The sequence below is a fragment of the Bufo gargarizans genome, chromosome 1 (assembly GCF_014858855.1).
Source record: "Bufo gargarizans isolate SCDJY-AF-19 chromosome 1, ASM1485885v1, whole genome shotgun sequence".
Taxonomy (NCBI): Eukaryota; Metazoa; Chordata; class Amphibia; order Anura; family Bufonidae; genus Bufo; species Bufo gargarizans.
In genome coordinates, this window is record NC_058080.1 from 741341148 (window position 1) to 741413236 (window position 72089).

Consider the following 72089-nt stretch of genomic DNA (forward strand, 5'->3'; position numbering starts at 1 on the left):
TCATGCACATGTGTCCATCCATCAAAAGGTATCCCTACATATGTTTTAATTGGCACTGATTGGTATGATGATATATAAAGCCAGTGAACATAGTGTGTATTCATCACCTGAGGAAGCTACACGTGAAACGCGTGTCAGGGTCTGAACCAACACTGGTCGGTATTATTTATTCCATTAAGCACTTCTTGATGATTTTTGTATGGAATGCATGGCACTTGGCACTTTAGATTGATACATTGTCTCTATGTGATAATTATCTTCTCCCATAAATTACTTGTTTCTCCACTTGGAATTTATCATAAGAGTCATATTTTGTGATTTGAAATATTGTCTTTATTGTGTAACAAGGGCAAGGGAGGTTTTATATTAAGGTCATCGGTCAAGGGGTCTGGATTTCTGACATGTGACCTAATGTTTGTGGTTCTTCTTCCTTCCTGTGTATACATGCCGCGGCCACTTTTAACCGATGTAATTTTCTAATATGCAATAAATAAAATATTTCCTTAGATTAATTGCATGCTGTGAAACGTCCGGGAATTATGATTTATGTGGCTACATACTAATTATTTACTCTGGATGTATATAATAATAATCTGCAAACAAAATAAAATGCAAACATTTTTTTGCACAAGAATTGGAGTGCCGGGGATTAACCTTATACTTCTAGCCAAGAACAGACATGAACAGTGAGCCCGAACATGGAACCCAGCCCGCTTTCCCTACCTACTTGAAGTGCAGCCCTAGGTGGCAAGACCGTAACTGGTCGATAGTCCCTATGCAGAGACAGACAAACACCTAGAGACAAACGACACAAAGACAGAGTTGTTCGTAATTAGGTCAGAACAAGGAGGACAACGCAGTACAAAAAACGAAAGACAGAGAGTGGTCAAAGGATGAGCTGAGGTTCAAAACATGAGCAATCCAAATCTGCACAGGAACAAGAACCAGGAACCTATCTAGTGAGCCCAAACACGACTATCACTGGTACTGGTGTATGGCCAGGAAGGGGTTTAAATAGAGCACCAAGTCCCAGGGTCAGAACCTGAAAGGTCCATGACTCGGCGCTCCATTACTCAGAACACAAGCACACAGGTATAGAGCAGCTGAGCAATCAGCCCACTGCTAATCTCCTCCAGCACACACCTGCTGTAGGGAGAAACAGAGCATTGTATGCTGTTGCTAAGCATGCGGTCGCATCACCAGGGGGCGTGGATGAGCAGCGCATCACTCTTGGCGCGGTCGTGCCGAGGCTGAGGAGTGTGCTGCTTTAGATCGGATAGGTAAGTTTAGGACAGAAAATGTTTGTTAGAAACAATGGTGATGCTGTTGTAACAAAAAAAACAACAACTTATCTTTAGATACTTTTTGAACAAAAATAAAATATTAATAATTGCACATACATTATAAAACAGTCACATGTTGTAACTTCTCCCCATATCACTCTGGTTTCTCCTGTAGTGTGGGTGGAGGTATGAATACAGTGATAAGAAGAAAGGTTCATGAGGACAATTCATCTTCACTGCTCTGGAAGTAAACAAGGCTCTTCTTCTCTTCCTTATATTCACAATCAGGGGCATAGCTATAGTGGAAGCAGGGAAAGTGGCTGCTATGGGGCCCACCCAGGTGGGGGACTAAATGATTTTGTTAGGGCCCCCTCAACAGTAGAATACCATGACATTATATACAGTGACATGGCATAAAGTATATACTTGTAGGACATGGACAGAGCGGCTGCCGGGCCTGGTCTAAGAGAGAAGGAGATTGCTGGGGAGGAGGAGGATTCCAAAATTTGCTGTGGGGCGCAGTCAGTTCTAGTTATGCCATTGTACATATTATTTTTCTTCCATGGATCTTACTCATAGTTGACCTTAAAGGAACATAATTTGGTCATCTGGAAGATCTGGGCTAATTCCACCCAAAAAATAAACCCTCTTATTGGCTCCATTAATAACCTAATTAGGGAAGGGCAAATAAATTCTAAAATTCAGAAGTATGTCTAGAATTTTAGCAAATTTAGCAGATTCTACAGAATTAGATTATTGTGCGATGCAATTTGGGACAATCAAGGAATAGAAAGGGACACCAAAAAGGAGGAGGCTTTTCCAGGGTACAATTTATTTGGACCTGAATATAACTGCACGGACAGATCAGAGACAAACATTTTTTTTTGACATTTGCTCATCTCTAAACCTAATTAAAAAAAATGTGAAAATGGTTTCTCTCCTTTGTAAAATCTATGATGTTTAGCAAGTTTTGATTTATCTGAAAAGCGCTTCTCCATTCTGAACATGAATATGGCTTGTCTGGCTGTATGACCTATCATGTGTAACAAGATATGCATTTCCTCTAAAATATTTCCTACATTTTGAACATTATTATGGCTTCTCCCATTTGTGAAATCTCTGATGTTTAACAAGATGTGATTTCCGTGTAAAACATTTCTCACATTCTGAACATGAAAATGGCATCTCTCTTGTGTGACCTCTCTCATGTGTAATAAGATCTGATTTTTCTCTAAAACATTTTCCACATTCTGAACATGAATATGGCTTCTCTCCTGTGTGAATTCTCTCATGTATAACAAGATATGATTTATATATAAAACATTTTCCACATTCTGAGCATGAATATGGCTTGTCTCCTGCGTGAAATCTCTGATGTCTAATAAAATGTGATTTCTGTGTAAAATATTCCTTACATTCTAAACAAGAATATCGCTTTTCTCATGTGTGAATTCTCTCATGTATAACACGCTCTGATTTTTGTCTAAAACATTTCCCACATTCTGAACAGGAGTATGGCTTCTCTCCTGTGTGAATTCTCTCGTGTATAATAAGTTGTGATTTATATATAAAACAATTTCCACATTCTGAACATGAGTATGGCCTTTCACCTGTGTGACATCTTTGATGTGTAACAAGACTTGATTTTTGTGTAAACCCTTTCCCACATTCTGAACATGAAAATGGCTTTTCTCTTTTGTGATATATTTGATGTTTAAAAAGACTTGATTTTTGTGTAAAACATTGTCCACATTCTGAACATGAAAACGGCTTCTCCCCTGTGTGAATTCTCTGATGTTCAACAAGATAGTATTTTTGTGCAAAACATTTCCCACATTCTGAACATGAAAATGGCTTTTCTCCTGTGTGATATCTTTGATGTTTAAAAAGACTTGCTTTTTGTGTAAAATATTTTCCACATTCTGAACATGAAAACGGCTTCTCTCCTGTGTGAATTCTCTCATGTGTAGCAATATGTGATTTATCTACAAAACATTTTCCACATACTGAACATGAATGTAGCTTCTCTCCTGTATGACGTCTCTCATGTATAACAAGATGTGATTTATCTTTAAAACATTTCCCACATTCTGAACATGAATATGGTCTCTCTCCTGTGTGACTTCTCTCATGTATAACAAGATGTGTTTTATCTTTCAAACATTTTCCACATTCTGAACAGGAGTATGGTTTCTCTACTGTGTGAGTTCTGTTTGTAGAAAGACCTGAGATTTCACACCCTTTCTGATCTGTACTTGTGGTAACAATCTCTGATTGGAAAGGAGAAGGTTCCTCAAGATTAGTGGGATAATATGATAAAGCTGTACTGTGAAGTCCTGGATGCATATTAAGTATAATGAGGTTTTCTCCTGAAGAGTGATCTATGATGTCTTCATCTTCTGCTTTATAATTTAGTGATAACTTGAAGTTTCCCTCAGAACTCTTACAGAGACTTTCTGTAAAGATAAAAATTGAAATTTGTGTTTTGATTGTCAAACTACAGAGTAGACAAACTTATAACATTCCTATTAGGCTGGAACTGAATCTAAATTCACTGCTAGTGTGGGGTAACGCTTAAAACAAAATATATTTTTATTGAAATATAATTAAAAGTAGGTAGGAACAAATACAAAAGAAAAAAGGACCGATGTCATTGGTAGGAGAGCTGCCACCACCGATATCAACTACATCACTTAACCGGGGATATAGGCGTAAAGACCGCCCAGACACATAAGTGTGACCCTGGTGAGGAGGTCTGGGGGAACCAAAAATAGCCCCCACTAGTCCACCATGCGGGTCAATCACACGTGGAGCCCACCTGGCCAAATATGTCTCAGTCTAACTCCCTTGACCCCAATAGTGGTCAATTAGTGGGTGGTTCCCCTAATTCCTAAAAGCTACAGCTGTGTGAGGATAGGCTGGGGTCAGCCATTGTTTGCTGGAGCTGACTAATACTACACTGTAATACAGGAAAGGTATCCCTCTCACTTATCACATAGTTGCTCCTATAAGCTTTACCCATGGCCGTCCACAGCACGATAACCCTGCCTGTGCGCTAGCTCTGCACGTTTCTGCTTATATTAACATCAGGAGCGGAACAGAAGCCTACATAGATGATAATAAGAGGACTGGCTACACACACACTGTTGGTGTGGAGCCTTCGGCACTGGTATGGCCGTGCGCGGCCACATGCACAGCTGACTTAAAAGAACAAGTCCTCGCCTACATAGTTTAGGGCTGGACGGGCTGGTATCCAATTGGAAGGAGGAGGGCGGAGAGGACATCCAGAAGGTGCCACTCGCCTACCCCCCCCCCCCCCCCGCATAGCTCATTGGCCGGATCACCGAGGTGTCAACACTGTCAGGGAGACAAAGCAGTCAATATCAGCTACTGGAATATGGAGACAACAGAAGCAGTGTATAGGAGATCAAAGGAGTCATACACTACATAGCCCACAGTGAAACCTCGCCACTGAAATCACTAGGACCACTGTGGATAATCAGATTATTGTCCACATTAATCGGCACCCAGATGCCACTCATACAAAGACCGCCACAATATGCTTAGATCATGTGGTAATTAAGTTGGCCAAGGAGTTTACCTAAGCTAGAAATATGTGGGCAGATTACAAGAACAATGTCAACGATATGTATTTGTTTAATCCCTTCGGGCGGAGCGTCTGAAGCCTGAATGTCCACTGTGCTTCCTTTTGCAGTAATTTGGTGTCAATGTCACTGCCTCGCGGGGACATACGGATGGATTCGATACCCTGGAACATCATAGGCTTGAGTTCCCCCGGATGTTTCAACTCCATATGTCTAGCTATTATAGTGTCAGATTTGTTCCGGATGTCGTTCAAGTGTTCGCCTATACGGCGACGGAACTTCCACTTGATTTTGGCCACATATTGCATGCCACAATGACATGTGGCCAAGTAGATGACCCCTACCATCCGGCAATTAATAACTGCTCTAATGGTGTATGAGCAACTGGTTACCGTACTGGAGAAAGAATTACCCATTCTAATTACTCCGCAGGCAATGCAATTCCCACAACGGAAAGTGCCCCTTGCCTCGAATTTAAGCCACGTCACCGATTGCGGTTTTTGATAGAAACTGTGAGTCAAATTATCCTTAAACTGTGTCCCCACCAGAATGTAATAGAGGGAGTAGACCCCACTAAATGACCAACATCAGGGTCCAGTTTCAAAATACCCCAGTATCTGATCAAAATGTTCCTGACCTCCCGGTGTGCCATATCAAAATTGGCCACAATACGGATGTTCTCATCTGCATCGGTCCTGACTCGTGGATTGAGTAAGGATACCCGATCCACTCCCGGGGACTGGTGGTGCACATCCCTAAGTACTGCCTCAGGGTAACCACGCCGCCGAAACCTCTGCCTTACATCTACCTCTGTCTTCTTGAAAGCCGAGAGATTGGAACAGTTCCTGCACACGCGAAGGTATTGACCCTTCGGTATTCCCCTCTTTAATGGATGGGGGTGACAGCTGTCCCAATGCAGGAGACAATTTGTGGACGTTTCCTTATGAGACAAGTTGGTACCGATATTACTATCCGCATCACGTGTGATACTTAGGTCCAAGAAGGTGATGTGGAAGGGGGAACTCAAGCCTATAATGTTACAGGGTATCGAATCCATCCGTATGTCCCCGCGAGGCGGCGACATTGACACCAAATGACTGCAAAAGGAAGCGCAGTGGACATTCAGGCTTCAGACGCTCCACCCGAAGGGATTGAACGAATATATATCGTTCACATCGTTCTTGGAAATCTGCCCACATATTTCTATCTTAGGTAAACCCCTTGGCCAACTTAATTACCACATGATCTAGGCATATTGTGGCGATCTTTGTAGGAGTGGCATCTGGGTGTCGATTAATGTGGACAATAATCTGATTATCCACATAGCCCTAGTGATTTCAGTGGGGTGGTTTTGCTGTGGGCTATGTGGTGTGTGACTCTTTTGATCCCCTAATCAGCTGCTGGACTATGGAGACGACAGCAGCAGTGTAATTGACCACTTTGTCTCCCTTACTGTGTTGACACCTCGACGATCTGGCCAATGAGGTATGCGGGGTGGTGGGGCGGGGGAGTGGCACCTTCTGGATGTCCTCTCCGCCCTCCTCCTTCCGACTGGATACCAGCCAGAACAGCCCTACCATGTGTAGGCGGGCACTTTTAAGTCAGCTGTGCATGCGGCCGCGCACGGGCATACCAGTGCCGAAGGCTCCACACCAACCTCTTATCATCCTCTGTGTAGGCTTCTGTTCGGCTCCTGATGATGCTAATATAAAGCAGAAATGTGTAGAGTTAGGGAACAGGCACGGTGATTGTGCTGTGGACGGTCATGGGTAAAGCCTATAGGAGCAACTATCTGATAAGTGAGAGGGATACTATTCCTGTCTTACAGTGTTGTATTAGTCAGCTCCAGCAAACAATGGCTGACCCCAGCCTATCCTCACCACCCACTAATTGACCACTTTTGGGGTTGAGGGAGCTCTTCATCATCGCGCACCTATTAGGGAACTGGCTACACAATGGGGACGTACACATTTGAAGCTCTGTCATCCTGACCGCCTGGAACCACATGTGATGTATCCTAAGCGTTCTCATTGTTCACCAACACAGCCAGTTTCCCTATTTGCATTATCAGGATTTATCACCCTGTATTTAGCATTTTGGCCTTGTTTCTTTCCCAAACGGACCCCCTAAGGAACCCTGTCTGGGGGAAACGTGTCAGGGTAAAAGGGACATTTGAACCGATCAGGGTCTGATAGGGTGAACTAAGATAGGCACGAGGACGGAGAGGTCCCGCCATCAGGAGTCGTCTCAGGGCTGAGGGGTTAATAGGGAGGTTAGGGAAAACTATGCAGTTGGAGAGTATCCTTCTCCCTTCCTACCTCACCATCCATAATCACTGTTCCTCATTTTTTGTGTATCTTTCTAAATTGTGAACTTATCTACTGACCCCAGCCTATCCTCACACAGTTGTAGCTTTTAGGAAATAGGGGATCCACCCACTAATTGACCACTATTGAGGGAGTCAAGACTGAGCCATATGGGCTCCACGTGCGATTGACCTGCATGGTGGAATAGTGGGGGCTACTTTTGGTTCCCCATACCTCCTGTACCCCCTCACCAGGGTCACACTTACGTTTGTGGGCGGTCTTTACGCTTATATCCTCGGTTAAATAATGTAGTTGATATCAGTGGTGGCAGCTCTTCTGACGATTACATTGGTACGTTTTCTTTTGTGTTTTGTTCCTTCCTACTTTTAATTATAGTTCAATAAAAAAAAATATTATTTTTTTAAACGTTACCCCACACTAGCAGTAAATTTCTTTTGATTGTGGGACGCTCAAGTACCTATTGATATAGCCGTGAATTGGAACTGAATCTACCAGAAAGAAGGAGCATAAGACATTCATGTTGAATCCAATCCAGGCTTTGGCCAAAAAAGGCACCAAAAGCTGCATGTGTGATTCCAGGCTTATAAAACTTTCTATAACTTCCTAACAGTTCAGGATTCTAGTTTGCACCTGGTCATGATCATTACATACAGTAAATTAACTTAAAGGCTATGGGAACTTTTGGGAGAATTTTTGTACCCATTTTAAACTAAACATTTGTTTTTAATTGGTCATTATTAAAAATGTTGAGCCCCGTTCTCTTTAAAGCCTTAAGATTCTCTAGTAGCAGGATCTGTATTTTTACTGTGTTCCATCAGGCAGCTCAGCTGACGGCTCCTTATCTCTGACCTTACAAAGACTCATAGCTCAATTCTTATCTGATATGAATGTGGCTTAACTAAGTGTTTTTGAGCTATTAGGAATTAAAAGATAAGGGTTATTAGATAACTGGCACAAAAAGAACGTATGATTCTGAAGCTGCTGAATATTTTTTAAATTAAGACCAATAGAATTTTTTTTTAAGGGAACCTGTCATCAACTTTATGCTGACCGTACTGAGGGCAGTATAAAGTAGTGACATAAATGCAGATTTCAGTGGTGTGTCACTCGTCAGCTAAAAGTAAGTGGTTGCCAAGAACCAGCATCATAATCATTGCAGCTCAGGCCTTGAAAAGAGTCAAATCTACTGAGAAGAGTCCTGGTTATTCATAACCTCCTGCACTTCCGCCCATCTGCTGATGATTGGCAGTTCTTTCCTACAGAGAAAGGGAGAAAACTAGGTACAAGCATGTCAGTCATCAGCAGATGGGCGAGAGTGCAGGAGATTATGAATAACTATGACTCTTCTCAGGTGGCCGTGACTCTTTTCCAGGCCTGAGCTGCAATGATTATGATGCTGGTTCTCAGCAACCACTTACTTTTATCTCATAAGTGACACACTGCTGAAATCAGCATTTCTGTCACTATTTAATACTGCCCCCAGCGAGGTCAGCATAAAGTTCATGACAGGTTCCCTTTAAGCTCAAAATGAGTAAATGCAATTTTTAAAAAATTGCCTCCAAAAAGGTGTACATAGCCTTTAATTAAACTCAAAAATTTGAAAGGCCAGAACCATGTCTGGCAACCTGCCCTTTAGTCCGCCAACACATTTTGGTTTTACTGAAATCAAGAGTAAATACAAAAGAAAGAAGATCTCTAGCATTAACGTAGGGGTACCGATATACACAGTGGAATAGAAGACCACAGAAAGACAACTTCTCGTTATGTGGCCTACTGCAACTCAGAGCAACAAAATGTTACTTAAAACAAAAGACACAGAGTCACCACAATGGGGGAAGGAGACATTGTAGCTGAGATACAGAGGAGTGAATAACAATTAAGTATCTTCTACTAAAAGGTTTAGGCCTTATGAGAAAAATCTATCATCTCTAATATTTTTGGCGAACCACCACCCAACCAGATATGGAACCAGGCAGAAGCCCTAAAGCCAGTCCATAGGGGAGACCATAGGGAGCAGACATATATATTTAACTGTTTCAGCTGCAATAATGTCTTCCATCCTCATGATTTTGTGTAGTTCTACAGCCCAATGAACATGAGAAGGAGGGATATCTGACTTCCAGAATCCAGAGATAACCATTTTCAGAGCAAAAATATCAAAAATGTGTTGTTGTTTTTTTATCTGGGTAACTGTGCCCGGGAACATAGAGAGAAGCGAGACCTCCATAGTAATTTGAACATTCTTTTTATACAGTATGTTAAATAAAAAGGAAAGCTCTTCCTAAAGACTCCTAACTGAGAGACAACTCCATCATATATGTTCCATTGACCCCATCCCGTTCCACATCTCTAACAAGTATCTGAGCAATCGAGCAACGTAGCTCTGGGTCATGCTGGCATTTTGTATTACTTGGTCAGGATTTTTTATCTGTCCCCTGAAGTATGCCTAAGGTTTAAGGGAAACATGCTGCAGTAACTGTGTAAGAAAGAGGCATTCTCACCTTTAAAGCCTAAGATCTAATTTGCTTATAATCTGTGAGGGAAACTCAGGTTGCCAAAAATTGGTGTTGGGGCTACAGGCTTCAGTAGATGACGCACTTATGACAGTCCCAAAAGATGTGAAACAAAGACCCTTGGCCAGAGCCACACCTCCAACAAGTACCAGAGACAGTAGGATTCAGGTGTCTGAGCTTCTGAGGTGTTTGATACCAAAACATCAAAAGCTTGTAGGAATTTTCCCTATAGGTCACACAAGTGGACGACATTGCTGCTCTACGCCATATGAGCTGCCAATCACTTGGTGATATTTCCTTCTCCAAGTATTTCTCCCATTTAGACATATACGTATGACGCATAACCCGCGGGGATTCCGGAGTTGAGAGAAGAACATATATGTCTGATATTAGACCCCTGGTGGAAGTCCAGAATTTACAAAGTCGTTCAAACATTGTCGGGGGTTGATACCTTCGTATCATTAAATAGGGTTCTAAGCAAGTGCTGGACTTGTATATGCTGCCATCTAGGAGGACTCAGGTAGATTGATTTGCTGCAGGAAAAATACAAAACGTTATAATCTCAAGGGTCCTATATTCTACTACATCGGCAAATCTGAATAATTTGTTGGAAAACCACAGCTTAAAAGCCGTGTATTGTAACCCCAACGGGAATACGGGATTAAATAGAAACGAGGTCATAGATGACTTATCAGATACCAACGGGAATTTCTGCTTGCAATTTTTCCAGACATTGTATGTTAACGACATAGGACCCAGCAATTGGGTTGCGCAATTGGCCGGTAATGGTGACCACAAAAGGGCATTAGGATGAATAGGGGCCAACCATGGCTTCTCAATTTCCATCCATCTAGAGAATGCCAGAAGGGAGGACCATGCAGGTATACGACGTAAATGTGTCGCCCAATAATATTTCGTTATATCAGGTAGCCCCAGACCACCTTGTGACTTGAGGGCGGTAAGAATACTGCAAGAAATTCTATGTATTTTTCCATTCCAGACAAACCTAAGGATGGAAGATTGCAAAGCTCTCAAATCTTTCTTAGGTATGGGAACTGGAACTGGAATAGTTTCCATCACATATAATAATTTAGGCAATATGGTCATCTTGACCGCTGCAATGCGTCCCAGTAAAGAAATTGGCAAGGGCATCCATTTAGCCATAAGCGAGTTAAGTTCTTGGAAGAGGGGAACAAAATTATGAGCATAGAGGCTATTATATGTTTTTGTTAGCTGCACTCCTAAATATTTGAGGGTGGTATCATTCCATTTAAAATGGAAATTACTCTATAGGGTACTCAGTACATCTGGCGGGATATTAATAGATAAAGCCTCTGTTTTTGACGTATTAATCTTTTACCCAGACAGTCTGCCATATTCCCCTATTGTCCGAAACAGATTTGGTAGTGAAGTATGTGGGTTTGTCAATGTAAGAAGGAGATCATCAGCGAAGAGTGATCATTTAAAGGACACCTTATTCACTTCTATTCCTTGAATATCAGGATGGGCTCGTACTAGCGCCGCCAAAGGCTCTATGCAAAGTACGAAGAGTAGGGGGGATAGCGGGCAACCCTGCCTGGTTCAGTTTTGAATAGTTATCATGCTGGACTGAGCATGTGTCGTTTTCACATAGGCTGATGGGCGCGTGTAAAGAGCACGGATAGAATTCAAGAAAGGCCCCCCTATACCAAAACACCGCAATGTAGAAAACATAAAAGGCCAACTTAGGCGGTCAAAGGCCTTCTCTGCGTCAAGGTCCAATATTAACGCTTGCTGTTTCCGCCTGTTAAGAATGTCTATCAGGTCTATAGTCCTCCTCGTATTATCGCCTCCCTGGCGATTTAATACAAAGCCAACTTGGTCTTTATGAATCAAACTCGGGAGCAAGTTAACGAGTCTGTTTGCTAAGAGTTTCGTTAACTTGCTCCCGAGTTTGATTCTTTCTTTACTTTATGCTGCACGTGATCTGTATATGCTTTTCTGTATATGTCTATCACTGCTTAGTGAACCTTTTATGCATCTAGCCATTGTGAAGCCTATTTATTCCTGTACCTTAGAATCCACCGTAGACCATTTGGTACCAATAGTGGGGTAAGGGCAGCAAATATGTGTACAAAGAGAGAGAGTAGTAATTCCTGGGCACACAGGGTGAGACCCTGGGCATAGGTGACAAGGAGGGTGACAGCAGCGGGTTGTCAGGCTCCTGTAGTTTGTGACTGGATTGGTCCTGTTACATCACAGTCTGAATTCCATCTTAGTTTGTTAGTTTCTATTGAAGTCAGTTCCTTGTGTTGTCTGCATTCCCTCCTAGTTCTTGTCCTATCGGTTCCTAGTTCCTGAGGTCCGTTTTGCTAAGTTCTGCTATGTCTGAACAGATTCCTAAAGTCAGTGTGTACTTGTGGATTTACATCTGTGAACCTTTGATGATTTGTATAAAGCCTTGGAATTCTAATTTTCTGTAGTATCATAGTACACTGACTAGATTACTACATCAGCCGGTCACCGCTCAGAGAGGGGGCATAAGGGGGGAAAGGTTCCCTCCATAGACCCTTATAGGAGACCCCCAGAAGACATGTTCCTGGAGAGCTGTATAGTGGGCACTAGATTATAGACATCAGCCTGTCACCGCTCAGAGAGGGGGCATAAGGGGGGAAAGGTTCCCTCATAGACCCTTATAGGAGACCCCCAGAAGACATGTTCCCGGAGAGCTGTATAGTGGGCACTAGATTATAGACATCAGCCTGTCACCGCTCAGAGAGGGGGCATAAGGGGGAAAGGTTCCCTCCATAGACCCTTATAGGAGACCCCCAGAAGACATGTTCCCGGAGAGCTGTATAGTGGGCACTAGATTATAGACATCAGCCGGTCACCGCTCAGAGAAGGGGCATAAGGGGGGAAAGGTTCCCTCCATAGACCCTTATAGGAGACCCCCAGAAGACATGTTCCCAGAGAGCTGTATAGTGGGCACTAGATTATAGACATCAGCCGGTCACCGCTCAGAGAGGGGGCATAAGGGGGGGGAAAGGTTCCCTCCATAGACCCTTATAGGAGACCCCCAGAAGACATGTTCCCAGAGAGCTGTATAGTGGGCACTAGATTATAGACATCAGCCGGTCACCGCTCAGAGAGGGGGCATAAGGGGGGAAAGGTTCCCTCATAGACCCTTATAGGAGACCCCCAGAAGACATGTTCCCGGAGAGCTGTATAGTGGGCACTAGATTATAGACATCAGCCGGTCACCGCTCAGAGAGGGGGCATAAGGGGGGAAAGGTTCCCTCATAGACCCTTATAGGAGACCCCCCAGAAGACATGTTCCCGGAGAGCTGTATAGTGGGCACTAGATTATAGACATCAGCCGGTCACCGCTCAGAGAGGGGGCATAAGGGGGGAAAGGTTCCCTCATAGACCCTTATAGGAGACCCCCAGAAGACATGTTCCCGGAGAGCTGTATAGTGGGCACTAGATTATAGACATCAGCCGGTCACCGCTCAGAGAGGGGGCATAAGGGGGGAAAGGTTCCCTCCATAGACCCTTATAGGAGACCCCCAGAAGACATGTTCCCGGAGAGCTGTATAGTGGGCACTAGATTATAGACATCAGCCGGTCACCGCTCAGAGAGGGGGCATAAGGGGGGAAAGGTTCCCTCATAGACCCCTATAGGAGACCCCCAGAAGACATGTTCCCGGAGAGCTGTATAGTGGGCACTAGATTATAGACATCAGCCGGTCACCGCTCAGAGAGGGGGCATAAGGGGGGAAAGGTTCCCTCATAGACCCCTATAGGAGACCCCCAGAAGACATGTTCCCAGAGAGCTGTATAGTGGGCACTAGATTATAGACATCAGCCGGTCACCGCTCAGAGAGGGGGCATAAGGGGGGAAAGGTTCCCTCATAGACCCCTATAGGAGACCCCCAGAAGACATGTTCCCAGAGAGCTGTATAGTGGGCACTAGATTATAGACATCAGCCGGTCACCGCTCAGAGAGGGGGCATAAGGGGGGAAAGGTTCCCTCCATAGACCCTTATAGGAGACCCCCAGAAGACATGTTCCCGGAGAGCTGTATAGTGGGCACTAGATTATAGACATCAGCCGGTCACCGCTCAGAGAGGGGGCATAAGGGGGGAAAGGTTCCCTCCATAGACCCTTATAGGAGACCCCCAGAAGACATGTTCCCGGAGAGCTGTATAGTGGGCACTAGATTATAGACATCAGCCGCTCACCGCTCAGAGAGGGGGCATAAGGGGGGAAGGTTCCCTCCATAGTCCCTTATAGGAGACCCCCAGAAGACATGTTCCCGGAGAGCTGTATAGTGGGCACTAGATTATAGACATCAGCCGGTCACCGCTCAGAGAGGGGGCATAAGGGGGGAAAGGTTCCCTCCATAGACCCTTATAGGAGACCCCCAGAAGACATGTTCCCAGAGAGCTGTATAGTGGGCACTAGATTATAGACATCAGCCGGTCACCGCTCAGAGAGGGGGCATAAGGGGGGAAAGGTTCCCTCATAGACCCTTATAGGAGACCCCCAGAAGACATGTTCCCGGAGAGCTGTATAGTGGGCACTAGATTATAGACATCAGCCGGTCACCGCTCAGAGAGGGGGCATAAGGGGGGAAAGGTTCCCTCCATAGACCCTTATAGGAGACCCCCAGAAGACATGTTCCCGGAGAGCTGTATAGTGGGCACTAGATTATAGACATCAGCCGGTCACCGCTCAGAGAGGGGGCATAAGGGGGGAAAGGTTCCCTCATAGACCATTATAGGAGACCCCCAGAAGACATGTCCCCGGAGAGCTGTATAGTGGGCACTAGATTATAGACATCTGACTGCTGATATCACAGCCTAAGGTTGTTCTATAGGAAACTCCTGAAGACAACATGTCCCCCTGTGACTTGTGGGCAGAGTTGTCAGGAGACCTTGTGTGTTGTCAGATGTCTCCTCAGTTCTTGCCTCCAGCCTCATATATGAAATATAGAAGTAAGATGAGGAGCTTTCTTCTCCGCTGTTATTATTGGGGGATTTCTTCACTAATTTATTTGATTTAACCGTTTACAAAAGGAAATTACAAAATGTCTGGATTTCTTGTAATATCGGCTGACGAGCCCAAAATAATACTTAACCCTTTCCTGCACAATGAGGTACATGTAGTCCATCATGATAGCACAAAATCTGTGCCCTCATAATCCCCAGTAGATGTGTGTGGATGTGACTGACCGTCATGTCCTGCAGGAACAGCCGGGATCAGAGAAGAATCTGATCAGAGATCTCCATCAGCTGGATAAGGGGAACACTCCATGATGTGATGGGGACATCTCCAATCAGAGAGCAGCAGCCGGTGATCAGATTCTCCTCCGGCCCTGAAGGCACCAAGGACATAATCTGAAGTCACTTTCCCCATTCATGATTCCATACCTGTGGTGACATCTCCTGGAATGTCCTCCTCCACCTCACTCTTACACGGGGGATCGCCCATCATCCGCTCTTCTTCATCCTCCACTTTAATATCAGTCAGATCTTCCCCCTGATTTGTCATCTGTAACAATTCAGTACAATACAGCAGACAGGTGGGAAATCTAACAGATCCACAGAAGAGACCCCCACCATCTATGACCCCTCTATGACTGCAGGACCCCCCTATATAGATGTGTACAGGGCTCAGCTCCATCTACCTGAGGGTTCTCTGGGACCTTCTCCTCTGGACAGTCCTGGGAATACAGAGGACGAGGACATCTCTCTGGTGGATTTCTCCTCCTGGATCCATCTGTGGAGACACAAGCACACAGTGACTGAATACATGGCCTCCTGTAGATCTGTCTATAGATCAGACTCTTCTCTCAGCTCCTTCACTTCTAGGTTTAGTGATCAGAGGAAATAACATCGGAGGTTTTCCTGATATCTCCTTCTGACAGAAGCTCTGACGTCAGGCTCTATACAGTCATACAGGGGCGGACATTGCCCAGAAGCTCCATGTATAATCTACAATGTATACGCTGCGGAACACGGATTTCACAGGACGCCTCTGATAGAGCAGTGTAGTCTACTATACCGGCCCGATGGAGGCCAGAAGGACACGCTCCCATCATGTGACTGGAGACCTATGGATATGACTGACATATAAAGAACATGTAACCTCAAGAATATCGTCAGAATCCGCCCTTTTCTTATGGTGGAAACGGCAAAAACTCTTGTTGTTGCCTTGATTTATTCTCGTCTTGACTGCAACACATTACTAATCTCCCTCTCACTAAACTCTCCCCCCTTCAGTCTGTCCTAAATGCTGCAGCCAGGTTCATCTATCCATCCAACCGCTACACTGATGTTACTAGTCTGTGCCGGTCACTTCACTGGTTGCCCATCCACCACAGAATACAGTTCAAACTTCTCACCCTCACCCACAAAGCTCTCCACAGTGCTGCACCTCCATACATCTCCTCCCTCATCTCCATCTACCACCCTACTCCTGCTCTCCACAGTGCTGCACCTCCATACATCTCCTCCTCATCTCCATCTACCCCCCTACTCGTGCTCTCCACAGTGCTGCACCTCCATACATCTCCTCCCTCATCTCCATCTACCACCCTACTCCTGCTCTCCACAGTGCTGCACCTCCATACATCTCCTCCCTCATCTCCATCTACCACCCTACTCATGCTCTCCACAGTGCTGCACCTCCATACATCTCCTCCCTCATCTCCATCTACCACCCTACTCCTGTTCTCCACAGTGCTGCACCTCCATACATCTCCTCCCTCATCTCCATCTACCACCCTATTCCTGCTCTCCACAGTGCTGCACCTCCATACATCTCCTCCCTCATCTCCATCTACCACCCTACTCCTGTTCTCCACAGTGCTGCACCTCCATACATCTCCTCCCTCATCTCCATCTACCACCCTATTCCTGCTCTCCACAGTGCTGCACCTCCATACATCTCCTCCCTCATCTCCATCTACCACCCTATTCCTGCTCTCCACGGTGCTGCACCTCCATACATCCCCTCCCTCATCTCCATCTACCACCCTATTCCTGCTCTCCACAGTGCTGCACCTCCATACATCTCCTCCCTCATCTCCATCTACCACCCTACTCCTGCTCTCCACAGCGCTGCACCTCCATACATCTCCTCCCTCATCTACATCTACCACCCTACTCCTGCTCTCCACAGCGCTGCACCTCCATACATCCCCTCCCTCATCTACATCTACCACCCTACTCGTGCTCTCCACAGTGCTGCACCTCCATACATCTCCTCCCTCATCTCCATCTACCACCCTACTCGTGCTCTCCACAGTGCTGCACCTCCATACATCCCCTCCCTCATCTATATCTACCACCCTACTCGTGCTCTGCACAGTGCTGCACCTCCATACATCCCCTCCCTCATCTATATCTACCACCCTACTCGTGCTCTGCACAGTGCTGCACCTCCATACATCTCCCTAATCTCCATCTACCACCCTACTCCTGCTCTCCACAGCGCTGCACCTCCATACATCCCCTCCCTCATCTATATCTACCACCCTACTCGTGCTCTCCACAGTGCTGCACCTCCATACATCTCCTCCCTCATCTCCATCTACCACCCTACTCCTGCTCTCCACGGTGCTGCACCTCCATACATCTCCTCCCTCATCTCCATCTACCACCCTACTCGTGCTTTCCGTTTTGTTAGCGACATAAGATTAATAACCTCCATAATTCGTACCTCTCACTCCCGTCTTCAAGACTTTTCTCGAGCTGCACCTACTCTCTGGAATACTCTGCCCCGGAAAACTAGGTCCATTCACAACTTCTCCACCTTCAAACGTGCCTTAAAATCACATCTTGTCAGGCAGGCTTATCAAGCTTCCTAAACTGACTATTCCCCGACTAAACCTTCCCCCACCAACTCCTCTGGCCTGAACTCGATCCTCTTAGGCCTCTTTCACACGGGCGTCATGTTTTTTGCCCGGATAAGATGCGGGAAAATGCGTGATTTTTCCGCGCGAGTGCAAAACATTGTAATGCGATTTGCACTCGCATGAGAAAAATCGCCATGTTTGATACCCAAACCCGAACTTCTTCACAGAAGTTCGGGCTTGGGATTGTGTAGATTGTATTATTTTCCCTTATAACATGGTTATAAGAGAAAATAATAGCATTCTGAATACAGAATGCAAAGTACAATAGCGCTGGAGGGGTTAAAAAAAAGAAAAAATAATTTAACTCACCTCATCCACTTGTTCGCGCAGCCGGCATCTCTTCTGTCTTCTTCTTTGCTGTGCACAGGAAAAGGACCTTTGATAAAGTCACTGCGCTCATCACATGATCGCTCACCATGGTGAGGGACCATGTGATGTGACGTCACCACAGGTCCTTAGCCGGCAGCTCAACATTACAGAAGAAGACAGAGATCTGCAACTACGCGATCAAGTGGACTCGGTGAGTAAATTATTATTTTTTTAACCCCTCCATCACTATTTTACTTTGCATTCTATATTCAGAATGCTATTATTTTCCCTTATAACCATGTTATAAGGGAAAATAATACAGATCGGGACCCCAGCCCGATCGTCTCCTAGCAACCATGCGTGAAAATCGCACCGCATTCGCACTTGCTTGCGATTTTCACGCGGCCCCATTCACTTTTATAAGGCCTGCGATGTGTGAAAAACGCTGAATATAGAACATGCTGCGATTTTTACACAACGCACAAGTGATGCGTGAAAATCACCGCTCGTGTGCACAGCTCCATAGAAATGAATGGGTCCGGATTCAGTGCGGGTGCAATGCATTCACCTCACGCATTGCACCCACGCGGAAAACTCGCCCGTGTGAAAGGGGCCTAACAGTCCCAAACCCGAAGCAGATCATCCGGCACCGCACCTGTCAGTTCAATAATGGCTCGAATCCTACTTATCAGAATCAGCTACCTTATGTGTCAGCCCCCAATTCCTCCTAGATTGTAAGCTCTTGTGACCAGCGCCCTGACTCCTAGTGTCTCAGTTGTATATTAGCCAGTTACTTTTGTTTTCTACATGAATCCTATGAAGTTGTAAAACGCTGCAGAATATGGTGGCGCTATATAAATAATAATAATAATTATTATTATTATTAAAGGGGTTATCCGAGTTATTTTTTTGTTCTTTCTATGTTCCTAACTAGGCAAATGTAACAGCTTTCCAATTCACTCCCTTTATCTCTGGTGCCTGGTTTCTCAGATTTCACTGAGGGTCACATGACCTGTGATGTCAGCTTCTCTCCCTGCTCTGATAAAGGTCGTTTACAAGCCTGTACACGAGACGTCACTGTGCCGGCCACGCCCCCTTCACTGCCGTCTGCTCTCTGCTAGGATTCCTAACCCCTTCAGCTGCACAGCTCTGCAGGCAGTGAGGAGACAATGCTGGGCACTGGAGCTGACAGACTATAGAGAGCATGGCACAAGAAGGTAGGGGGAAGATCCTGTGTGTATTAGCAGTGTCATTATACAGCTGGGACTTGTAGTCCTACACATACAACACGCTGCAGAGTCTCCCAGCAGGCAGACATGTCACTCAGGGCAGCTCTTGTATTCACTCCCTTAGCAGTGCAGGGGGAGGGGCAGAGAGTGTTTTCATTGCATGTAAACAAAGGGCCAGAAAAGAAGCAGGGAAATGAGGAAATATATATATTTTTTGCATAAAACTTGCTTAGCTCAGTTATACATCAGATTTTCAGTGCTATATTATTTTTTTTCATAACTCAGACAACCCCTTTAATGTTACGTGAGAAGAAACTGTGGAGCTCCTCCATTATATGCCACTGCACATAGAAACATAGAATGTGTCGGCAGATAAGAACCATGTGGCCCATCTAGTCTGCCCAATATACTGAATACTATGAATAGCCCCTGGCCCTATCTTATATGAAGGATGGCCTTATGCCTATCCCATGCATGCTTAAACTCCTCCACTGTATTTGCAGCTACCACTTCTGCAGGAAGGCTATTCCATGCATCCACTACTCTCTCAGTAAAGTAATACTTCCTGATATTACTTTTAAACCTTTGCCCCTCTAATTTAAAACTATGTCCTCTTGTAGCAGTTTTTCTTCTTTTAAATCTGATTCCCTTTATGTATTTAGCAGTTTTTCTCATATCCCCTCTGTCTCGTCTTTCTTCCAAGCTCTACATGTTAAGGTCCTTTCATCTTTCCTGGTAAGTTTTATCCTGCAATCCATGTACCAGTTTAGTAGCTCTTCTCTGAACTCTCTCCAAAGTATCAGTATCCTTCTGGAGATATGGCCTCCAGTACTGAGCACAATACTCCAGATGAGGTCTCACTAGTGCTCTGTAGAGCGGCATGAGCGCCCCCCTCTGTCTACTGGTAATGCCTCTCCCTATACACCCAGCATTCTGCTAGCATTTCCTGCTGCTCTATGACATGGTCTGCCTACCTTTAAGTCTTCTGAAATAATGACCCCTAAATCCCTTTCCTCAGATACTGAGGTTAGGACTGTGTCACTGATTTTATATTCTGCTCTTGGGTTTTCACGTCCCAGGTGCATTATCTTGCACTTATAAACATTACATTTTAGTTGCCAGATTTTTGACCATTCCTCTAGTTTTCCTAAGTCCTTTTACATTTGGTGTATACCTCAAGAATACTTACCCTGTGATATAAGAGGCTGGTGCTCCTCCATTACATGTCACTGCACACACGTGTATACACTGCACATGACGGCTCTTACCTTGTGATATAAGAGGCTGGTGCTCCTCCATTACATGTCACTGCACACACGTGTATACACTGCACATGACGGCTCTTACCCTGTGATATAAGAGGCTGGTGCTCCTCCATTACATGTCACTGCACACACGTGTATACACTGCACATGACGGGTCTTACCCTGTGATATAAGAGGCTGGTGCTCCTCCATTACATGTCACTGCACACACGTGTATACACTGCACATGACGGCTCTTACCTTGTGATATAAGAGGCTGGTGCTCCTCCATTACATGTCACTGCACACACGTGTATACACTGCACATGACGGCTCTTACCTTGTGATATAAGAGGCTGGTGCTCCTCCATTACATGTCACTGCACACACGTGTATACACTGCACATGACGGCTCTTACCCTGTGATATAAGAGGCTGGTGCTCCTCCATTACATGTCACTGCACACACGTGTATACACTGCACATGACGGGTCTTACCCTGTGATATAAGAGGCTGGTGCTCCTCCATTACATGTCACTGCACACACGTGTATACACTGCACATGACGGGTCTTACCCTGTGATATAAGAGGCTGGTGCTCCTCCATTACATGTCACTGCACACACGTGTATACACTGCACATGACGGCTCTTACCTTGTGATATAAGAGGCTGGTGCTCCTCCATTACATGTCACTGCACACACGTGTATACACTGCACATGACGGCTCTTACCTTGTGATATAAGAGGCTGGTGCTCCTCCATTACATGTCACTGCACACACGTGTATACACTGCACATGACGGCTCTTACCCTGTGATATAAGAGGCTGGTGCTCCTCCATTACATGTCACTGCACACACGTGTATACACTGCACATGACGGCTCTTACCTTGTGATATAAGAGGCTGGTGCTCCTCCATTACATGTCACTGCACACACGTGTATACACTGCACATGACGGCTCTTACCTTGTGATATAAGAGGCTGGTGCTCCTCCATTACATGTCACTGCACACACGTGTATACACTGCACATGACGGCTCTTACCCTGTGATATAAGAGGCTGGTGCTCCTCCATTACATGTCACTGCACACACGTGTATACACTGCACATGACGGGTCTTACCCTGTGATATAAGAGGCTGGTGCTCCTCCATTACATGTCACTGCACACACGTGTATACACTGCACATGACGGGTCTTACCCTGTGATATAAGAGGCTGGTGCTCCTCCATTACATGTCACTGCACACACGTGTATACACTGCACATGACGGCTCTTACCTTGTGATATAAGAGGCTGGTGCTCCTCCATTACATGTCACTGCACACACGTGTATACACTGCACATGACGGCTCTTACCTTGTGATATAAGAGGCTGGTGCTCCTCCATTACATGTCACTGCACACACGTGTATACACTGCACATGACGGCTCTTACCCTGTGATATAAGAGGCTGGTGCTCCTCCATTACATGTCACTGCACACACGTGTATACACTGCACATGACGGGTCTTACCCTGTGATATAAGAGGCTGGTGCTCCTCCATTACATGTCACTGCACACACGTGTATACACTGCACATGACGGGTCTTACCCTGTGATATAAGAGGCTGGTGCTCCTCCATTACATGTCACTGCACACACGTGTATACACTGCACATGACGGGTCTTACCTTGTGATATAAGAGGCTGGTGCTCCTCCATTACATGTCACTGCACACACGTGTATACACTGCACATGACGGGTCTTACCTTGTGATATAAGAGGCTGGTGCTCCTCCATTACATGTCACTGCACACACGTGTACACACTGCACATGATGGGTCATACCTTGTGATATAAGAGGCCGGTGCTCCTCCATTACATGTCACTGCACACACGTGTATACACTGCACATGACGGCTCTCACCCTGTGATATAAGAGGCGGGTGCTCCTCCATTACAGGTCACTGCACACACGTGTATACACTGCACATGACGGCTCTCACCCTGTGATATAAGAGGCGGGTGCTCCTCCATTACATGTCACTGCACACACGTGTATACACTGCACATGACGGCTCTTACCTTGTGATATAAGAGGCTGGTGCTCCTCCATCATGGCCTCCTTGTACAGATCCTTGTGTCCTTCTATATACTCCCACTCCTCCATGGAGAAATAGACAGTGACGTCCTGACACCTTATAGGAACCTGACAACACAATGACACCGTCATCACCCAGACCCCTCCAGTGCTGTTACTGGAGAATTTCCCAGCATTCCCAGCAGTGTCACCTCTCCAGTCAGAAGCTCCATCATCTTGTGGGTGAGTTCTAGGATCTTCTGCTCATGTATCAGGGGGTGAGGGGGAGGCTCTGTGATGGGGTGAGGGGTCCTGCTCCGCCCCCCTGACTCCTGGAGATGGATGATGGGAGTCACACAGTCCCCCGATGTCTTCTTCACTATTGTGTACTCCTGTGGATGGAGAGAGACACTTAGGGAATAAACCCTTCAGGGACCATGCGCTCTCCCCCGGCCCTCTCCTCCTGGTACAACGTGCCTACTTACCTCCTCATGGCTCCTACAACATGACTATCGGTCACTGGTCACATGACACATCACTCACCATACTGGGGGCTGATCTTCAGGTTCTCCGTCACTTGGAAGGTCTGGAGGCCGTTCTCCAGGACCCTGGACTCTTCCTATCACTTCCTATGATGGATTCTCCTCCCCGATGTCTGACTTGTTACAGAATACAATAAAGAGGAGAGAAATCTAGAAAAGTTTACCTCTCCGCTCAGCAGGGAGATGATCTCCAAGGTGAGATCTAATATTCTTCTGCTGATCTCCTTCCTGTCCATCCTTGGTGGTCGTTCAGGAGAAGAGGAGAGAACTGGAGGAGCTGGAGGCTTCTAGTACTGCAGGCGCCTTTATGAGAAAAGGAGAGGAAATCATCCAGGGGACAAGACCAGATGTCACCTCCAGAACCGCACTCCCTGAGCCTGGAGGGGCCCCGCTTCTCAGAGCCCCCACCACATGGATTCCAGGGGCCCCAACATGGAGATCTCTGGTGGCTCCAGAGGAGATAAATGTCTGATAGATGCAGGTCCCACCTCTGGGCTGTGCTCAGCTGTGTCCAGAACTCCTAGAGAAGAGACTGGAGAGAGCTGAGCTCAGGCCGGGCCCCGCTCCATTCATTCTCCTCCTGGAGGCAGGGGCCCCTCACCAGGACAGTCAGGGGCCAGCGAATGATGACAACCCCCACTATCCCCACTACTCCTCCCCCATCATACTAAGCTGAGGAGCGGAGAAGGATTCCTTGTGTGTAATGGAGGAGAATCTCCAGAGGTGACATGTCTGAGCTCTCCACCACACTGTCCCCTCACAGCTCATCTTACCTGCAGGCTGGAGGAATGGCTGATACCAGAGAGAACAAGAGCCCTGACTACCGACCAGGACCTGCCCAGTATCTGCTGCACTGCCAGAGCTAAAGGACCTGGGGTGACGTCACCGTCATGTGATCAGTGCAGGGGGCGGGGCTAAGCAGTGGAGAGAGAAGAGGTGGGGAAGGACCTGTGATGATGTCACTGTCATGTGATCAGTGCAGGGGGCGGAGCTCAGTAAGTGTAGAGTTAGTGAAGGACCTGTGACAACTTTACTGTCATGTGCAATAAGGGGCGGGGCTTCGTAGGAACAAAAATAAATTAGAGTAGCAGTTTTCTCCTCTGATATGTTATATTAACCTGGACATGTTAGGAGTTGTAGTTCTCCCCACATGAGTTGAGTATATGTGATGTGTATGGAGGTGTCAGGGGAGAGTTGTCAGCTCTCTGAACATGTTAGGAGTTGTAGTTCTCCCCTCATGATTATATGTGATGTGTATGGAGGTGTCAGGGGAGAGTTGTCAGCTCTCTGGACATGTTAGGAGTTGTAGTGCTCCCCTTTGTGAGTATATGTGATGTGTATGGAGGTGTCAGGAGAGAGTTGTCGGGTCTGTAACCCTGCACATGTCCCGTCCTCTTACAATGGAGCAGCGGTGAATCCGCCGCTTCTCTGCTCTTTGGGGGTCATTTCTGAAGATTTGTACTGGTTCTGGAAATAGCGGAGCTCTGAACTGAGCCGTCTCCGGAGCCCCCATGTCTGAGCGGGCGCTTCATGCCATCCTGAGCGGGTGCCCCGTCCTCCTGCAGCCAGACCTGTATTTTTCCTTTTACATGGCCGAATGAGGCGACTTCCACATTCATGTTTTGCCTTCTGGTTCCGAGATCCGGCAGAAGATCTCAAAACCGGAGAAAAACACCAGTTTGATTGAATGCACCCGGACGCTTCCGTTTTGTTTGGTTGCGGTTGCATCCGTCACCATTGACTTGCATTGCTTTTAATGCCGGATCCAGTTTGTCCTTTTTCACAGCGTGCCGCGGTTTTGAGTCCTTTCAAAAAACGTAACAAATCGGAACAGAAAGCATCCTGATCTGGTTCCTTCTGTTTTGTCCCTGACAATAAACAGCGACAAAACGGACGCGTTTTCCTGCGGTTTTGAGATGTGATAATAGCCCGAGGCCGTTTTTTTCAGGGTAAAGTTGCTTTTTTGATGACGCCATTTACCTTACTCTTTCTTGTATTGAAAAACAGGAAAAAAAATGTAGGGTGAAATAGAAAAAAAAAATGTTCTTCCAATGATTTTTGTATTCGCGGCGTTCTGTCTGCACCAAGAGTGACGACCTGATTCTGCGGTCAGTGCGATTACAGCGATACCAGAGATATACGGTTTTTATTATGTTTTACTTCTTTAAAAAAATATTCTTTTGAGAATTTTTTTCTTTCTGCTGCCAAAAAATGTTCCACCACGTGGTCCAATGTGAGGTCAGAGGAAGCCCCCCCCCCCCCCATCTGTCTAACTGTAGTCACTATCACCACAGCTTCTGAGGGGTTAAATGGCCAGGATTGGGGGTCTCTCTGATCCCACTGACTGCAGTCGGGTGTCGGTCCTATTACACAGCCGACACCCACCTCACATGGAGTCGCACCAACCTCTTGCGTCCCTTGAATGTGAAAGGACTGTATTCCGCCCTATAATACGCAATTTATTAGCGGTGAATGAAGAGCTCCCTGTACTTACCGCTGTACTTACCGCTTCCTGGGCCTCGGACGCTCGCTGTGCTGTGACTGCGCACAGCGTGGGGACATTGGCGTTCTGTGACCTCACGCTGTGTGGGTGTGCAAGCATGGGGGTCTGATCTGAGGTCTGGGGGCATCATTCAGATTGGGAGTCTGATCTGTGGTCTGAATGGGGGGTCTTATTCATATTGGGGCTTTTATCTGAAGTCTGGGGGGGTTATTCACATTGGGGTCTGATCTGAAGTCTTATTGGGGCTTTGAGCTAAGGTCTGATTAACATTGGGGGTCTGATTTGAGGTTTGGGTGGGGGAAGTCATTCATATTGGGGCACTGATCTTACGTCTGATTTGGGGTCGTTCACATTGGTGGTCTGATCTGAGGTCTAATACAAACATTTTTTTTTCTTATTCTCCTCCTGTAAAACCAGTGCGTTGTAAACCTGTCACTGCCGACATAGGACCATGGAGGGGACACTTCTGAGGTACAGAGGATGGAGGGGATCAGGGACACCCCGGAGGGGTAGGGGACACCGCTGAGGTACAGAGGAGGGTCTGCATGGAGGGGACACCGCTGAGGTACAGAGGAGGGTCTGCATGGAGGGGACACCGCTGAGATACAGAGGGGGGGGGGTCTGTGTGGAGGGGACACCACAGAGGTACAGAGGAGAGGACACCACTGAGATACAGAGGAGGCTCTGTGTGGAGGGGACACCGCTGAGGTACAGAGGAGGGTCTGCATGGAGGGGACACCGCTGAGGTACAGAGGAGGGTCTGCATGGAGGGGACACCGCTGAGGTACAGAGGGGGGGGGGGTCTGTGTGGAGGGGACACCACAGAGGTACAGAGGAGGGGACACCACAGAGATACAGAGGAGGCTCTGTGTGGAGGGGACACCGCTGAGATACAGACGAGGCTCTGTGTGGAGGGGACACCGCTGAGATACAGAGGAGGCTCTGTGTGGAGGGGACACCGCTGAGATACAGAAGAGGCTCTGTGTGGAGGGGACACCGCTGAGATACAGAGGAGGCTCTGTGTGGAGGGGACACCGCTGAGATACAGAGGAGGCTCTGTGTGGAGGGGACACCGCTGAGATACAGAGGAGGCTCTGTGTGGAGGGGACACCGCTGAGATACAGAGGAGGCTCTGTGTGGAGGGGACACCGCTGAGATACAGAGGAGGCTCTGTGTGGAGGGGACACCGCTGAGATACAGACGAGGCTCTGTGTGGAGGGGACACCGCTGAGATACAGAGGAGGCTCTGTGTGGAGGGGACACCGCTAAGATACAGACGAGGCTCTGTGTGGAGGGGACACCGCTGAGATACAGAAGAGGCTCTGTGTGGAGGGGACACCGCTGAGATACAGAGGAGGCTCTGTGTGGAGGGGACATCGCTGAGATACAGAGGAGGCTCTGTGTGGAGGGGACACCGCTGAGATACAGACGAGGCTCTGTGTGGAGGGGACACCGCTGAGATACAGAGGAGGCTCTGTGTGGAGGGGACACCGCTGAGATACAGAGGAGGCTCTGTGTGGAGGGGACACCGCTGAGATACAGAGGAGGCTCTGTGTGGAGGGGACACCGCTGAGATACAGACGAGGCTCTGTGTGGAGGGGACACCGCTGAGATACAGACGAGGCTCTGTGTGGAGGGGACACCGCTGAGATACAGAAGAGGCTCTGTGTGGAGGGGACACCGCTGAGATACAGAGGAGGCTCTGTGTGGAGGGGACACCGCTGAGATACAGACGAGGCTCTGTGTGGAGGGGACACCGCTGAGATACAGAGGAGGCTCTGTGTGGAGGGGACACCGCTGAGATACAGACGAGGCTCTATGTGGAGGGGACACCGCTGAGATACAGACGAGGCTCTGTGTGGAGGGGACACCGCTGAGATACAGACGAGGCTCTGTGTGGAGGGGACACCGCTGAGATACAGACGAGGCTCTGTGTGGAGGGGACACCGCTGAGATACAGAGGAGGCTCTGTGTGGAGGGGACACCGCTGAGGTACAGAGGAGGGTCTGCATGGAGGGGACACCGCTGAGGTACAGAGGAGGGTCTGCATGGAGGGGACACCGCTGAGGTACAGAGGGGGGGGGGGGTCTGTGTGGAGGGGACACCACAGAGGTACAGAGGAGGGGACACCACAGAGATACAGAGGAGGCTCTGTGTGGAGGGGACACCGCTGAGATACAGACGAGGCTCTGTGTGGAGGGGACACCGCTGAGATACAGAGGAGGCTCTGTGTGGAGGGGACACCGCTGAGATACAGAAGAGGCTCTGTGTGGAGGGGACACCGCTGAGATACAGAGGAGGCTCTGTGTGGAGGGGACACCGCTGAGATACAGAGGAGGCTCTGTGTGGAGGGGATACCGCTGAGATACAGAGGAGGCTCTGTGTGGAGGGGACACCGCTGAGATACAGAGGAGGCTCTGTGTGGAGGGGACACCGCTGAGATACAGAGGAGGCTCTGTGTGGAGGGGACACCGCTGAGATACAGACGAGGCTCTGTGTGGAGGGGACACCGCTGAGATACAGAGGAGGCTCTGTGTGGAGGGGACACCGCTAAGATACAGACGAGGCTCTGTGTGGAGGGGACACCGCTGAGATACAGAAGAGGCTCTGTGTGGAGGGGACACCGCTGAGATACAGAGGAGGCTCTGTGTGGAGGGGACATCGCTGAGATACAGACGAGGCTCTGTGTGGAGGGGACACCGCTGAGATACAGACGAGGCTCTGTGTGGAGGGGACACCGCTGAGATACAGAGGAGGCTCTGTGTGGAGGGGACACCGCTGAGATACAGAGGAGGCTCTGTGTGGAGGGGACACCGCTGAGATACAGAGGAGGCTCTGTGTGGAGGGGACACCGCTGAGATACAGACGAGGCTCTGTGTGGAGGGGACACCGCTGAGATACAGACGAGGCTCTGTGTGGAGGGGACACCGCTGAGATACAGAAGAGGCTCTGTGTGGAGGGGACACCGCTGAGATACAGAGGAGGCTCTGTGTGGAGGGGACACCGCTGAGATACAGACGAGGCTCTGTGTGGAGGGGACACCGCTGAGATACAGAGGAGGCTCTGTGTGGAGGGGACACCGCTGAGATACAGACGAGGCTCTATGTGGAGGGGACACCGCTGAGATACAGACGAGGCTCTGTGTGGAGGGGACACCGCTGAGATACAGACGAGGCTCTGTGTGGAGGGGACACCGCTGAGATACAGACGAGGCTCTGTGTGGAGGGGACACCGCTGAGATACAGAGGAGGCTCTGTGTGGAGGGGACACCGCTATGATACAGACGAGGCTCTGTGTGGAGGGGACACCGCTGAGATACAGACGAGGCTCTGTGTGGAGGGGACACCGCTGAGATACAGACGAGGCTCTGTGTGGAGGGGACACCGCTGAGATACAGACGAGGCTCTGTGTGGAGGGGACACCGCTGAGATACAGACGAGGCTCTGTGTGGAGGGGACACCGCTGAGATACAGACGAGGCTCTGTGTGGAGGGGACACCGCTGAGATACAGACGAGGCTCTGTGTGGCACCGCTAAGGTACGGAGGAAGGTCTTTTTCCCACAGTTTCATAAAGGGACCTCCGCCCCTTGCGGTCCGTAGTGGCAGAGATCGGTTCCCTTAATGATTGATTATGTTCAGGGATGGATTCGATGTTGTACCCCTAGTGGCTTATTGTCCTGATTTTTTTTTTTAAGGAATCAAAACCTGTGCTGTGTGCGGCTGATCGGAATAAGGAATGCGTGTGGATTACATGTGACACTGAGTTCTTACATACATGGAGCTGGAGGCTATTACATGCATGTCACATAAATGCTCTCATTATAGTCAGGATTTGAGTTATTCTGTTTTTGCTCTGGAATATTTCTTACCCCACCATTTTTTTTTTGATTAATCTGTAATTTATTTGAAGGTCTCTGGGGGGGCTATGGGGTAAGGCTTTTCCTCCGTTTGTGTGATTCAGATTGGGAGGGACAAGTTCTGTTTGGGTCTGATAATCCTTCAGCTTCCATAGGGTTTGGTGCGGCCGCTACATTGACGATGTGACTGTTATTTGGTCGGGCAGTGTGGAATATATAACAATAATTGTTTCAATATTTGGTTTCCTTAGGCTAAAATCTTCCGTCAGACTGTTCTGGAAAGATCCGGAGCACCGCCAGACCCCAATTACTATAATGGGACCTGGCAGGGATCCTGCATTAGACCACCTGCACACAATGCGGGTGAATGCACATAAGATCCACACAAGTTCCCATACGGATTTATTTGCTCTTCCGCAGCAAAATCCAGAATTTCTAACACTGTTTTGCAGCGGTTTTGCAACAGATCTCACACTTCCATTAAAAAGGGTGAAATTTGCAGCTAAATCCGCAAACATAATTGACGAGCTGCGAATTTGGAAATCCGCACAGAAACAAACTGCAAAGTGTACATGAGATTTGTGTAATCTCATACACTTTGCTAGGACTGTAATATGCTTTTTTCGCATGGGAATCTGCACAGAAAGACCACACACATTCCACAATGTGTGACGGTGGCCTTAGTGTCAGACAAAAACCAGTGCTTCTTGCAGTTTTTGCCCTACTGAATCCTGTCACTAATGCAGTAAACAGTCCCGTTCTAGTCAAAGGGCTCCAGTGAGGAAAAGTATTATATGGCTATGCCAGATACGAAGAACTCTGGAAGGAGGCTCCTCAGCGAAGAAACCGTGAAACTAGCCTTACACAAAACTATATTTAAAACATATTGAAAATGTATTGCACATAACATAAATCAGTTTGTGTCATCCCCAATACACTGTTATGGCTATCCCAGGGGAGAAATCACAAGATCCAAAAAAGTGCATTTGTGTCACGGATGGTGTTAGAGAAAACTAGAAGACACAAATGAAGATCCGACTGAATTGATCCAAAACTAAGGAACAGGAGGGTAAGCCCTGTAAGAGCCCTAGCTCTCTCCTTTACTGCTCAGCCTATGCAAAAATCTCAATGGTAGAAAATTGCATACCCTCGTTCCTCGACTGTATGACACCTGAACACCCTATAATAGTGAGGGGACATGACCACCGGCTCCCTACACTTAATACGGAGGGAGTCAGGGTCACCTAGGATCAATCCCACAGGCAAACAGAAATAAAGAAAACAGACTTATCTTGTGGATACAGCAGTAACAGCTTCTAGCATCAGCACACTCCAGGAAGTTGTATAAACCGCAAAGTGATGCAGTATGGGAGGGGATTTAAAGGGATGCAATCAGTGCAACTAGATGACAGCTGAGAGAGGGAAACGAGATGACAAAACAAAAGCAAAACAAAAGAACCTGAGGCAGGAGGTTCTGAAGAACATCTGTCAGAGCTTCTTAGATGTCTGGCGGTGACAGTACCCTTCCTTCTACGGGTGGACTCCGGGCACTCAGAGCCCATCTTCTTAGGATGGGACCTATGGAAAGCCCTGATGAGACGAGTGGCTTTAATGTCCGTCACTGGGACCCACATCCTCTCCTCAGGACCATAACCCTCCCAATGAACGAGGTACTGGAGAGAACTGCTGACAACACGGGAATCCACAATCCTAGAGACCTGAAATTCAAGATTACCATCAACCACAATCGAAGGAGGAGGCAGAGAGGATGGTACAGTGGGTTGGACATAAGGTTTTAATAGGGACTTGTGAAAAACATTATGGATCTTCCAAGTCTGAGGAAGATCAAGACGGTAGGCAATGGGATTGATGATGGACAAGGTTTTGTAAGGCCCAATAAACTTAGGACCCAACTTCCAGGAGGGAACCTTCAATTTGATATTCTTAGTAGACAACCATACCAGATCACCAACATTCAGGTCCGGACCAAGCACACGTCTCTTATCCGCCACACGCTTATATCTCTCACTCATGCTCTTTAGATTATCCTGAATCTTTTGCCAAATAGATGACAAAGACGAGGAGAATCTCTCCTCATCAGGTAAACCAGAAGCCCCTTCTCCAGAGAATGTCCCAAACTGTGGATGAAACCCATATGCACCAAAACATTGTGACTTATCAGAGGACTCCTGACGACGGTTATTTAAAGCAAACTCAGCAAGGGAGAGAAAAAAACACCAATCCTCCTGATTCTCTGCCACAAAACAACGCAGATATGTCTCCAGATTCTGATTGACGCGCTCTGTCTGGCCATTCGACTGCGGGTGGAAAGCAGAAGAGAATGACAACCGAACCCCCAAGCGAGAACAGAAGGCCTTCCAGAATCTGGAAACAAACTGCGTGCCCCTATCAAAGACTATGTCTGAAGGAATACCATGCAGTTTGACAATGTGATCAATAAATGCCTGGGCAAGCCAGGAAAAGGAACAAAATGCGCCATTTTGCTAAAATGGTCCACCACCACCAGAATCACCGTCTTCCCCGAGGAGCGAGGCAGGTCTGTAATAAAATCCATGGATAGATGTGTCCTAGGACGGGAAGGAATGGGTAACGGAAGGAGAGGACCCGATGGCCGTGAATGAGGGACTTTGGCACGAGCGCAGGTCTCGCAGGCTGCCACAAAACCCTTAACCGACTTACGAAGAGCCGGCCACCAGAATCTCCGAGCAATGAGATCCACTGTGGCTCTACCCCCCGGGTGCCCAGCAAGGACAGTATCGTGGTCCTCCTTAAAAACCTTGTGTCTTAAAGTGAGAGGCACAAACAACCTCTCAGGAGGACAAAGATCAGGAGCCTCTGCCTGGGCTGCCTGAACCTCTGCCTCCAATTCAGGATAAAGAGCAGACACAACCACTCCTTCAGCCAAAATGGGACCCGGGTCTTCAAAGTTCCCCCCTCCCGGAAAACAACGTGACAGGGCATCCGCCTTCACAGTCTTAACCCCAGGGCGGAACGTGACAACAAAATTAAACCTTGAAAAGAACAAAGACCATCTGGCCTGTCTCGGGTACAGACGCTTAGCCGATTCCAAGTAGGCCAGATTCTTATGGTCGGTAAACACGGTAATAGGGTGTCTGGCTCCCTCTAGCCAATGGCGCCATTCCTCAAAAGCTAACTTGATGGCCAACAACTCCCTATCTCTCTCTGCGGAGGAGAGTTTCTTTGAGAAAAAGGCACACGGTCGCCATTTGGCAGGAGAGGGACCCTGAGACAATACCGCACCCACACCCACCTCAGAAGCGTCCACCTCAACTATGAAGGGCAGAGAGATATCAGGTTGTACCAAGATGGGAGCGGAAGCAAAACTCTCCTTGATACTAGAAAAGGCCTTACGCGCCTCTACCGACCAGGAGGAAAAATCTACCCCCTTTCTAGTCATATCAGTGAGTGGTTTAACAACAGAGGAATAATTCAAAATAAACTTCCTGTAATAATTGGCAAAACCCAAAAAACGCATCAGCGCCTTCTGATTCTCAGGAAGCTCCCACTCAAGCACAGCGTGGACCTTCTCGGGGTCCATGCGAAAACCAGAAGCGGAGAGAAGAAACCCCAGAAATTGAATTTCTGGAACTGCAAACACACATTTTTCCAGTTTAGCGTACAATTTATTCTCCCGCAGGATGAACAAGACCTGACGTAAGTGTTCTTTATGAGTTTTGAAATCAGGAGAAAAAATCTAAATGTCATCTAGATACACTAATACAAATTTCCCCATTAAATGATAAAAAATGCTGTTCACAAAATGCTGAAAGACGGCTGGGGCATTCATCAAACCAAAAGGCATAACCAAATTCTCAAAATGGCCCTCAGGGGTATTGAAGGCCGTCTTCCATTTGTCTCCTTCTCTGACCCTGACCAGGTTGTATGCCCCTCTTAAGTCCAACTTGGAAAAAACTTTAGCCCCAACAATCTGGTTAAACAGGTCCGGGATCAGAGGAAGCGGATAAGGGTCACGAGCCAGAGCAATACGATCCGGATCATCATATATCTGACCCAGGGCTAAAAAAAAATCATCCACTGAACGGAGGGGCCGTGCCCCCACCGGCAGCGAATAGGCCCAAGACTGAGCGTTATCCCTGAGCAGCGAGATGATGATCCCCACCCTCTGCTCCTCATCACCAGAGGAATAGGGAAGTAGGCGAAAATGGAGTTTGCAAGCCTCTCTAAAACGAACAAAATTCTCACTACCCCCGGAGAACGTATCCGGGAGCGAGATCTTAGGCTCAGAACAAACTCCATGAACGCAATCTGAACCGGTCACCTGAAACTGATATACAGTTTTACGGAGATCTGCTACCTCCAATGAAATACCCTGCATGCGTTCAGTCAAAAGTAAAACCGGATCCATGCTTGAGACGGTTTTGGCAGTTTATAATGTCACAGATGGTGTTACAGAAAACTAGAAGACACAAATGAAGATCCGACTGACTTGATCCAAAACTAAGGAACAGGAGGGTATGCCCTGTAAGAGCCCTAGCTCTCTCCCTTACTGCTCAGCCTATGCAAAAATCTCAATGGTAGAAAATTGCATACCCTCGTTCCTCGACTGTATGACACCTCAAAGTGATGCAGTATAAACCGCAAAGTGATGCAGTATAAACCGCAAAGTGATGCAGTATGGGAGGGGATTTAAAGGGATGCAATAAGTGCAACTAGATGACAGCTGAGAGAAGGAAATGAGATGACAAAATAAAAGCAAAACAAAAGAACCTCAGGCAGGAGGTTCTGAAGAACGTCTGTCGGAGCTTCTCAGATGTCTGGCGGTGACAATTTGCAATGAGCTCTTCATACAGGAACAATGAGGCATTTGCTACACTGTGATCATTGCACAGCATCAGGTCATAATGAGCGCGTACGTGCACTAGGTTTGCTTCAAGAGGGCAGTGAGGACAAAAGCAGTGTGCCAAGAGTCTTCACAGTTCAGTGAAGACGGATATTCCTTAGCAACATGGGTTTTACAGAGCGCAGCTAAAGGACACTTTATCTCCTAGAAATGTGCAAATTCACTAAATAAAGTATAATTTAAAAAAAGCATTTCTATCACTGTACCTACACATTAGAATTTCAGCAATTCTTGCAGAAGCTCCATCTGGTCCTTCAGCGACGCCACTTTTACTCTAATTCTTCCAAGATGAGCGCTGACGTACTCCTGCGAAGAATAATCTAAACCTTTAAATCTAGCTTTATCGATTACAACCGATGGAATCATTTCTCTGACCACTGCTTTATTAGATCTCTCTCAGACATTCCAGTCTGATTATCCTCCAACACATATGGTGGCTCATTCCAGCTCCTCGCTTGACTGCAGTGGACTTCTATAGTCTGGAACCATTTTGTTTTCTTTCAATGGTTTTCCTGACTTTTACTTTTGTGAGGTGCCAGTCTTTGCAAGCTTGGTATTAGAACTAGGTATCACTCAAATTTTCCTTCTTTGGGGTTTTCATATATGCTTTCACCCCCTCTTTTTAAATTTTTTTACACTCCTGCCTTCCTTTTTTTTTTTATCTCTTATGATCTTCCTCTCCACCTCCCCTCTCAGAGTTCACATGTAGCTACCGTCAATGTCAAGTGTGAAGTGACCTCTTCACAATAATCCCTTTAAGAGCCCAGAATTTTATCTCCTAGTATGGTTCTGCAGGAAACATCCACCACCAGACAGCGCAGTGTTTGTCCACATGCGCATAAAACTCAGATGATAATGTAAGAAATGGCAAAAATCATGACACTTCCTGAGGGCGGCTAATTAAACAGGCAGGTGCTGGCCACAGTTGCTTGTGATTGGCATTCCTGTCTCACCAGCTAGTCCAGTGTTTGTTACTCTGGATCACTGACCTTTTTCTATTTCTCTGACATGATCTCCTGGGATTTGACTCTGCTTGTTATTGGACACTGTTTGGTACTAGACTCTGATGTTTTTTTACCTCGCCTTTGCCTGGTGACCTTGTCTCTGACGTTATCGCCTGGTTTAACTCTGTTGTGTAGATAACTTAGCTTTTGGATACTGATCAGGGTCCTGGTTTTGCCTGTCTGGTTTTGACCTCTTCCTGTTTAACTACTCTATTACCCGTTCAGGTTTAGGCTCCAACACTTAATCGAGTCAGGGACCATCAGCAAGATGTGAGCCACCATTTAGAGCAGATTGTGCAAGTAGGTAAGGATATATATGTAAGAGACAAAGATAAATCATTTCAGAACTTTTTCCACCTTTAATGTGACCTAAAAACTGTACCACTCAATTGAAAAACAAACTGAAATCTTTTAGGTGGAGGGAAGAAAAAAAACTAAAATAATGTGGTTGCATAAGTGTGCACACCTTCTTATAACTGGGGATGTAGCTGTGTTCAGAATTAAGCAATCACATTAAAAATCCTGTTAAATATTAGTCAGCATACACCGCCCATCATTTAAAGTGCCTCTGATTAACCCCAAATAAAGTTCAGCTGCTCTAGTTGGTCTTTCCTGAAACTTTCTTAGTTGCATCCCACAGCAAAAGCCATGGTCCACAGAGAGCTTCCAAAGCATCAGAGGGATCTCATTGTTAGAAGGTATCAAGTCAGGAAAAGGGTACAAAAGAATTTCCAAGGCATTAGATAAACCATGGAACACAGTGAAGACAGTTATCATCAAGTGGAGAAAATATGGCACAACAGTGACATTACCAAGAACTGGACGTCCCTCCAAAATTGATGAAAAGACGAGAAGAAAACTGGTCTGGGATGCTACCAAGAGGCCTACAACAACATTAAAGGAGCTGCAGGAATATCTGGCAAGTACTGGCTGTGTGGTACATGTGACAACAATCTCCCGTATTTTTCATATGTCTAGGCTATGGGGTAGAGTGGCAAGGTGAAATCATTTTCTTATGAAGAAAAATATCCAAGCCAGGCTACATTTTGCAAAAACACATCTGAAGTCTCCCAAAAGCATGTGGGAAAAGATGTTATGGTCTGATGAAACCAAGGTTTTAACTTTTTGGCCATAATTCCAAAAGATATGTTTGGGGCAAAAACAACACTGCACATCACCAAAAGAACCCCATCCCCACAGTGAAGTATGGTGGTGGCAGCATCATGCTTTGGGGCTGTTTTTCTTCAGCAGGAACTGGGGCCTTATGAATATGAACAGTTCCAAATACCAGTCAATATTGGCACAAAACCTTCAGGCATCTGCGAGAAAGCTGAACATGAAGAGGAACTTCATCTTCCAGCATGACAACGACCCAAAGCATACAGTACAGACCAAAAGTTTGGACACACCTTCTCATTCAAAGAGTTTTCTTTATTTTCATGACTATGAAATTCAAAACTATGAATTAACACATGTGGAATTATATAAATAACAAAAAAGTGTGAAACAACTGAAAATATGTCATATTCTAGGTTCTTCAAAGTAGCCACCTTTTGCTTTGATTACTGCTTTGCACACTCTTGGCATTCTCTTAATGAGCTTCAAGAGGTAGTCGCCTGAAATGGTCTTCCAACAGTCTTGAAGGAGTTCCCAGAGATGCTTAGCACTTGTTGGCCCTTTTGCCTTCACTCTGCCATCCAGCTCACCCCAAACCATCTCTATTGGGTTCAGGTCCGGTGACTGTGGAGGCCAGGTCATCTGGCGCAGCACCCCATCACTCTCCTTCATGGTCAAAAAGCCCTTACTTTCAAAGTTTTCCCAATTTTTAGGACTGACTGACCTTCATTTCTTAAAGTAATGATGGCCACTCATTTTTCTTTACTTAGCTGCTTTTTTCTTGCCATAATACAAATTCTAACAGTCTATTCAGTAGGACTATCAGCTGTGTATCCACCTGACTTCTCCTCAACGCAACTGATGGTCTCAACCCCATTTATAAGGCAAGAAATCCCACTTATTAAACCTGACAGGGCACACCTGTGAAGTGAAAACCATTTCAGGTGACTACCTCTTGAAGCTCATCAAGAGAATGCCAAGAGTGTGCAAAGCAGTAATCAAAGCAAAAGGTGGCTACTTTGAAGAACCTAGAATAGGACATATTTTCACTTGTTTCATACTTTTTTGCTATGTATATAATTCCACATGTGTTAATTCATAGTTTTGATGCCTTCAGTGTAAATCTACAATTTTCATAGTCATTAAAATAAAGAAAACTCTTTGAATGAGAAGGTGTGTCCAAACTTTTGGTCTGTACTGTACATCCAAATCAACAAAGGAATGGCTTCACCAGAAGAAGATTAAAGTTTTGGAATGGCCGAGCCAGAGCCCAGACCTGAATCTGATTGAAAATCTGTGGGGGTGATCTAAAGAGGGCTGTGCCCAGGAGATGCCCTCGCAATCTGACAGATTTGGAGTGTTTTTGCAAAGAAGAGTGGGCAAATCTTGCGAAGACAGATTGTTTTTCAATTGAGTGGTACAGTTTATAGGTCACATGAAAGGTGGAAAAAGTTCTGAAATGATTTATCTTTGTCTAATTTTTTTACATTACAGAAACCTGACATTTTAACAGGGGTGTGAAAATCGTATCGCCCGACGCCCGGGACATGCAGTTCCAGGCGCCGGGCAGGTAGTTTGTTCAGTAGCTTAGCCCTGCTGCGGGCAAGTAGCAGGGTTGAGATGGCTTTGTTTACCGGAGCAGTGGATCGGCGACGAGCTGGGCGTGGAGAGACGCTTGAAGTTAAAATATACCATCAGAATGGAGAAAACTCAGATCCGATGGTATATTCTAAACGTGAGGTGTTCCCATGGTGATGTGGACGCATCTCTGACAGGGCGCTGCCATCTGCAGTACCTGAGGGGTTAATTGCGCAGATGGCAGCTCCCTGTCAGAGGTCGGGTGCCGGGAATGTTTCTACAATGTTTGCATTGGTGGGCAGTGCACCCTCCCCCCCCTCCTTGGTATTAAAATCATTGGTGGGCAGTGCGCCCTCCCCCCCCCTCCTTGGTATTAAAATCATTGGTGGGCAGTGCGCCCTCCCCCCTCCCCAGTATTAAAATCATTGGTGGGCAGTGCACCCTCCCCCCTCCATCATTGGTGGCAGCGGCAGGTCCGATCAGAGTCCCAGCAGTGCAATGCTGGGGCTCTGATCGGTTACCATGGCAGCCAGGACGCTACTGTCTGCCATGGTCAGTTACTCAGCAGCATTACACTTCCATGCGCTATGGCCGTCCGGCGCTCCTTCTTCTTGTAACTCACAGGTCTGTGCAGCATAAGCAATGCGCCGCACAGACCTGTGAGTTACAATGCTGGGACTCCGATCGGAACTGCCACTGCCACCAATGATGGGGGGGAGGGCGCACTGCCCACCAATGATTTTAATACCGGGAGGGGGGGGGCGCACCGCCCACCAATGCAAACATTGTAGAAACATTCCCGGTGTTCTATACAATTTCCCTACCCATGAAATTTCCCTACCCTCGTCACTTCCGGCCGCACCGGACATGACGTTACCAGCTTTGGAAGGATGTGTGCCGCGCCGCGCAGGCGCACAACGACGGGGTAGGGAAATTTCACAGAGGAACAGAGGCCGACACTGCGCATGTGTCGGGACCCTCAGCAGCGTTACAGGGTAGGAAAAAATTATGGGCCAGTGCGCACGCGTGGTGGACAGGGAGACCTCTCATACCGAACATCCATCCGATCATCAAGCGATGATCGGATGGATGTTCAGTATGAGAGATCTCCCTGTCCGCCGTGCGTGAGCACTGGCCCATAATTTTTCCCTACCCTGTAATGCTGCTGAGGCTCCCAGTGCATGCGCAGTGTCGGCGGAGTCCTGCTGAGAAGTACAGCGCAAGCACATTGCTTCTCAATAATTCTATGAAATGTCCCTACCCTGTCGTTGTGCGCCGGTGCGGCACACCTCCTTCCAAAACTGGTAACTGGTGCGGCCGGAAGTGAAAACTCAGATCTGAAAAAGATAATAGTATTATTTTCCATTATAACCATGCTTTAACGGATAATAATAAAGTGAAGATCGGGTCCCCATTGACTTCACCGGGTTCGCTCAACACTAGCGGTGACCGAGCAGTGGAGGTAGAGCAGTGACGCAGCCGCTATGACGGGGGGGGGGGGGGTGTGTGCGTGGTGTAGTGACAGCGTGGGGAAGGAGAAATGACAGAGCTGGAGGGGTGGAGAAATGAAAGGTTCTGTCACGTCTCCGGCTCGGGGAGAGGAGCAGTGACAGAGCCGTTACAGAGCCAGGGGCATTGATAAAACTCTCAACTCTGCCAGCATCCCTCAGAGGACCCCCTTTCTGCAGGTGTTGTCAAATTGGGAAGGTGAGGGGGGTCCTTTCCATGCCACATCAGCAGCTAATTTGCCTAAACCACCTAGAGGTAGGGGTAGTAATGTGCTAAGAGCAAGAGTGTGCACTAAACTAATTGCTGTGATCCCACCTTCTAATTTCATCGCAGCATCTCTTGTTCGCTCTGTACCAACGCCTATTTCCTGGGGCGTTGTCTTTTCTATTGATGGGCAGCTCGTCAGCGCTCTGTTAATCAGTTGACTCCGTCTTCCTTACTTGCGAGCGCGCTCCTGGTATAGCCGAGCTTCATTCTGGGAGACGCCGCAGAGCTTTCTCTACCCTCTCACGTCCTGCATTCCGCGGCTCTGTTGCAGAAGCAGCACAAGGGAATGAAGAACCACGCATGCGGCATGCGCTTTCACGGAAGAAATGCAGCCACACACTGGATCAAGGTGGTTTCACTCGCCGCGCATGCGCAACCATTGCATTCGGCCGGCGAAAGGTGGCCGTAACTAAGGGAGGACACAGTACAACAATGAGGTAAAAGGGCGAGGTTTTTAGTGAGAAGGGTAGGAATTGGCTTAAACATTATATTTAGGAAAATGATCATTTTCGCAGCGTGGACAAATTAAACTATGATCCTTTTGATGGGATAACCCCTTTGAGGCCTCATTCACACCAGGCAGTGCGTTCCTGCCTGATTCTGTCCAGAATGCACTGCACCGCATTGCGGCCAGCTAACTATATTGTGGGGCAGAAGGGGGTTTAGTGGTCTGTTGAAGTGATTGGCACCATAACCATGCCCAACGGCTGCAATGAGATCGGCTGTACAGGATCGCAAGGCACATTATGCTGTAAGCAGCATTTTGACCGGACCTCAGGCATAATTGTGCCTTGCGATCCCGTGCATCCGATCGCACTGCAGCCGTTGGGCATGGTTATGATGCCAATCACTTCAACAGACCACTATGCCCCCTCCTGCCCCACAATATAGTTAGCCGGCCTCAAAGCGTTACAGTGCATCCATTCACTTCAATGGATCGTCACGCCCGCCTCCTGCCCCACAACATAGTGACCCGGCCGCGATGTAGTGCATTCTGGACAGAATCATCTGGTGTGAACGAGGACTAAACTTAGAGTAATTTCACACCACAAAGACTGGAACGCAAGCCAGCCATCTCCCTGCATAAGGAAGCGTGGCGGTGCATTGAAATATGGTTTTGATTTACAATTATTTTTTGTATCAGGACAAGTAGATTGTCATGAGGGACAAGTAGATCGAGCCCCCGCTTTAGTCCTTTCACAAGTAGTTTTTTTTTCAAATTTCCACACCCCTGGTGTGTAGACATTTTATATCCACTGTATATGGTATAGCACAATAAAAAAAAAAAAATTGACAAATGAAACCCATTTATTGTAAAAAATTGGTTGAGGACAAAAATATTCCAATGTATGACAATACACCAATACACAGTGGTTTGTTACAGAGAAGCTCAGGAACTCTGAGTGTCTGTAATGTAAATTCCTCCTGGAACACGGCTTCAAGTTCAACAGCTTTAATAGAAATAAAATTGCAAAGCTGCTTAAAGGGATATTCTTTAGTAGAGATAACATACCTAGCTCCTTACGAGGTGTGTTTGACAACTGGTTTAAGCTATCGAGACATCTACATCCCTCTAAGAAACTATCACCCTTCACGCCTATCGGTTACCTCCCCTATCTGTTACAAGCGGATTTTCAAGATGACATGGGAATATGGGCAGCTATGGGAGATGTGGCGGTTGGCGAAATATTAGAGAACAGAAAGGTCCCACCTATCTATAACCTAAAGGACAGGTTAAAGCGCATTCCTTGGGCTCCAACCCATTACTCACAATTTAACAAGGTATGCTCTCAGTACTTGATGAGCACTACGAGTAATTATGTCCCCACCTGGTACGACACGTTATGTAGTCAACCGACATATATGAAGGGTATTGTCTCACGTCTATATAATAAAATACTAGAGATAGGATCAGACCTCAGACCATCGTTTGTCACAAAGTGGGAAGAAGAGATTGGGCAATCACTAGATGATAGCACTGTTGGAAGATTACTCGCACACTCACATGATTATTCCAGGTGTATTAAGATCCAGGAGAATGCTTTTAAGATAGTCACGAGATGGTACAAAACACCGGATAAGTTGCACTCTATTACATCTGAAGTACCTGCCGAATGCTGGAGATGTGGGGGGGCTGAAGGTAACATGCACCATATATGGTGGTCGTGCCCACAAATCACTAGATATTGGGATTTAGTGTCAAGGGAAATCCAAAAGATCTGCAAGATTAAAACACCCCTTACACCACAGGTAGTGCTTCTCAACTTACCAGATAGTCACTACAAACTGACCAATAATTCATTACCGGCGCAACTGATAGCTGCGGCAAAGCTCCTTATCCCGAAATATTGGCTATCCAAGCAGATCCCCAGTCTGAGGGAGTGGGTTTTTAAAGTACAGGAGATCTACCAGCTGGAAGAACTTACTAGTTGGGAGACTTTATCCCATGATAGATTTTTACTAGTTTGGGACAAATGGTCTGAATGGTATAGGGAGTACACTACCTGAACGATTGTTTAATGTATGTGGGCTGATCCCCTGAGAAGGTGTTTAGTACGGAATCCCTAATGTCCGCCTCCCACTTACATAAGACAGTTCTTTATTTAGAATTATATGGAGGTCCAGTTGAAAATCAAGAGATCTCCTTTTAAAGTGGTGACATTATAGGCTGCTTAAGAAGATCACGCTATCAAGCCATGCAATGTGTCTTTCATTTTCATAATGTAACTACAGGGAGTGCAGAATTATTAGGCAAGTTGTATTTTTGAGGATTAATTTTATTATTGAACAACAACCATGTTCTCAATGAACCCAAAAAACTCATTAATATCAAAGCTGAATATTTTTGGAAGTAGTTTTTAGTTTGTTTTTAGTTTTAGCTATTTTAGGGGGATATCTGTGTGTGCAGGTGACTATTACTGTGCATAATTATTAGGCAACTTAACAAAAAACAAATATATACCCATTTCAATTATTTATTTTTACCAGTGAAACCAATATAACATCTCAACATTCACAAATATACATTTCTGACATTCAAAAACAAAACAAAAACAAATCAGTGACCAATATAGCCACCTTTCTTTGCAAGGACACTCAAAAGCCTGCCATCCATGGATTCTGTCAGTGTTTTGATCTGTTCACCATCAACATTGCGTGCAGCAGCAACCACAGCCTCCCAGACACTGTTCAGAGAGGTGTACTGTTTTCCCTCCTTGTAAATCTCACATTTGATGATGGACCACAGGTTCTCAATGGGGTTCAGATCAGGTGAACAAGGAGGCCATGTCATTAGATTTTCTTCTTTTATACCCTTTCTTGCCAGCCACGCTGTGGAGTACTTGGACGCGTGTGATGGAGCATTGTCCTGCATGAAAATCATGTTTTTCTTGAAGGATGCAGACTTCTTCCTGTACCACTGCTTGAAGAAGGTGTCTTCCAGAAACTGGCAGTAGGACTGGGAGTTGAGCTTGACTCCATCCTCAACCCGAAAAGGCCCCACAAGCTCATCTTTGATGATACCAGCCCAAACCAGTACTCCACCTCCACCTTGCTGGCGTCTGAGTCGGACTGGAGCTCTCTGCCCTTTACCAATCCAGCCACGAGCCCATCCATCTGGCCCATCAAGACTCACTCTCATTTCATCAGTCCATAAAACCTTAGAAAAATCAGTCTTGAGATATTTCTTGGCCCAGTCTTGACGTTTCAGCTTGTGTGTCTTGTTCAGTGGTGGTCGTCTTTCAGCCTTTCTTACCTTGGCCATGTCTCTGAGTATTGCACACCTTGTGCTTTTGGGCACTCCAGTGATGTTGCAGCTCTGAAATATGGCCAAACTGGTGGCAAGTGGCATCTTGGCAGCTGCACGCTTGACTTTTCTCAGCTCATTGGCAGTTATTTTGCGCCTTGGTTTTTCCACACGCTTCTTGAGACCCTGGTGACTATTTTGAATGAAACGCTTGATTGTTCGATGATCACGCTTCAGAAGCTTTGCAATTTTAAGAGTGCTGCATCCCTCTGCAAGATATCTCACTATTTTTGACTTTTCTGAGCCTGTCAAGTCCTTCTTTTGACCCATTTTGCCAAAGGAAAGGAAGTTGCCTAATAATTATGCACACCTGATATAGGGTGTTGATGTCATTAGACCACACCCCTTCTCATTACAGAGATGCACATCACCTAATATGCTTAATTGGTAGTAGGCTTTCGAGCCTATACAGCTTGGAGTAAGACAACATGCATAAAGAGGATGATGTGGTCAAAATACTCATTTGCCTAATAATTCTGCACTCCCTGTAATATAATTGCACTTATCAGAAATAGTACTTGACCAAGTTGTGACAATTAAGGATATGGAGTATATCTCATTGTTCATTGTATTGATTACTTGTGTTTATTTAGTATTTACATTGAACTGTCATATCGATTGATGTGAATGATCGTCAAAATTCTAAATAAAGATTTGACAAAAAAAAAAGGGATATTCTTATCTCAGACATTTATGGCATATCCATTGTCCTCTTGCACCTCTAGCTATCTGTAGAAAATAGGGTCTCTGAGGCCATCCTGCTGGCCACTGTATCCAGACTTTGAGTGAGGCTTTGATAACCTCTCCAAGTCTGTGGATATGCCATACATGTCTAAGAAAACACCTATAACTGTAAGACGTCAAATATAAGTCATAAACTACCGGTACATATCTTCCGATACAGGAATTCTCAGACGTTTCCAAGGAGCCGTCATGTGGTGTCAATGGACGTTTGAAATATAAAAATACAACCTGAGTCACCCTGAGAGATATTGGCCCAGATTTAGTAATCGTAAAGATGGCGGAAGATTAGAACGGCTTCTAGATCTGCACCAGATTCATGACCGGGGCTCCGGCTGGAGGATAAATCACTTTTCTCTGACTCTGTAGCTTACTTTGAGATAGATTTTAACACCAGAATAGTTCCACACTTTTGGTGCAGAGTGGTGCATCGTAGGCCCTTCTCCCTTTCACACAAAGCTCCAATTCCTTTCCACTAAGACCCAAAGTCGAGCACATTGAGAAAAAAAAGTGTAGAAACTCTAGATGCACCAAATTGTGCCACTTTGTAGACAGGTTGTTTTTACAGACCCATTAGTAAATCTGGGCCATTGTTTGGATATATCATGCGCATATTGCTGTACAACTGTGTTGCGTTTGTCACATTTATATTATTTATTATACTTTTATTATTCCCCACCAGCGGGTTACAGTGAGTGGGCGACCTACCGGCTAGTACTTATCTGAGACATACAGATTACTAATAATTCATCATCCTTTCTCCATTCATGATCTGCAGGTAAGAAAGGAGGAGAATACATATGAAACAAATATACGAGCATCACCTGGTCACTAAATTCGTGTTGGCATTATTCAGGGGTTAATTAATAGATGTGACATCACAAGCGATTCCCACTACCCACATATCACTCAGCTCCAGTATCTAGATAGGTTTACCATTAAACCGCAGGAATGTATATATGGGGTTAATTATCACAGATCACACGGTCAGATAAATCAGTGATATACAGGTCCTTCTAAAAAAATTAGCATATTGTGATAAAGTTCATTATTTTCTGTAATGTACTGATAAATATTAGACTTTCATATATTTTAGATTCATTACACACCAACTGAAGTAGTTCAAGCCTTTTATTGTTTTAATATTGATGATTTTGGCATACAGCTCATGAAAACCCAAAATTCCTATCTCAAAAAATTAGCATATCATGAAAAGGTTCTCTAAACGAGCTATTAACCTAATCATCTGAATCAACTAATTAACTCTAAACACCTGCAAAAGATTCCTGAGGCTTTTAAAAACTCCCAGCCTGGTTCATTACTCAAAACCGCAATCATGGGTAAGACTGCCGACCTGACTGCTGTCCAGAAGGCCATCATTGACACCCTCAAGCAAGAGGGTAAGACACAGAAAGAAATGTCTGAACGAATAGGCTGTTCCCAGAGTGCTGTATCAAGGCACCTCAGTGGGAAGTCTGTGGGAAGGAAAAAGTGTGGCAGAAAACGCTGCACAACGAGAAGAGGTGACCGGACCCTGAGGAAGATTGTGGAGAAGGACCGATTCCAGACCTTGGGGGACCTGCGGAAGCAGTGGACTGAGTCTGGAGTAGAAACATCCAGAGCCACCGTGTACAGGCGTGTGCAGGAAATGGGCTACAGGTGCCGCATTCCCCAGGTCAAGCCACTTTTGAACCAGAAACAGCGGCAGAAGCGCCTGACCTGGGCTACAGAGAAGCGGCACTGGACTGTTGCATGTCATTCGGAAATCAAGGTGCCAGAGTCTGGAGGAAGACTGGGGAGAGGGAAATGCCAAAATGCCTGAAGTCCAGTGTCAAGTACCCACAATCAGTGATGGTCTGGGCTGCCATGTCAGCTGCTGGTGTTGGTCCACTGTGTTTTATCAAGGGCAGGGTCAATGCAGCTAGCCATCAGGAGATTTTGGAGCACTTCATGCTTCCATCTGCTGAAAAGCTTTATGGAGATGAAGATTTCATTTTTCAGCACGACCTGGCACCTGCTCACAGTGCCAAAACCACTGGTAAATGGTTTACTGACCATGGTATTACTGTGCTCAATTGGCCTGCCAACTCTCCTGACCTGAACCCCATAGAGAATCTGTGGGATATTGGGAAGAGAAAGTTGAGAGACGCAAGACCCAACACTCTGGATGAGCTTAAGGCCACTATCGAAGCATCCTGGGCCTCCATAACACTTCAGCAGTGCCACAGGCTGATTGCCTCCATGCCACGCCGCATTGAATCAGTCATTTCTGCAAAAGGATTCCCGACCAAGTATTGAGTGCATAACTGAACATAATTATTTGAAGGTTGACTTTTTTTTGTATTAAAAACACTTTTCTTTTATTGGTCGGATGAAATATGCTAATTTTTTTAGATAGGAAATTTGGGTTTTCATGAGCTGTATGCCAAAATCATCAATATTAAAACAATAAAAGGCTTGAACTACTTCAGTTGGTGTGTAATGAATCTAAAATATATGAAAGTCTAATGTTTATCAGTACATTACAGAAAATAATGAACTTTATCACAATATGCTAATTTTTTTAGAAGGACCTGTAGTCATAATGCCACCAATATCACTGTCTCCGCACAGGAGGGTTAGTCTGTAAGAGTAATGAAGGTCACAGCTAGGGGTGAGCAAATCGAGCCTCCGATTCAAGAGCCAAAGTCGATGTTTTCCCCAACTTTGTTTTAATGCTGTACAGAGACCTGTCTCCATTTTAAAACAGCAATCCAAGGTCGACTTTGGTACTGACTGGTACCTCGGTGCCAAAGCCGACTTCAGATTGGATTTTTAAAATGTTTTTAAAGTTGTAGAATCAATGATCGAGGTTCTTCAGCAAAGTTTTAGGCGACTTTGGACTTAACGAAGTTGGCCTCACCGAAGCCCATACATTTTAATGCTGTACATTAAAGGGAACCTGTCACCAGTTTTATGGTGTCCTAACTAAGGGCAACATAAATAAGTGACTGATTCTCTTAGCAAAATGCTGGGTCACTTTCTTTAATTGACCCAGTCAATCTGCCAACATCTTGTATTGAAAAGCTCCAGCTCATAATGATGAGTCCTGAATATTCATGAGCTCCTGACTCTTCCCGCCTACCTGCTGCTGATTGACAGTTATTTTCCATATGAATCAGCAGCAGGTGGGCAGGGAAGTGGCTATAGCTCTGAATTAAAAAAACGCTGGACTCACTGACATCATGCTGGACTCAAATCAGGTAATTAGCATGCGGCATGTGGCATCTTTGTGTGTATATTATGAGGAAACTATCTGTCACACCAGTAAGTGAATTCATCTAAGGCACTTTTTAGTAGTTAATGATTGTATATAATTAGTTAGATTATAATCAAATATCCACATGACAGGTTCCCTTTAAGTTCAAAGTCACGTGAAACTCTGGTGAAGAACCTCGACCATTGATTTTACAACGTTAAAAACATTTTTAAACCACAATCTGAAGTCGGCTTTGGTACCGAGCTCAGTACCAAAGCCAACTTCGAATTGCTGTTTTAAAATGGAGGCAGGTCTCTGTAGAGCATTAAGTTGGGGAATGAATAGACTTCAGATCTTGGAACCGAAGCGTGATTCACTCACCCCTAGTAACAGCACTAGTAGAAAGTATAATATGAGCCAAGAAGACAATGTCTGTCAGTGACCATGGTAACGCTGTCGTGGAGAAAATAGAAAAACGTCTTTTAACTGTAAATACTGTTTGAATGAAGATGAAATATTAATATGTCCACATATGTTATAAAACTATTCCATGGAGCATCATTACTTCTCCCCATGTCACTCTGGACTCTCCTGCAGTGTGGGTGGAGGAATGAATACAGTAATAAGAAGCAAGGTTCATGGGGACAACTCATCTTCACTGCTCTGGAAGTAAACAAGGCTCTTCTCCTACTTTTCCAACATGGATCTCAGTCACAGTTTGGTCGTCTGGAAGATCTGGGCTAATTCCACCTAATAAAAAATCCTCTTAGTGGCTGTTCAAGATCCGTAAATAACCTAATTAAAAATGAGTGAATTGATTCTAAAATTTGAAAGTGTGGCTTGAATATTACTAAAAATCCTGATCCTGGCAGACATGATAATTTGTGTGATTTAATTTGGGTCAATCAAGGAGAAGAGAAACAATGAAAAAAGACCTTTCCAGGCAATTACAGCAATTTAATATTGGATCCGAATATTACATGGGCGATTTGGGCAAATCAGACCCAAAATGAATTTTGAGAAATTCACTTATCTCTAAACCCAATATGTTAAAATGGTTTCTCACCTTGGTGAATTCTATCAAGTTTAACAAGTTTTGATTCTGAACATGAATAAGACTTCTTCCCTGTGAAAAATGTCTGATGTTTAACCAGATATGATTTCCGTGAAAACTTTTCCCACATTCAGAACATGAATATGGTTTCTCTCCTTTGTGACTCTTTTTATGTGCAACAAGCATTGACATTTCCCACATTCTGAACATGAATACAGCTGCTCTCCAGTGTGAATTCTCTCATGTGTAACAAAACTTGATTTACACTCCTGTATGACATTTCTCATGTGTAACAAGATCCGATTTATGTGTAAAATATTTCTCACATACTAAACATGAATATGGTTTCTCTCCTTCGTGACCTCTCATGTCTAACAAAATGTGATTTATCTGTAAACCATTTTCCTCATTCTGAACAGAAATAAGGCTTCTTTCATGTGCAACAAGCATTGACATTTCCCACATTCTGAACATGAATATGGCTTCTCTCCAGTGTGAAATCTCTCATGTGTAACAAAACTTGATTTACACTCCTGTGTGACGTTTCTCATGTGTAACAAGATTCGATTTATGTGTAAAATATTTCTCACATACTAAACATGAATATGGTTTCTCTCCTGTGTGACTTTTCTCATGTCTAACAAAATGTGATTTATCTGTAAACCATTTTCCACATTCTGAACAGGAATATGGCTTCTCTCCTGTGTGGATTCTTTCATGTGCAACAAGGTATGATTTTAATGTAAAACATTTCCCATATTCTGAACATGAATACGGCTGCTCTCCTGTGTGAAATCTCTGATGCCTACGAAAATGTGTTTGCTGTGTAAAACATTTCCCACATTCTGAACATGAATATGGCTTCTCTCCTGTGTGAATTCTCTCATGCATAACAAGTTGTGATTTAAATGTGAAACAATTCCCACATTCTGAACACGAATATAGCTTCTCTACTGTGTGACTTCTCTCATGCATAGTTGAGTGTTATATGTAAAGCATTTCCCACATTCTGAACATGAATACGGTTTCTCTCTCGTATGAAATCTTTGATGCCGAATGAGATTTGTTCTTTGTTTTAAACACTTCCCACATTCTGAACATGAATATGGCTTCTCCCCTGTGTGAATTCTCTGATGTTCAACAAGGTTGTATTTTTGTGCAAAACATTTCCCACATTCTGAACATGAATACGGCTTCTCTCCTGTGTGAAGTCTCTGATGTTTAAACAGACTTTTTTTTAGGAAAATATTTTCTAAATTCTAAACATGAATAAAGCTTCTCTCCTGTGTAAATGCTCTCATGTGCAACAAGATATGATTTCTGTGTAAAACATTTCTCACATTCTGAACATGAATATGGTTTCACTCCTGTATGAATTATTCTGTGTGTAGAAAGACCTGAGCTTTGTATGAACTCTTTACCACAGTGAAACCTTTCACCCCCTTTCTGACCTGTACTTGTGGTAACAATCTGTGATTGGTCAGGAGAAGGTTCCTCATGATTAGGAGGATTATAGGATATATTTGTCCTGTTCAGTCCTGGATGTACTACAAGGGTAATGAAGTTTTCTCCTGAAGAGCGCTGCATGATATGTTCATTTTTTTTACTTTATAATTTAGTGATAACATGACGTTTTTCTCAGAATTCTTACTGGGATTTTCTGTAAAGATAAAAAATTAAATTTGTGTTTTTTTCCCAAAACTAGAGTAGACAAACTTATAACATTCCTATTAGGCTGGAAGTGGAACCATCAGGAAGGGGCAGCATAAGCCATTCATTATAAATCCACTACAAAAAAACGTGCCAAAAACTTAATGTGTAATTCCCCCCTTATAAATCTTTCTGGCTTCCTGACTTAGTCCAGGATTCTGGTCTACGCCTGTTCACGACTTTATATACAAAATAAACATGAATTTATAAAATTTAAAAATTTAAAAATCCAGACCAAGTCTGGCAACCTGCCCTTCTGTCTGCCAACACATTTTGTTTAAATCAAGTTTTACTGAAATTGAGAGTTAATACAAAACAGAAGGAACATGCCCGGCATTAACGTTGGGGTGCTGATATACATGGTAGAATAGTGGCTGTTGGGCCACTGCAACCCACAGCAATAAACTTTCATCAAAGAAAGACTCAGACACTCCACAAAGGAAGGGGGCAGCATAGTGTGAGGACATTGTAGCTGAGATACAGAAAAGTGAGCAGCAATGAAGTATCTTCTACTAGGTTTAAGCCTTATGAGACAAAGAAAACATTTCTAATATTTAGCATCCAACCAAATATGGAACTAGGGAGAAGCCCTAAAATGAGCCCAGGGGGGCCATAGGGAGCATAAGAGTGAATATTTAACTGTTTCAGCTGTTATCATGTCTTCCATCATCATTATTTTGTATAGTTATTTAGCCCAATGAACATGAGAAGGCAGAACATCTGACTTCCAGAACTTAGAGATAACCATTCTCTGAGCAATAACAAAGTATCTAAAATCAATTTTTTGATCCAGGTAACTGGACCCGGGAGCACAGAGAGAAGTGAGACTTCCATGGTAATGTCAATGTTCTTTATATATAATATATTAAATGAGAAAGAAACATTTTCTCACAGACTCCTAACTGAGAGACAGCTCCAGCATATATGTTCCACTGACCCCACCCCTGTCCCACATCTCCAGCAAGCCTCTGAGCAATCGGGGGTCATGCTGACGTTCTGTACCAACTTGTCAGGATTTTATAGCTTTTTTGCTGGATCCCACAGGAAATAGAAATTTAGAATTACTGTAGTTATTTAGATAAATTGTTATAGTCCTATCCCAGTCTGATTTGGCGTAAGACTCTCCTCCCTTCCACGTCACAATAAATGACGGCACAGAGGATGTTCATCCCCTCCAAAAGTAAGTCATAGACCACGGAGGTCAGAAGAGCAGGAGGGCTGGAAGCCATCCATAGATTTTCAGCAAAGGCTGAGTCAGCTCACCCCATGAAGGCAGAGCGCACCCAGTTTCGGAGCTGACTGTACAGAGATAGTGAGTTCCTCTACAGATGGGCAAAGGAATTTAGGGAGGGAAGGAGAGAGAAGACCCATTAATAGTTTTCCTTTCCTCTCCCCCAGGCAGGTATTTTTCATAAAGTTTTTTTTTTTAATGAGTGATCTGCACTACACACGATTTTCTTTATCTACGTCCACATGGCATTTTATTGATTTTGTTACATTATTGTGTCCACTTTTATGCTTTTTTTTTTTTTTTTTTTTTACAATAAAAAATTTATTACAATCTCTCAATTCTTAGTAACCCAAGTGATTATATGTGCGTATATTCCACTCATCTTTTCAAAATATTTAGAAAACCCTCCCCTCCCTCCCTCCCAGTTTGTGGTGCGTCAAAGTAGGACCCTTATATATAAAACAACTTGATCTCAGCTAACCAGACCTCCAACCACCCCATATCCTGGTCCATTGGTATTCATTTTCCCTCCGTCTATAAAAAATTTTTTCGTAGTTCTTTACCTTATCAATTAAATTTATCCATGTGTTTTTGTTTGGAGTGGATCGGGCAAACCAGGTGCGGCTGATCAAAACTCTAGCCAACATCAATACTCTACTCAAGAGAATCTTTTGATAGTTATGATTTTTTAATTTGGAGAGATCATTGAGAATAAATACTTGTGGTTCAAAAGGAATTCGAATTTTTAGTTTACACATAATATAGTTATTGATACCGTTCCAGTAGTTTATAAGTTCTGGACAGGTCCATATCATATGGAGAAAGTCTGCTCCTACAGTGTCACATTTGGGACAGTTGGACGTGTCTCTTAACCCACATTTGTTCATCCACAATGGAGTAATATATAATCTGTGGCAGATATAAAATTGTATCAGGACATGGTTAAAGTTCTGGGATAGTGAAGATAGATTCCCAAAAATATTATCCCACCCTTCTATTTGTACATTCGGACAGTCCACCTCCCACGCTTTTTGTCCTGGAGAGTGTATGTCACTAAACCGTGCTTTAAGTAATAACTTATATATATTTGAAATTTTTATTCTAGAATGTGTACCTCCTACCCAATCATTCAAAAAGGATACATTATCTATATCCAACAACCGCTTATCATCCAAACTGGATAACACAGAACGCAATTGGAAATACCTAAACCATGAAAGATTTTTTAAATTTTGTATCATTTCTATATAGGATTTAATTTCTCTATCTTTAACTACCTGTGAAATATATAAAATTTTATTCTTCTGCCAAAATGTGTCAGCTGCAATTTCATCCAGCCTTTGTAAATACAAATTATGCCAAAGAGGCGTAAATGTAAGTGAACCCTTAACTTTCAACCATGTCCTAGTTGTAGCCCACACCTTAAGGAGTAGTTTTATAGTCTCTCTGTAGCCTTGCTCATAGCTCTTCAATAGGCCAGATTCCAACAAGGAAAAAATATTATTGTGGGCATGACTATTTACCAACTTCCCCAGTAATGCGCTATGCTCTGATTCATAGCACCTCAATAGCTGGGCTGCAATAAGGTATCCCTTAAAGTAGGGGAGATTTAAACCCCCGCACTCCACTGATCTATACAAATACTCCAACTTAATTCGAACTCGCTTTCTTCCCCATATTAAATCATTAATTAGTCTCTCTATAAGTTTAAAATGTTTGTCTTGTATCCAAATAGGTGTATTCCTGAGCACATAGAGCAATTGTGGTAATATCACCATTTTGACTAGTGAAACTCGATCAGCTCTAGATAGGGGAAGTTTCAGCCAAATTCCTATTTTAGCTCTGATCTTTACTATTATGGGGATCAAATTAAGTTCTACAAAATTTTCGACCCGAGGCGATATCGTCAAACCCAAATATTGAAAAGTATCAACAATATCCAACTGTGTAACAGGAATCTCTTTCTGTGGTAGGGGGTCTATTGGAAGCAGACTAGTCTTGGTCCAGTTTATAAGAAGACCAGACACCTCACCAAATAATTTAACCATTTGAATAATCCTAGGGAGAGTGGTTTCCGTATGATCTATAAAAAACAGAACATCGTCTGCATATAGTGAGATACGATCTTGTGTTCCTAGCGTACCAAATCCTTTGATCTGATCGTCCTGCCTAATGGCCATCGCAAGGGGTTCGATATATATATCAAATAATAAGGGAGATAGTGGGCAACCCTGACGGGTGCCTCTGTTTAACTCGATACTGCTACTCAAAATTCCATTAAGACTCAATTTAGCCCTTGGAGATCCATACAATAGCCTAAGAGTACGTATAAACCTCTCTCCAAAGCCCATCCTAGCAAGAACCTTCCAGAGGAAACGCCACTCCACCCTGTCAAAGGCCTTAGAGGCATCTAATGACAGGATGGAGCGGGCGGTCCCCCCAGGGGCCTGGATATTAGAAAAGAGCCGGTGTAGATTATAATGTGTACCCTTATTTTTAATGAAACCGCTCTGATCCGGATGGACTATGGAGGAGATGACCCCAGAGAGCCTTGTAGCAAGGACCCTCGCCAAAAGCTTTACATCTGCATTAAGCAGTGAAATTGGTCTGTAAGATTCTAAATCTAGAGGGTCCTTGCCTTTTTTTGGAATTAGTATCACTGTAGCCTCCATCATTGAATCTGGCAACCTCCCATCCTCCATTGATTCAGTAAAGACCTCCAGTAATCTAGGAAAAATACAGTCCCCATATTTGCTATAAAATTCATATGGAAGCCCGTCTGAACCAGGAGTAGAATTAGGTGAACATAATTTAATAGCTCCCTCAAGTTCCTTAATTGAGACCTCCAATTCTAATGCTTTCTTTTGGTTCTCAGTAATAGTTGAAAAGTTAATCCTATCTAGGTAGAGATCTATCTTATCGTCTGTAATATTAGAATCAGCCTTATACATATCAAGAAAATAATCAAAAAAGGCCTTCTCCACCGGACCCTGACCAGTAACTGTTCTACCATCCCTCACTCGAACCTTCTCTATATGTTTTTTAGGTTGTTGATTGGAGATTACTCTAGAGAGTAGCCTACCGGGTCGCCCAGAATCAGTAAAATATTTTTGCCCTTTAAAGAAAAGATTCTGTTGAGCTTTATCCAGTAAAAAATTAGCATATATTTGTGTGGCTTTTTGCATATTTTCCCTATTTTTCTCCGTCTTATTTATATGGAAGGATTCTGTCGCTGAGATCACATGTTTCTCTAGATTTTTCTGTTTTTTTCCATATTCTCTTCTAAGATTCGTGATATTACTAACCATCAATCCCCTCATGTACGCCTTAAAGGTATCCCATACCACTTGAATTTTTGCTGAGCCGTCGTTGATATCCCAGAATCGGCCTATTTCATTTCGAATTATTTCATGTGTCTTTATGACTGATAGCCAATAAGGGTTTAATCTAAAGGGAGGTTTTGATATATATCTAACCTGAGAGAAGCATAGTTCAAGTACTAACGGGGAGTGATCAGATATTGACCTTGTTTCATATTTCATTCGTTTTATCAATTTCATATATTTGCTATTTATCAGTACTAGGTCAATTCTAGACAATGATTTACCTGCTTTACTAAAACATGAAAAAACCCTTTTCCCCTGTCCCAGATATTCCCAAGCGTCCTCAAATCCAGCCTCCAGACAGAACCGTGCGAGGGGGGACCCCTGGACCGTACTGTCCCTCCTAGCACTCATAGAGACCCTATCACGTAAAGGATCGATGACACAATTAAAATCACCAATAATCAATGTTGGACATTCTGGCCATTTATCCATGAATAATAGAAGAGAGTTAAGAACCAGAAGAGAAAATGGCGGAGGGATATAGACAAAGGCCAAAATACATAACTCTCCCCCTAACCTGCAATATAGAAAAATAAATCTTCCCTGTTGGTCGACAGAGGATGCCTCACAAACGAAGTCAATAAGTCTATGTATCAACACCGTAACACCTCTCGAGTAATTGGAGAGGGTAGAATGATACGTATGCACAGCCCATCCCCTGTCGACCAGTCTAGTGGTCTCCTCAGTAAGATGGGTCTCGAGCAAACATACTATTGCTGGTAGATGGGCCTGAGTCAAGTCAAAAACCGCTTGTCTCTTACCTCTTTCCCCCAAACCACGTACATTCCAAGAAAAAATTCTAATCATCGTCATCAACAATGGTTAAATGGAAGATTAGGAGAGAGGGAAAAAGGAGAAAACAAGATGGAAAAAGAGAATAATAAACTGAAAAAAAAGGGAACCACACCTACTTTGACGCACCACAACCCAACCCCCCCCCTCACCCCCCTCCCACAGGCAACCCACCACATATTGTAGTAGATTTCTTTCCTATGACCAACCCTCGACCCTCCCCCCAGTCAACCACCCCCACACCGCCATTTTGAAGCAAAGAAGACTACATTTAGGGGTATGAGCCCCTTATATTACTAATTATTCCCGTCAATTCATAACCCAATTGAGTCATCGATTGTTTCGCTCAATCCAGTCCGCGGCTTCTTCTGAGGTATCAAAAAAAAAAGTTTTATCTTCAAAAATAATCCGCAGTTTGGCCGGGAATATAAGAGAATATTTAATATCCCTCTCTCTTAGCTTCTTTTTAACAATCATGAATGTGCGTCTCTTTTCTTGTATTTCTTTCGAAAAGTCAGGAAAAAAGGCCAGTCTAATCCCGTTATACACAACCGGTGAGGATTCCCTCGCCCTTCTCAGGAGGACATCTCTGTCCCCTGAAGTCAGTGACTTAGCAAGGATTGTCCGAGGTTGTCTCCCTGGAATTGGTTTTCCTCCTGGGACCCGATGAGCTCTTTCAATCATGAAAAGAGGAGAAAATGACTCTTTACCAAAGTTCTCAAGAATTAATTTCTGTACAAATTCAGTTGGATTTTTTCCTTCCTCACCCTCTGGAATCCCTATTATTCTCACGTTATATCTTCGTGACCTATCTTCAAGGTCCACTACCTTTTTCTTCAGGAGATTATTTTCCACTTTAAGTATAGAAACTTCCGTATTTATTTTTTTGGATTCCTTCTGTATAAGGGTGACGGAACTTTCAAGGGTGTTGAGTCTGTCTCGCATTTTGGTCAATTCATCTTTTATTAGTCCCACATCAACTTGAATAGATCCAAGTTGGGTTGTAACCACCTGTATTAAATCTCCGTTCTGTTTAACCGCTAGGAGTATTTCTTCCAGCGGGGACGAATTGTCATCAGGGATAACTTCCCCCATTATTCCATCCTCCTCCTCAGGGTATCTAGCGCCTTTTTGTATTTCTCGCTCAGTTACCTCTAATTCATAATTTTTTTTTTCAGAGAATTCCTTTTGTCCGCCCCTCGTATTGACCCTTGGGGATTTCAGAAACTGGTCAAGTTTTGTTGGTTCAGCCGTTCTAGACCCATGTTTCTGACCTGATAGATCGGTCGAACGCCTTGGGGCTTTTGGGCCCATATCTTATTCCTCTTTATTTTTTTAATTTTTTTTTTTAAATATTTTTTTTAAATATTTATTTGATTTTTTTTTTTCCCCCTTATTCCGCCTCCTTTCTCTCTTTTAAATATATACCCTTTTTTTTTTTTTTTGTTCCTTTTCTTTTTCTTTTTTTCCTTTTTTTTTTCCTTTTGATTCCTTATCCCCCTTTTCCCTTTTTTTTTTTTTTCCTTTTTTTTTTTCAGTGCCTTCTCCTTAGTTCTTGTTTTTTTCCCTTTTTTTTTTTCACTCTTCCCTTTTTTTTTTATTTTTTTATGTCCACTCTTCTTTATACTCTTTCTCCTCTTATTTCCTTTTTTTTTTTTTTTTCCCCTTCTCCAGCTTATATTTTAGACTTTAAAGTTGGCTTTCTTGTGATCTTATGATCAAATGCAGCTTATAATCATATGCAATCATACACAACTTATTCAAAGTCCATTCAAGGTTAGTTGGAGTCAGCAGTCATGGGGAGGTTAGTCACTAGAGGAGAGAGGCTTACAGCTTCTTCAAAAAACCATCAGATATGAGGGAACACAAGGTTACTCACTGACATCAGAACAAGGGGGGGTAGCGGATCAGGCAGGAACCGGAGGCACACTCGACGGAGGTAAAGGAGAGAAGACCTCCAGACGGCAAAACTGTTCACAGTGAAATGGAGAGCAGGAAAGGAGACAGGAGCGGCAGCATCAAGCACGGCACAATCAAGAAAGAGCCGGAGGCAGCCTGAACCTAACAGCCGATATCAGCAGCGTGGCAGGCTTTGGGCAAAAGGCAGCAGCGCTGATCACACGGTCCCGGTCACAGAGAGGGTAGATGGAGGATTCGGCACACAGACGCCAACATACTCGAAGCGGCAGCGAGGTAGCAGAGCAGCGGGGAGAGCCGGGAGCGCGACGTCCACTACGTCATCACGGCGTCGGAGGGCCGCAGGTTGAGCATGCCTGATTCATAGGATGGCAACCTTCCACTTTTATGCTTTCATACTGTTTTTGATTATTATTACTGTAACCTTCTGGGACCGGGTTTCCAGGGTGCAAGGAATGACCTTCAGTGATAGGACAGGCACCAGGGGAGGTTATGCACCACTCAGGGTGTTGTGCGTATATAAAATATACAGGCACCGAGAATCCAGAGTAAAACCCCAAAACATTTACATTTTTATAATGTTTTATGTAATGAGCATTGGTATAATGAGCTCCAGATTTTTTTGTTTAAAGAATCTCCATTGCTCGAGTATGACAGACACGTTTCCCGAGTGCGTGAACTGGGACATTCATGTCCGTATTGTCCTGTTATATTCTGATTGTAGAATGCTTTTTAAAATCAGGGATTGGTCCACTGAAGAGAAAAGGACTGAGGAGGAGGGCCACCTAGCCAGGCCAAAGGGGTGAAGTAGATGGGATTGAAGAGGAAAGAGGGACATTACAGGAAGCAAAGACAGCCCCTTCTGCTCCATCCTTAACTACATGCTACCTCCATGGCAAAAGGTGAGGACATGTGGCTCATGTACACGTAGTGTTCTCCACGTATCACATGCACTTAGTGTGTGCATCAAGTGAATTATAATACTTTTATGGGAAGCGACCAGTCATCATTAAGCCTCTGTCAGCATTATCAACCCTATTAAACCAGGCAGATTTTCATGATGTCAATTCATCAGTTGCAGGGATACATTACATTACAGATATTTCAGTAACTGAATCCAGCGCCTTGATGAAGCGTGATCTTAGAGAAACGCAAGCCCCCACCCGCCCGAGGACACCATAGAGTATTTTTTTAATCACGTAAATAAACGTTACGTTTTATCAAAACCTCTTAGGGACACATGACGTACTGGTACGTCATGTGTCCTTAAGTACCAGGACATCATGACGCAGCGGGCGGTGATCGGAACTGGGTGCCTGCTGAAATCAATCAGCAGGCACCCTGGTACAATGCGCGGGGGGTCCTGTGTCAATTCAGACCTGCGGTTTGTGGCGTTTCTGGGTGATCGTGCGGCGACTGCAGTGGCTATCGGGTCCCCGTGCTGCTGTGACGGGGACCCGATAGCACGGAAGGCAGCGCGATGCCTTTCTTAGGCATTGGGGCTGCCTTCCGGTGAAGAGCCTGTGAGATCCAGCCCCCTGGATCTCACAGGCAGGAAGCTGTATGAGTAATACACACTGTATTACTCATACAGCCAATGCATTCCAATACAGAAGTATTGGAATACATTGTAAAGGGGATCAGACCCCCAAAAGTTGAAGTCCCAAAGTGGGACAAAAAATAAAGTGAAAAAAAAAAGAGTTTTAAGTAAAAGAAAATCAAAAACGTAATTTTGCCCAAATAAAGTAAAAAAAATTGGTAAAAAATAGGGAAAAAAATATTAGGTATCGCCACGTCCGTATAGACCTGCTCTATAAACATATCACATGATCTAACTCCTCAGATGAACACCATAAAAAATAAAAACTGCTAAATGAACCATTTTTTTTGTCACCTTACATCACTCACCCTGGTTTCACACCTAAGCGTTTCTCAAACGTGCGTTTCTATGCGCGTTTTTGTCGCGCGTTTTTATGCGCGTTTTTTGTAATAGTAAACGCGCATTTGACGCGCGTTTGGGTGATTGACAGCAGTGTTGTCCAAAGAGTCTATGGCCCAAACGCGCGTCAAACGCGCCAAAAAAAGCTCCTGTACTTGTTTGAGCGTCGGGCGTTTTACAGCGCGTTCAAACGCGCTGTAAAACGCGAAAATGAGAACCAGCCCCATAGGGAAGCATTGGTTTTCATGTGTTGCGCGTTTTACAGCGCGTAGGAACGCGCTGTAAAACGCTCAAGTGTGAACCCAGGGTAAAAGTACAACAGCGAACGATCTAAAAGGCCCACCAAAAATATACCAATCTAACAGTCACCTCATCCCACAAAAAATGAGCCCCTACCTAAGACAATCGCCCCAAAAATAAAAAAAACTATGGCTCAGAATATGGAGACACTAAAACATAATAAATAAAAAAAAGTAAATTTTAAAAAGTATACATATTAGGTATCGCCGTGTCCGTAATAACTTGCTCTATAAAAATATCGCATGACCTAACCCCTCAAGTAAACACCGTAAAAAAAAACTGTGTAAAAAAAGCACAAAAAGTGTAATAGCAAGCGATCAAAAAGTCATATGCACCCCAAAATTATGCCAATCAAACAGTCATCTCATCCCGCAAAAAATGAGACCCTAAGATAACCGCCCAAAAAATGAAAAAACTATGGCTCTCAGAATATGGAAACACTAAAACATGATTTTTTTTGTTTCAAAAATGAAATTATTGTGTAAAACAGAAAAAAAAAGTACACATATTAGGTATCGCCGCGTCCGTAATAACCTGCTCTATAAAAATATCACATGACCTAACCCCTCAGGTGAATACCGTAAAAAAAAAAACGCGGTGTAAAAAAAGCAATTTTTTGTCACCTTACATCACAAAAAGTGTAATAGCAAGTGATCAAAAAGTCATAAGAACCCCAAAATAGTGCCAATCAAACCGTCATCTCATCCTGAAAAAATTAGCCCCTACACAAGACTTTTCAGAATGTGGAGACACCAAAGAATCATAAAAAAAAAAATATATACAGTACAGACCAAAAGTTTTGATTTGATTACTGCTTTGCCCGCTCTTGGCATTCTCTTGATGAGCTTCAAGAGGTAGTCACCTGAAATGGTCTTCCAACAGTCTTGAAGGAGTTCCCAGAGATGCTTAGCACTTGTTGGCCCTTTTGCCTTCACTCTGTGGTCCAGCTCACCCCAAACCATCTCGATTGGGTTCAGGTCCAGTGACTGTGGAGGTCAGGTCATCTGGAGCAGCACCCCATCACTCTCCTTCATGGTCAAATAGCCCTTACACAACCTGGAGGTGTGTTTGGGGTCATTGTCCTGTTGAAAAATAAATGATGGTCCAACTAAACGCAAACCGGATGGAATAGCATGCCGCTGCAAGATGCTGTGGTAGCCATGCTGGTTCAGTATGCCTTCAATTTTGAATAAATCCCCAACAGTGTCCCCAGCAAAGCACCCCCACACCATCACACCTCCTCCTTCATGCTTCACTGTGGGAACCAGGCATGTAGAGTCCATCCGTTCACCTTTTCTGCGTCGCACAAAGACACGGTGGTTGGAACCAAAGATCTTAAATTTGGACTCATCAGACCAAAGCACAGATTTCCACTGGTCTATTCCACTATGTCCATTCCTTGTGTTCTTTAGCCCAAACAAGTCTCTTCTGCTTGTTGCCTGTCCTTAGCAGTGGTTTCCTAGCAGATATTCTACCATGAAGGCCTGATTCACACAGTCTCCTCTTAACAGTTGTTCTAGAGATGTGTCTGCTGCTAGAACTCTGTGTGGCATTGACCTGGTCTCTAATCTGAGCTGCTGTTAACCTGCGATTTCTGAGGCTGGTGACTCGGATGAACTTATCCTCCGCAGCAGAGGTGACTCTTGGTCTTCCTTTCCTGGGGCGGTCCGCATGTGAGCCAGTTTCTTTGTAGCGCTTGATGGTTTTTGTGACTACACTTGGGGACACTATCAAAGTTTTCCCAATTTTTCGGACTGACTGACCTTCATTTCTTAAAGTAATGATGGCCACTCGTTTTTCTTTACTTAGCTGCTTTTTTCTTGCCATAATACAAATTCTAACAGTCTATTCAATAGGACTATCAGCTGCGTATCCACCTGACTTCTCCTCAACGCAACTGATGGTCCCAAACCCATTTATAAGGCAAGAAATCCCACTTATTAAACCTGACAGGCCACACCTGTGAAGTGAAAACCATTTCAGGTGACTACCTCTTGAAGCTCATCAAGAGAATGCCAAGAGTGTGCAAAGCAGTAATCAAAGCAAAAGGTGGATACTTTGAAGAACCTAGAATAGGACATATTTTCAGTTGTTTCACACTTTTTTGTTATGTATATAATTCCACATGTGTTAGTTCATAGTTTTGATGCCTTCAGTGTGAATCTACAATTTTCATAGTCATGAAAATAAAGAAAACTCTTTGAATGAGAAGGTGTGTCCAAACTTTTGGTCTGTACTTTATGTACACTAATGCCTCATTCAGCATGTAGAATAGGAGGTGGTACACATGCGCTATTTAGTGCTGTCGCCTGCAGAAGTAGCAGGGATGAGATCAAAGCATTATCAGTGGATGTGCGATTCATTTCTTGTCTTTTCTCCCTTTATTACTTATATAGAAATTCTGTCCCTGGATCAGCACTCCTTCCATACGCCAGGTGATTTTAATTAGCCAAGCATTTATTAGTAGGGGTTAAATTAGCCTACCATGCTCTCAGTTGGAGTTCCTGTGAGCTTCAGATTAAGTGAGCTTTGACAACTGTTCACATGGTGCGGTGCTGCACGGGGGCCATTGTACTGTTTTTCTGTCTGGTTGCAAGTTTTTGGTAAATTTAGTATTTTTTTATAAATAAAAATGATTTTTTTTTTTATTCCATTTTACCAGTGTCATGAAGTACAATATGTGACGAAAAAACAATCTCGGAATGGCCTGGAAAAGTCAAAGCATTTTAAAGTTATCACCACTTAAAGTGACACTGGTCAGATTTGCAAAAAATGGCCTGGTCCTTAAGGTGAAATAAGTCCTTAAGGCCCCTTTCACACGGGCGACTATTCCGCACGGGTGCAATTGTGAACGCATTGCACCCGCACTGAATCCTGACCCATTCATTTCTATGGGGCTGTGCACACGAGCAGTGATTTTCGCGCATCACTTGTGCGTTGCGTGTAAATCGCAGCATGTTCTATATTGTGCAGGTGGAAAAAGTATGTGATCCCAGGATCAGAACCTGATAGGTCCATGACTCGGCGCTCCATTACTCAGAACACAAGCACACAGGAATAGAGCAGCTGAGCAATCAGCCCACTGCTAATCTCCTCCAGCACACAGCTGCTGTAGGGAGAAACAGAGCATTGTATGCTGTTGCTAAGCATGCGGTCGCATCACCAGGGGGCGTGGCTGAGCAGCGCATCACTCTTGGCGCGGTCGTGCCGAGGCTGAGGAGTGTGCTGCTTTAGATCGGATAGGTAAGTTTAGGACAGAAAATGTTTGTTAGAAACAATGGTGATGCTGTTGTAGCAAAAAAACAACAACTTATCTTTAGATACTTTTTGAACAAAAATAAAATATTAATAATTGCACATACATTATAAAACAGTCACATGTTGTAACTTCTCCCCATATCACTCTGGTTTCTCCAGTAGTGTGGGTGGAGGTATGAATACAGTGATAAGAAGAAAGGTTCATGAGGACAATTCATCTTCACTGCTCTGGAAGTAAACAAGGCTCTTCTTCTCTTCCTTATATTCACAATCAGGGGCATAGCTATAGTGGAAGCAGGGAAAGTGGCTGCTATGGGGCCCACCCAGGTGGGGGACTAAATGATTTTGTTAGGGCCCCCTCAACAGTATTATACCATGACATTATATACAGTGACATGACATAAAGTATATACTTGTAGGACATGGACAGAGCGGCTGCCGGGCCTGGTCTGAGAGAGAAGTCAGGGTTGCAGAGGAAAAGGAGATTGCTGGGGAGGAGGAGGATTCCAAAATTTGCTGAGGGGCACAGTCAGTTCTAGTTATACAATTGTACACAATATTTTTCTTCCATGGATCTTACTCATAGTTGACCTTAAAGGAACATAATTTGGTCGTCTGGAAGATCTGGGCTAATTCCACCCAAAAAATAAACCCTCTTATTGGCTCCATTAACAACCCAATTAGGGATGGGCAAATAAATTCTAAAATTCAGAAGTATGTCTAGAATTTTAGCAAAAATTCAGATTCTACAGAATTTGATTATTGTGCGATGCAATTTGGGACAATCAAGGAATATAAAGGGACACCAAAAAGGAGGAGGCTTTTCCAGGGTACAATTTATTTGGACCTGAATATAACTGCATGGACAGATCAGAGCCCAAATTATTTTTACATTTGCTCATCTCTAAACCTAATAAAAAAATGTGAAAAGGGTTTCTCTCCTTTGTAAAATCTATGATATTTAGCAAGTTTTGATTTATCTGAAAAGCGCTTCTCCATTCTGAACATCAATATGGCTTGTCTGGCTGTATGACCTATCATGTGTAACAAGATATGAATTTCCTCTAAAATATTTCCTACATTTTGAATATTATTATGGCGTCTCCCCTTTGTGAAATCTCTGATGTTTAACAAGATGTGATTTCCGTGTAAAACATTTCTCACATTCTGAACATGAAAATAGCATCTCTCTTGTGTGACCTCTCTCATGTGTAATAAGATCTGATTTTTCTCTAAAACATTTCCCACATTCTAAACATGAATATGGCTTCTCTCCTTTGTGAAATCTCTGATGTCTAAGAAAATGTGAGTTATCTGTAAAACATTTTCCACATTCTGAACATGAATAAGGCTTCTCTCCTGTGTGAATTCTCTCATGTATAACAAGATATGATTTATATATAAAACATTTTCCACATTCTGAGCATGAATATGGCTTGTCTCCTGCGTGAAATCTCTGATGTCTAATAAAATGTGATTTCTGTGTAAAATATTTCTTACATTCTAAACAAGAATATGGTTTCTCTCCTGTGTGAATTCTCTCATGTATAACACGATCTGATTTTTGTCTAAAACATTTCCCACATTCTGAACATGAGTATGGCTTCTCTCCTGTGTGACTTCTCTCATGTATAATAAGTTGTGATTTATATATAAAACAATTTCCACATTCTGAACATGAGTATGGCCTTTCACCTGTGTGACATCTTTGATGTCTAACAAGACTTGATTTTTGTGTAAACAATTTCCCACATTCTGAACATGAATACAGCTTCTCCCCTGTGTGAATTCTCTGATGTTCAACAAGATTGTATTTTTGTGCAAAACATTTCCCACATTCTGAACATGAAAATGGCTTTTCTCCTGTGTGATATCTTTGATGTTTAAAAAGACTTGCTTTTTGTGTAAAATATTGTCCACATTCTGAACATGAAAATGGCTTCTCTCCTGTGTGAATTCTCTCATGTGTAGCAAGATGTGATTTATCTGCAAAACATTTTCCACATACTGAACATGAATGTAGCTTCTCTCCTGTATGACGTCTCTTATGTCTAACAAGATGTGATTTATCTGTAAAACATTTTCCACATTCTGAACATGAATATGGTTTCTCTCCTGTGTGACTTCTCTCATGTATAACAAGATGTGATTTATCTTTAAAACATTTTCCACATTCTGAACAGGAGTATGGTTTCTCTACTGTGTGATTTCTTCTGTTTGTAGAAAGACCTGAGATTTCACACCCTTTCTGATCTGTACTTGTGGTAACAATCTCTGATTGGAAAGGAGAAGGTTCCTCAAGATTAGTGGGATAATATGATAAAGCTGTACTGTGAAGTCCTGGATGCATATTAAGTATAATGAGGTTTTCTCCTGAAGAGTGATCCATGATGTCTTCATCTTCTGCTTTATAATTTAATGATAACATGAAGTTTCCCTCAGAACTCTTACAGAGACTTTCTGTAAAAATAAAAATTTAAATTTGTGTTTTGATTGTCAAACCACAGAGTAGACAAACCTATAACATTCCTATTAGGCTGGAACTGAATCTAAATTCACTGCTAGTGTGGGGTAACGCTTAAAACAAAATAATAATTTTTTATTGAAATATAATTAAAAGTAGGTAGGAACAAAATACAAAATAAAAAAGTACCGATGTCATTAGTAGGAGAGCTGCCACCACCGATATCAACTACATCACTCAACCGGGGATATAGGCGTAAAGACCGCCCAGACACATAAGTGTGACCCTGGTGAGGAGGTACAGGAGGTATGGGGAACCAAAAATAGCCCCCACTAGTCCACCATGCGGGTCAATCACACGTGGAGCCCACCTGGCCAAATATGGCTCAGTCTAACTTCCTTCACCCAAATAGTGGTCAATTAGTGGGTGGTTCCCCTAATTCCTAAAAGCTACAGCTGTTTGAGGATAGGCTGGGGTCAGCCATTGTTTGCTGGAGCTGACTAATACTACACTGTAATACAGGAACGGTATCCCTCTCACTTATCAGATAGTTGCTCCTATAAGCTTTACCCATGGCCGTCCACAGCACGATAACCCTGCCTGTTCGCTAGCTCTGCACATTTCTGCTTATATTAGCAACATCAGGAGCTGAACAGAAGCCTACACAGAGGATGATAAGAGGAATGGCTAAACACACACTATTGGTGTGGAGCCTTCGGCACTGGTATGGCCGTGCGCGGCCGCATGCACAGCTGACTTAAAAGAACAAGTCCTCGCCTACATAGTTTAGGGCTGGACGGGCTGGTATCCAATTGGAAGGAGGAGGGCGGAGAGGACATCCAAAAGGTGCCACTCGCCCACCTCCCCCCCGCATAGCTCATTGGCCGGATCGCTGAGGTGTCAACACTGTCAGGGAGACAAAGCAGTCAATATCAGCTGCTGGAATATGGAGACAACAGCAACAGTGTATAGGAGATCGAAGGAGTCACACACCACATAGCCCACAGTGAAACCTCGCCACTGAAATAACTAGGACCACTGTGGATAATCAAGATTATTGTCCACATTAATCGGCACCCAGATGCCACTCATAAAAAGACCACCACAATATACTTAGATCATGTGGTAATTCTGTTGGCCAAGGGGTTTACCTGTCACGGCGGGCGTGCACTCAGTTTCACAGATAACGCACGAACCAGGCTCTGGGCAAGAGACAGGGGAAGGGTCACCTCCTAGCTAATCCCTGACCTCTTTCCCTGCACTGCTCAGCCCACATGCAGACCTTAAAGGTAGGTATGATGTGTCCTCGTGCCTTGGCTGACAAAACCCTGAATTCCCTGAGATGGTGAAGAGGGGAAATAGGAGCAGCCTGCTCGCACAGAACCTGGATGGGAGAGATGACACAAAACAACCAAACTTGAAATGACACTTATCTTCCTGAGCTGGAACAGACAGCCAACCTTCCTTCCTAGCTTCCAAGACCACAATGATTAGTATAATCCGCTCAGAGCACTGGCCTGGTGTGATATTTAAACTAATGACCCCACCCAGTGCACCTGATGAGAGGCTGGTCCAGCACGGCTCCAAAACAAACACTAAACTCGTGCTGCTATCCTGGCCGACCTCCGCACATCGTCAGAGTGGGGCATGACATTACCTAAGCTAGAAATATGTGGGCAGATTACAAGAACAATGTCAACGATATGTATTTGTTTAATCCCTTCGGGCGGAGCGTCTGAACCCTGAATGTCCACTGCGCTTCCTTTAGCAGTAATTTGGTGTCGATGTCACTGCCTCGCGGGGACATACGGATGGATTCCATATCCTGGAACATCATAGGCTTGAGTTCCCCCGGATGTTTTAACTCCATATGTCTAGCTATTATAGTGTCAGATTTGTTCCGGATGTCGTTCAAGTGTTCGCCTATATGGCGACAGAACTTCCACTTGGTTTTGCCCACATATTGCATGCCACAATGACATGTGGCCAAGTAGATGACCCCTACCATCTGGCAATTAATAACTGCTCTGATGGTGTATGAGAAACTGGTTACAGTACTGGAGAAAGAATTACCCATTCTAATTACTCCGCAGGCAATGCAATTCCCACAACGGAAAGTGCCCCTTGCCTCGAATTTAAGCCACGTCACTGATTGCGGTTTTTGATAGAAACTGTGAGTCAACCTATCCTTTAGACTGTTTCCCTGCCGGAATGTAATAGAGGGAGTAGACCCCACTAAATGACCAACATCAGGGTCCAGTTTCAAAATACCCCAGTATCTGGTCAAAATGTTCCTGACCTCCCGGTGTTTCATATCAAAATTGGCCACAATACGGATGTTCTCATCCGCATCGGTCCTGACACGTGGATTGAGTAAGGATACCCGATCCACTCCCGGGGACTGGTGGTATGCATCCCTAAGTACTGCCTCAGGGTAACCACGCCGCTGAAACCTCTGCCTTCTTGAGGGCCGAGAGATTGGAACAGTTCCTGCGCACGCAAAGGTATTGACCCTTCGGTATTCCCCTCTTTAATGGATGAGGGTGACAGCTGTCCCAATGCAGGAGACTATTTGTGTCATGGTCTTACCTTCTCACTGTTCTCCTTCGTTTGACATGTGCTGGCGGCCATCTTGGTTTCTGGGTTTCTTGTAGCCTCCCACCCTGCGGCTCCTCCTTCCCACTGGGAGGAGCTGGATGCCTAGCTCATATATATAGAAGGTCTGTGGCTTCAGTTCCTTGCTTGGTCCTCCTGTGTGCACATGCTTCAAAGACTGCTGCTGCTTCTGGTTCCTGATCCTGGCCTCGTCTGACTACCCCGTTGGTTCCTGATCCAGGCTTCGTCTGACTACCCCGTTGGTTCCTGATCCTGGCTTCGTCTGACTACCCTCCTGGTTCCTGACCTCCGTCTACGCAAGACCCTGCTTCGGTTTAGCCATCCGTTTGGACTTTAGCTACGGCTTGATTTTCAATAAAGCCTTCTTATTTCCACCTATCTCTTGTTGTACGTCTGGTTCATGGTTCCATGACATTAGGACCAAGCCATGAATTCTGACGGTACAGGGCCATCCTCGCTACCTACGCTGGTTGCCAGACTTGATCAGCAGGATCACCTGTTGGGTCGGTTCGCTGTGGCGTTACAAACCCTGCTTGAACGCACGGCTCATTTAGCTTCCGTTGCCGATGGGTCGGTTGTCGCTCCTGGGCCCGCTCCTACTGCCGCTCCGGTTGTTGCGCCAGAGTCTACCCCGACACCTGTTGCTGCGCCTGCGGTGTTTCGGGGTATGACCGGTTCTGCCCCCCTTCCACAGCGCTTTGGGGGAGAGCCAACTCAGTGCCGAGGTTTCCTTAACCAGGTGGCCATTTATTTCGAGTTGCTGCCACATGCCTTTCCTACTGAGAGATCAAAGGTGGGCTTCTTGATCTCGCTGCTCTCGGACAAGGCCTTGGCCTGGGCCAGCCCTTTATGGGAGAACAACAATCCGGTGGTTGCCAAGTTTTCCGGTTTTGTTGCTTCTCTTCGGAAGGTATTCGATGTGCCGGCTCGTGCTGCCTCTGCTGCGAAGCTCCTTATGTCCATCAGACAGGGTTCACGATCCGTAGCTGAATACGCCATTGAGTTTCGTACCCTGGCAGCAGAGGTGGGCTGGAATAATGAGGCTCTGGTCGCTGCTTTCTCTCATGGTCTCTCGGATGCCTTGAAGGATGAGGTTGCAGCCAAGGACCTACCAGTGGAGCTCGAGTCCCTTATTTCTTTCCTGATTTTGATTGACACCAGACTCAGGGAGAGACCTTCCTTTAAGGAGAGCCTGCGGAGGCCTTCTAACAGATTGGCGCCTACGTTTGCTGTCCCACCCGTGCCTCCCTCTCCTCCCACGCCTCCTGGGGATGACTGGTCTGGGGGTGAACCCATGCAGCTGGGGTTTGCTCGCCTGTCCGAGGGGGAGAGGGTACTCCGGAGACGCGAGGGCCGATGCATGTACTGTGGTCTCGGTGGGCATTTTCGGTTGGCATGCCCGAACCGTCCGGGAAACGCTCGCACCTGAGATCCTGTCGGGGGCAGATCTTGGGTGGAGTCTCCTCGTCCCCGGTTTCCCGTGTTGACAAACCACTGATTACTGTTGTCCTCTCCTGGGTCGGGGGCTCGGTGACGACCCAGGCGTTGGTGGACTCTGGTGCTGGTGGTTTGTTCATTGATAGTGTGTTCGCTGCCGCCAATTCCATTCCTCTGCAGCCTCGAGGTTCCCCACTGGCTCTTGAGGCGATAGACGGCAGACCCCTTCTGCCGCCACACGTGACTCAGGAGACCCTTCCAGTGGGGATGGCCATTGGTGCCGTTCACAGAGAGTCGGTCTGTCTCCAGGTTATTTCGTCTCCACACTACTCGGTGGTCTTGGGGTACCCCTGGCTCCAGAAGCATAATCCGACTTTCGATTGGAGATCGGCCGAGATCCTCTCGTGGTCACCGCAGTGTGGGGCTAGTTGCATCCATGGGCCTGTCAAGTTGCTGTGTACTTCCTCGGACTCTCTGTTGCCTCCTGAATACGAGGAGTACCGGGATGTATTCGATAAGGTGCGTGCGGTTGCCCTACCTCCGCACCGCCCATACGATTGTGCCATAGAGTTACAATCTGGTGCCGTTCCTCCTCGTGGCAAAGTCTATCCACTGTCGGTAGCGGAGAATGAGGCCATGGAGGAGTACGTGAGGGAGGCGCTTTCACGCGGACACATTCGCAAATCCTCGTCCCCGGCAGGGGCTGGATTTTTCTTTGTGAAAAAGAAGGGCGGTGAGTTGAGGCCTTGCATCGACTACAGGGGTCTCAATCGCATCACGATCAAGAACGCTTACCCGATACCCTTGATTTCCGAGCTGTTCGATCGCCTCAAAGGGGCCACGGTCTTTACCAAACTCGACCTGAGGGCGGCATATAACCTGGTAAGGATCAAGGCGGGCGATGAGTGGAAGACCGCGTTTAACACCAGGACCGGTCATTATGAATCCTTGGTTATGCCCTTTGGGTTGTGCAATGCGCCCGCAGTCTTCCAGGAATTCATCAACGATGTTTTCCGTGACCTGTTGCAGCAGTGTGTGGTGGTCTATTTGGATGACATCTTGGTATATTCTGCATCCATGGAGGCCCACATTCTGGATGTCAGACGAGTGTTGCAACGCTTACGAGAGAACAAGCTGTTCGGTAAGCTTGAGAAATGCGAATTTCACCGATCCCAGGTAACCTTCTTAGGTTACATCATTTCCGCTGAGGGGTTCTCCATGGATCCTGAGAAGGTTTCGGCTGTCTTACAGTGGCCCCAGCCCAGTGGGCTTCGTGCCCTGCAGCGCTTTTTGGGCTTCGCCAATTATTATCGGAAGTTCATCAGGGACTTTTCCATGCTAGCCAAGCCTCTCACGGATCTGACCAGGAAGGGCAGTAATCCTCAGGTCTGGCCGCTCGAGGCCATCCGAGCTTTTGAGGCTCTAAAGTCCGCCTTTGTGTCGGCTCCGATTCTGTCGCATCCCAACCCTGGGTTGCCTTTTGTCCTCGAGGTGGACGCGTCTGAGACGGGAGTAGGCGCCCTCCTGTCTCAGCGTAGAACACCAGAGGGTCCTCTGCTTCCTTGTGGGTTTTACTCCCGGAAACTGTCTTCCGCGGAGTGCAACTATCAGATTGGTGACAGGGAGTTATTGGCCATCGTGCAGGCCCTTAAAGAATGGAGGCACTTGCTCGAGGGCACGGTGGTTCCGGTTCTCATCCTGACGGACCACAAGAATCTGACCTACCTCTCTGAGGCCAAGAGATTGACACCACGTCAGGCCAGATGGGCTCTGTTCTTGTCACGTTTTAATTACGTGGTCTCCTACCTACCCGGCTCCAAGAACATCAGAGCGGATGCCTTATCACGGCAGTACTCCGAGCTGTCCGGGGAGGAGTCGATTCCGACTACGGTCATACCCCCGAATCAGATCCTGGCCGCTATTCGCACCAGCCTTACCTCTCCTCTGGGTGAGCAGATTTTGGCGGCTCAATCTGGTGCTCCCTCTGGGAGACCCAACGGCAGATGTTTTGTGCCTGAGGAGTTGCGCACTCGGTTGTTGCGAACCTACCATAACTCCAAGGCCGCGGGGCACCCTGGAAAGAATCAGCTGTCCTGGGCGGTTTCACGTCTGTTCTGGTGGCCTTCTCTACGTTCCGACATCGCCGCATATGTAGCGGCATGCTCCGTTTGTGCCCAGAGTAAGTCCCCTCGGCACCTTCCGTTGGGCCTTTTGCAACCCATAGCCACCGGGGAGCGTCCATGGTCACACCTGGGGATGGATTTCATTGTGGACCTCCCTGCATCCCGAGGCCATACGGTCATTCTCATGATTGTGGATCGGTTTTCCAAAATGTGCCACTGTGTTCCTCTCAAGAAGTTACCCTCTGCACAAGAGTTGGCCTCGATTTTTGCCAGGGAGGTCTTCCGGTTGCACGGTTTGCCCAAGGAGATTGTGTCG

General features: G+C 45.2%; 2 protein-coding genes across 2 annotated transcripts in view; both read right to left on the bottom strand.

Moving 5' to 3' along the window:
• Window positions 1–2096: 2096 nt before the first annotated feature.
• Window positions 2097–15196, bottom strand: LOC122924987 (gastrula zinc finger protein XlCGF17.1-like). Its single transcript, XM_044276535.1, has 2 exons — window positions 15140–15196; window positions 2097–3739 (listed from the first exon to the last, which is right to left on the bottom strand). Exon 2 carries the CDS (start codon window positions 3627–3629, stop codon window positions 2724–2726), a length of 906 nt encoding a protein of 301 aa, XP_044132470.1. The 5' UTR covers window positions 3630–3739; window positions 15140–15196; the 3' UTR covers window positions 2097–2723.
• A 48072-nt stretch (window positions 15197–63268) lies between these two features.
• Window positions 63269–72089, bottom strand: part of LOC122924973 (zinc finger protein OZF-like) — a 19053-nt gene continuing 10232 nt past the window's right edge. The window contains exon 2 of the mRNA XM_044276520.1: window positions 63269–65593. Within this exon, the coding sequence (XP_044132455.1) occupies window positions 64227–65561 (1335 nt within the window). The 5' untranslated portion in view covers window positions 65562–65593 and the 3' untranslated portion in view covers window positions 63269–64226. The remainder of the gene's footprint in view (window positions 65594–72089) is intronic.

What these genes read in the sequence shown, in the direction of transcription:
- LOC122924987 (XM_044276535.1), bottom strand. Translation starts at nt 3,629, where the DNA reads ATGCATCCAGGACTTCACAGTACAGCTTTATCATATTATCCCACTAAT.